General features: G+C 38.8%; 1 protein-coding gene across 1 annotated transcript; it reads right to left on the bottom strand.

Moving 5' to 3' along the window:
* Positions 1 to 12,104: 12,104 nt before the first annotated feature.
* Sesn3 (sestrin 3) lies at positions 12,105 to 67,769 on the bottom strand. The gene is made up of 10 exons (XM_020186973.2): positions 67,630 to 67,769; positions 37,327 to 37,392; positions 35,502 to 35,699; positions 33,934 to 34,116; positions 30,028 to 30,264; positions 28,352 to 28,526; positions 23,527 to 23,645; positions 22,736 to 22,926; positions 21,013 to 21,157; positions 12,105 to 19,864 (listed from the first exon to the last, which is right to left on the bottom strand). The coding sequence occupies exons 1-10, from the start codon at positions 67,705 to 67,707 to the stop codon at positions 19,778 to 19,780; spliced, it is 1,479 nt and encodes a 492-aa protein (XP_020042562.1). The 5' UTR covers positions 67,708 to 67,769; the 3' UTR covers positions 12,105 to 19,777.
* Positions 67,770 to 72,089: the final 4,320 nt, after the last annotated feature.

The raw sequence follows: 72,089 nt of genomic DNA, 5'->3' as shown, positions 1-72,089 counted from the left end.
ATCCTAACGCTCTCTAGGTCACTTTTCTGTAACCATGGGCTTTGTTCCCTCTGGGCTCAGTCACCGAGCAGTTGTACAGGCCCACGCTCTGAGGAGAAGGCACACACCCTCACCCGGACCAGGGGCCACAGCACCTCTTCTCCTCCCATTCACAGCCCATTTCTGTGTTTGTTTCACTTTTTTGTTTTGTTTTGTCCTGAGTGGATTCTGCAGCTCCTCTCTTCCTTCTTTGGGAGACACTCACTTGTCAAAGACACTTGGTCATGTGTCCCCATACCTCCTGGAAAGTAGCTGGGAGGGAAGAATGGACCCCATTTGGGGAGTGGACAAAGGCACTAGAGAACTCCCCTTCTCCAAACCCTTCCCTGTTTATTATGCACTGGTGCCCCATGGCCTATATCCGGGGGCAGCTGCTTCTCATGCTATGCAGAGGCAGAGGGGCTGATCTGCAGACCGCCTTCCCTGCTGCACAGTTTACTCCTGTTCCTCTCTTTACTCCAGTGTGTACTTCTCTAACTTTGTGGCTTTCTGGCTTATTCCCTCCACATGTCCTGTCCCTAAACTCCATGAGGACAGGGACACATCTATTTCGCTCCCCTTTGTGGCCAGCATGAAGGACAGGTGTAGCACGCAGTCTTTCCATGCACTCCGGACAGTTTCTTCCTATCTCTGCACTGGCACTGAGCATTCTCTTCTTCCTGACCTTCAAATGCTGGCGACCCTCAAGGCTGGTTGTTTGCTTGCCTTCCTCTCTTGTTCTTCCTTCTCACCCTTCAGTTGCTTACTTGACATCTTTGTCCATCTTAATGGCATCTCTGACTCCAGCGATCAAGGCAATGCACACAGTCTTGTCCCCAGAATGTGGTCCCTTTCCAGAGTTCTCTAAGGAGCGTTCCATGAAGCATCGATATGGGCAAGGCAGAAATGTATGAGCCACCCTGACACCTCTGGGTCATTCACCATCCCAGCAGTCAGTCACGCAGTATGCAGACTTTTATCTCCTCCCTGTCTCTCACCATCTATTCTCATTGTCTCTGCAGTCCCCATCCTAGTCTGCACAACCCACCCCTTCACTTGACCCGCTCAACGTTCTGCTTCTGGCTCTGTTCTCCATACTCCAGCCAGAGTGTCCTACAATTGCAAATACGATCGTGTCACTATCATCCCTCCCCACCCGCACTCCCCACAGACTCAGTGACACCTTCCATTCTTGTAATAGAAGCCGACATCTTTGCATGGGCATGAAACTATGTAGTGCAGACTACAGCAAGGTGACTCCGGAGATGGAGTCTCACCTAGCTGCTGACCTTGAAGTGGGGGCCCTCACTCTGCAGGCCCCCTCTTGGACAGTATCCTGGCAGAGTAGCTCCAGCTTTGTTAACTTCCAGGGCTTATCTTGTCCACAGAGGGCTCAAACATCCTCACTGCCAAATGTTGTGAGAGCATTTGTTCTTGCTGTTGCCTTCTCCTTGTTCTGGTCTGCCAAGATGGGTGGCTGGACCCACAGATTGGTCTGTGTGCTTTCTTTTAGATTGGAGTTACATGCCATCTATGGTGTTAATAAACTCCACAAATATGTATAAATTCTTGAGCATGATCTTGAAGTGAGCTGAAGCTAAATTCACCTCTTCCTAAAGAAATCCTCTCTTCCTGCCTCCTCAATCTCAACCCAGGAGTTGATGGAAGGTAAGGGTCATAAATCTGGTTTGGGATCACTGTTTCTTCAAGTCCAGAATGCATGAGCCTTCATTTCTCTTGAGAATATGGAAACACTTTGCCATCTCCTGAATGCCTTTGGGGTCATAACCAGAACTTTGCACAAAGAGTACCATTTAGCTGGGCATGATGGCATACATGTATAATCCCAGCAAGTTGGAGGCTGAGGTAGGAGGATCATGAATTCAAGGCCAGCCTGGACTACACAGTGAGACTGTGTCTCAAAAGAGATTTCCATTTACAGAATCCTGTTTTACAAAGAAGATGCTGAGCGGAAGGAGTCAGAATCTACCATTTTCTTTCAAACAAGGGGGAAACTGGGTGGGCACAGCTAGAGGCCCCATCATAGTAGCAGGAAGCTGAAAGAGAGGCCAGAAGGGCTAATGTGCCCTTCCCTGCTGTGCCTGAGCCCTGAAGTCAGAGTGAAGGTCTCCTGCCATTCTTAACCTCAACCCATACCTTTTGACCTCTTAGTTTCCCATTAGGCATTCCTGCCTCAGTCCAGAGAAGTCGCTTCTGTTATGTCCCCAAGCTGTAACAAAGCAAGGGATACCTTGGTGCTGCCATGGCCTGGCTAGGCTGGGCAGCCACACTTCTCTTGAAAACCATAGAGAATCTCTTTGTTACAACCAAGTGGTAAGAGTCCTTCTCTCTCTCAGAAGTCCCATGGCCGTCAGGGACTTGCCCTCACTGAGTCTCTGGACTGGCGACAGAATGTTTCTGTCTCCTCTAACCAAGGCCAGCACTGGACACATTCATGACAGTTTGTGGGAAGTGCTTGTGACATGCAGAGGGGTGACCATGCCCCTTGCAGGAGTGTAAATTTGAGCAGCCTTTCTGTTTCTGCAAAGCAATTCAGAGTGTTTTTGCCTTTTGATTGAGAAACTCCACTTCAGAAGTCTCCATGTCAGAAGCAGTTTCTACAGAGGCTTGTAATGGGGAGTTGGTTTCATCGGAGGGAATGAATCTTTGGTGTTGCTTCTTCTGGTTTTCTCTAATTTGCTGCTTTAGTAACATTGTGAATCTGTGTCACTTTCCCAGTATATCTGGACCATGGAGAGGGGATGCAGGCACTCAAGGTAGATTCAAGGCTGTGCAACTCTGCATAGATAATCTTGTCTGAGAGGCTGTTCTCCACACATGGGGTTCCCAAAGGAGGCTGGTAAGGAGCTGAGTGCATTAAGCTTATATGGGGTGTTGTAATAAGGGAAATTGTGTGATGTCTTATATCCCGTTCTGATTCAGCCAGCCACAGTGGTCTCCAGGACTGCCTGTTCTTTTTTTTTTTTTTTCCTTTATAGTGCTGGGTCCTGGGACATTGTAGCATTTACAAAGATTCTTACAATGTATCAACTATATCATACTTGAATTCACCCCTTCTGCAACAGTTTTAACAGGTATCATTTTTGCATTTACACATGCGTACACAGTTTTTACACTGTATTCATCCTCCTACCCACTTTCCCTGCCCCCTCCCCCTCCCACTGGTGCCAACCCTGCCCCCTGGGCAGGACCTGTTCCCCCCTTCTGTTTTCTGCTTTTGCAGAAGAGAAAAGAGAAAAGATAAAAAAGAAAAACATGATGTTTTTGCTAGTTTGAGATACAGACAGCTACACAGGGAATTTTCGTGTGATAGTTCCATGCATGTATGTTTTACAGCCCTAATTGGTTTATCTCTTCTAATTACCTACATTCTATCCTAGTCCCTTTCTTATGGTGGTTTCAGCTGGTTTAAGATTTCTATATTCATTCTTGTATAGTGTATCCCCATATTCAAGTTCTCAGTTTCCTTCTTGAATGCAACCTCCCATTAGTGCGGCCAGTGTTTTGTAATATTTCTGCATTTGTTTTAGGTCTAAAGTCCGCATTTGAGCCTGGCTAACTTCACTTAAGATGATGTTCTCCAGTTCCATCCATTTATCTGTGAAAGACAAAATTTTGTTCTTTGTGACTGAATAAAATTCTGTTGTGTATAAATACCACATTTTCTTAATCCATTCTTGGCTGTTTCCATAGCTTGACTCTTGTGAGTAGTGCTGCAATAAACATGGGTGTGCAGATGCCTTTGTAATAACCTGACTCACAAGGAATGCCTGTTCTTCACAAGCTTTCCTGGAGATTTTGAAGGTCTGATAATCACAGCTTAAACTAACCTAACATAGTCCATTTTGCTTTTAAAGAATTCCTCCTAGGTCCTGTTTTCAGTAAACATGTCGTACAGGATCCATGCATTCAAGAACTATCTGAAATACTAAACAAGAATAAGGCTGCAAAGTTACAGGGGGCAGTGCAATTACAAAAAAACACTGTAAACCATTTGTCACATTTCTATTTGTGACATCAAGAATGGCTTCATACACAAAAGCATTCTGCTCACTCACAAGCAAAGACACTTTTTTTCCTAGCGGAGCCTGTGAAATGGGTGAATGTTTCTCCTTTACCTTCCAATGCTTCTGAGCCTCCATCACAAGGATATGGTTGAAATTTTTTGGCATCTGCTTAATCCAAGTGTCTCTCTCAACTCTTCTGCAGACCAGTGTGGTCACTCAGAGCTGCCATTCTTCTATTTGGTGGGTTTCAAAATAGGTTACATGTTGGAATTACCAGGAAAATGTTTCAAAACCAAACATCCTGGACACATAGCAGGGTAAGTCCCATGGAATCTCACATATCAGTACTTTTCAAGTCCTCACTATAGGTGCGGCAAGGGCAAGAACTAACCTGGCACGTCAGGAGCCTTGGCTGAAAGCAAAGATGAAATGGCTTCTCTTCTTCGTACCCTACCCCCATTGTGACGTCACAATTACCTTCTATGTCCACTTGCCCTTCTGTGCTTTTGGGGTTTTTTCCCCTCATAGCCTTTCATTATTCCTGTGTGGTGTATTCCTACATTGAAGTTTTATTACAGTCAGAACTGGAAAGCTCTTCTATACCCCAACCATTTCCCACAAAGACGGATCACGTTCCTCTGTCATTCAGGACGGCCTTGCCCAGCCCTCAGGCCACCAAGCTCCTGGGCTAGCTCCAGCTCCTGGTACAAGGGGGAGCCTAAAGCTGGAGGCAGCCCTGACGCTGTCCTTTCACTACCAACCTGCAAGGTGTGAACAGAGGGATGGCAGCAGACCCAGCCAGGCTTGCCGCCCTCCCAGACCTAGGATTCGAGTACTGCAGAGAGGTCCCATCCCTTCTTTGTCTTTGTGTGTACATGTGTGTGGGAGGGGAGGTCCTTCCTTCCCTTCTCTTCCCTGTTCCCTTCTCTTTCCTTTCCCTTCATTCCTTCGTTCCTCCCTCCTTCTCCTTCCCGCCTTGCTCTCTATCCTCCCTCTCTCCCTCCCTCCCTTCCTTTCTCCCTTCTTTCCTTCCTTCCATTCTGTGCTTTCCACCATTGCTGGGATGATAGGAGTGTGCTACCATGACCAGCTTTTATCTGTTGAGATGGGGGATCTGGTGAGTGTTTTTTTGCCTAGACTGGCCTGGAACTGTGATCCTCCTGATCTCAGCCTCCCTCATAGCTGGGATAATCAGTGTATGCCACTGTGCTCAGCTCTTTATTGGGATGGGATCTTAAAACTACTTTCCTGGACTGATCTGGAGTCATGAGCCTCCTAAACTTAGCCTCCCAAGTAGCTAGGATTACAGCTGTGAGCCACTGGCAACCGGCTCTTTCTTTCAAAATTTAATTTTTCAAATAATTTAAATTTTTTATTTTTTTTAAATTTTCATTACCATCTATTAGTTGTGCAAAAGGGGTTTCTTTGCAATATTTCCATACATGCTTGTGATGTACTTTGATCATAGTCACCTTTGCATACTAACTCATCTCCTTCCCCCTTTAAAAATAATTTTAGTAGGTTTCATTATTCTATTTTCATACATGTGTATACAGTACTTTGGCCATATTTTAAAAATTTTTTTACTTTTTATCTTTTATTCTTCTTTTATCTAATCTTACTCATTTTTATTTTGTAATTTTTTGTTTCCTCACATTCTTTTTATTTATGCCTTCTTTCCTTATCCTTGCCTTTTCTTTCTTCCTTTCCCTACCCCTTTCTTATTTTACTATTTTATTATTATCACTTCTACTTTTGTAAATTTTTAACTTCATAGTTATTCTACATCACTTCTGCTCCTCTCCTGTCTGTGGTTATTGGGTTGTAGTGATCTTCAAATAATTTTTTGTGTTCCTTTTTAAAATTGTCCTGTCAGCACATATTAAATTGTACATAGTAAGGTTTCACCATGACATTTCCAGACACACTTATGATGTGCTGAGATCGTGTTCACCCCATAACTACTCTTTCTTGTTCCAATTTCCCTTCTTCTTCTTCTACCTCCCCAGTAGAAGTTTTGTTTCCCCCCTGGCTTCCACAAATGAGAGAAAACTTTGTGGGGCTGGCTTATTTCACTCAATGTGAAAAGCTCCAGTTCCATCCATTTTCCTGCAAACAACACAAGTTGACTTTTCTTTATGGGTCGGTGAAACTCCATTGTGTATACATGTCACATTTTTCTTATCTACTCATTTGTTGGTAGGTAGCACCTAGGCCACCCATCATTTTTCTATTTTGGATAGTGCCATGATCAACCTTGATTCTTTGGGGAATATACCTAGAAGTAGTATATACCCACAAGTGGTATATATCATAGGGGAGTTCTACTCTTAGTTTTTTGAGGAGCTTCCATACTGATTTCCATTCCTCCAACACTAAGAGTTCCTATACCCCTCACCTCCACATTCTTCCAGGCATTTGATGTTACTTGTTTTCTTGATGACAGCCATTCTGACTGGGATGAGGTGGAATCTTAATGTTTAGATTTGCATTTCCCTGATAACTAAAGATGTTACTATTTTTTCATGTATTTATTGGTGATTTGTAATTTTTTATTTGAAAAGTGTTCAGTTTATTTGCACTTTTATTGATCAGATTATTTTTTGAGTTCTTTATATATTCTGGATGTTAAACCTCTGTTGGATGAATATCTGGCAAAGATATCCCATTCTGTAGGCTGTCTCTTCACTTTGTTGATTGTCTCTTTTCTTTTGGGGGGTGGGAGGGTTTGAACTCAGGGCTTTACACTTGCAAAGCAGGTGCTCTACCGTTTGAACGACACCTCCAGTCCATTTTGCTCTGGTTATTTTGGAGATGGGAGTCTCACTATTTGCCCAGCTGGCCTCAAACCTCAATCCTTCCGATCTCAGCCTTCCAATTAGCTAGGATTGCTGGTGTGAGCCACCAATGCCTGACCAACTATTTCCTTTGCTATACAGAAGTTTAAAAAATTTGATAGATCATATTTGTCAATTCTTGCTAGTATTTCCTGAGCCATTGGAGTCCCATTCAGAAAGTCCTTGCCTATGCCTCTATCTTGAAGTGTTTCCCTCTGGTAGTTTACAGTTTCATGTCTTACATTAATATCTTCAATACATTTTGAGTTGATTTTTGTACAGGATGAGACTAGTTTCAACTAGTGGATATCCAGATCTACTTGTTTAAGAAACTTGTCTTTTTTTCAATATGTTTTTGGGAACTGATCAAGAATCAGATGGCTGTTGCTGCTTGGGCTTATTTCTGGATCTTTATTCTATTCCATTGGTCTTTGTGTTTGTTTTTTGTGCCATTACTGTTTTTATTACTATGTCTCTGAAGTTTAGTTTGAAGTCAAGCACTGTGATGCCCCCAGCATTGCTTTTTGTACAGGATTGCTTTGGCTGTTCAGGGTCTTTCATGTTTCCATATAAATTTTATGACTGTTTTTCTATTTCTGTGAAAAATGTCATTGAAATTTCAATGGGGACACGGAGATTTCATTGAATTTATCACTTTTGGTAGCATAACTATTTTAACAATATTTATTCTGCTGATCCATGAACATGGGAGGTCTTTCCATTTTCCTGTGTCTCCTTTATTTATTTCCTCAGTAAATTATACTTTTCACTGTAGAGGTCTATAATGTCCTTGGTTAAGTTTATGCCAGAGTATTCAATTTTTTTTGAGGCTATGCTTTATGGGATTGCTTTCCTGACCTTATTGAGTTCATTGTTGGTGTATAGAAAAGCTACTATTTTTCATATGCTGATTTTGTATTCTGCTACTTTGCTGAAAGTGTGTATCATATCTAAGAGCCTACTACTGGAGTCTTTAAAGTCTTTTAAGTATAGGATCGTGTCATCTGCAAACAGGGGTAGTTCTTCCTTTCCTATTTGTATCCCTTTTATTTCTTTCTCTTGCTTTATTGCTCTAAGAATTCAAGCGCTATATTGAATACGAGTGATGACAGTGGACAATCTTATCTCATTCTGATTTTAGAAGAAATGCTTTTAGTTTTTTCTCATTCGGTATGTTGGCTACAGGTCTGTCATATATAGCCTTTATAATGTTGAGATATGAACCTTCTAGTCCAAATTTCTTCAAGACTTTTATAACAAAGCAATGTTGGATTTTATCAAGGGCTTTTTCTGCATCTATTAAGATGATTATGTGATTCTGGATGATAATGTGATTCTTGCCCTTACATTTGTTTATATGCACTATTGTGTTTATCAACTTGCATATGTTGAACCATCCTTGCATCTGGAATGAAGCCAACTTGATAAACTATGTATGATCTTATTAATATGTTGTTGAATTTAGCTTGCAAGTACTTTATTGGGATTTTTTGCATCTTTGTTCAAGAGAATTAGCCTGTAGTTTTCCTTTTTTTTTTTTTTTGGCAGTCTCAGATGTGTCACCACCTTTGTACAGCAGTTTACTCATACAAATATTATAATTCTTTTCTGATTTTTGTCCTTATTATATAAAAACGAGTGAGCAGGAAGGAAAAAAACATTCACACAAATGCAAAGTAGCATAGGTCTCATAAGCTCAGTATACTTGGCATAAAGATGGGACTCAAAAACATTCCAAAACTGATGAGTATTAAACTCTATGCAGATACTAATTAGATCTATATAAATATTTTTAATGTTAGCAAATATTTTATATTCTTAGCTGATTACTGCAGCATTTAGATGTGTCTTCATACACATTTCCAAGGCTTCACAATGAACAAAAATTTAAGTTTCCACTAGTAAGCAAAACTGAATAATGATAAAATGGCAAACTTACTTCAGGACCTGGTATCTAATTAACAAAAGAACAATTCTAGTTTTGAGTTTATTGGTAAAATATGCATTTTTCAAGCTTATTATCTCTTCACAACTATTTTGTATATAATGTTTATTCACACATATACAGGGAAAAATTCACAAGAAGTTAGGTTAACTATAAAACCCATAGAACAAAATACACCAAATAGTTCTGAAAGTCTTGCTTTTGTTGGCTTTTATATAGTCCAGCATCTACTTTTTGGGTTATAGCAAGAAGTACCAAATCCTAAAAGCATCATGTTTTCTGGACATTATAGAGATTTTGCTGAACCTTGTGGGGGAGAAGGGTCACAGTTATAAACATGAACAAAGCTTAAACAATAATGCAAATGCATTTTTGTCACCTAGCATATCCACAAGTCTCACATGGTTACCTTTTAATCAATATTTGTTATACACATGAATAAACAACTGATACACAAAGTATGCTTGTGTATATGGTACTAGTGAAAAAGGGAGTGTGGGTATAGAGGAAATCCTATTAAAAGGAGGCTCCGAGTAAATGGGTGCTGGTTAATTGATGTTACAGTTCAATTTCAAAGGGTAATTTCCAATACAGCTTTCTGCCAGATTGAGCTGGAAAAGATAGTTTTGTTCAAGGGAATTGGCCTGTAGTTTTCCTTTTTATTGTGTTCTTTTCCAGCTTTGGTGTCAGGATAATACTATCTTCATAGGATGAATCTGGAAGTGTTGCTTCTGTTTGTATTTTGTGGAATAGGAGGAGCATTAGTATTTATTTCCAAAGTTTTCGTAGAATTCAGCAGTGAATTCATCTATTCTTGGGCTTTTCTTTTTGGGAAGTTTTCTTTTTCAATTACTGTTTCAATTTTGTTGCTCATTATTGATCTATTTATTTGTATCTTCTTGGTTCAATTTTGGTAGTTAGTAACTGTCTATAAATTTTTTTCTTCCAGATTTTCCAATTTCCTGAAGTATAAATTTTTAAAATATTCCCTAATGATCCTCTGGATTTCAGTGGTATCTGTTGTAGTATCACCTTTTTACCTCTAATTTCATTAATTTGAGTCTTCTCATTCCTTTTTTTGGTTACTTTGACTAAGGGTCTGTCAATCTTGTTTATTCTTTCAAAGAAAGAATTGTTAGTTGATCATTTTATTATTCTTTCTTTTAGCCTCCATTTTGTTAATTTCAGCTCTGGACTTTATATTTGGTTTTGCTTATTTCTATTTTTTTAAGACCTGGAAGTGCAAGGTTAGGTAAATTATTTGAGGTTTTTTTTTTTACAGCACTCATAGCTATGAACTTTTCTCTTAGAACCACTTTCACTATATATTGTGTTTTTATGCTTAACTGCTTCTGTGAAATTTTTTGATTTCCCCCCTTATTTCCTTGACAACTCAATGATCACTCAAAAGTGTATGACTTCTATCTTTATTCCACTGTGGGTTGATAATATACAAGAAGTTATTTGAATTTTCTTACATATGTTATGTGCTTTATGTTCTAAATATGACCCAGTTTGGGGAAAGTAAACTTTGTCTTTTCCTGTAGGCAAGAAATGGTTGTGTCTTGCTTTTAATCCAATACACTGGCCTGTTTCTTTTAACTGTAGAATCAAAACTATTAACACTCAGAGTAATTATTGAAAGGTAAGTAGCAACTCATCATTTTGCTGTCTTTGCAGTTTCCTTCCTAACCCTCATTTGCTTGTCTACTGTTCTAGTGAGGTTTATTCTTTTCTGTATTCTCATGGTTGTGTTTATCTTCCTCCATGTGTAGGATTCCTTTAAGTATCTTCTGCATTGCTTACTTAGTGGTCATACTCTTAGTTTTTGTTTATCTTGGAAGATTTTATTTCTTCTTGAATTATGAAGGATAGTGTCATAATAGGTTGGAATTTATTTCTTTCAGGGCTTGAAGTATACTGTTCCATACTCTTCCTGGCTTTTTGAATTTCTTTTCAGAAATCTGTTATTTGATGGGTTTCCCTTTATATGCGAGTTGGCATTTCCCTCACGCAGCTTTCAATATGCTTTGTTAATGTACCTATAATACTATGTGGAGTTCTTTTCTGGTCTTGTCCTTCTGGTGTTCTAAAAGCCTCCTATATCTGGATAACCATCTCTTTCCCGAGATCTGTAATTTTTCTATTATTTTATTGAATATGTTTTCTATGCCTTTTGTTTGTAACACTTCTATGCCTGTGATTCATAGGCTTGATTTTTTAACGGAGTCCCAGAAGTCTTGTGTGTTTTTACTTTTTTCTTTATTATTGTGTGACAGTTCCAATTATTCAACCTTGCCTTCAAGCTTTGATATTCTATCTTCTACTTGATTCAGTCAGTTGGTGAGGTCTTTAACAAGGTGTTTTTTTTTTTTAACTTATTGAGATTTTTGTTTTCAGAATTTCAATTTTTATATCTTTATTGAATTCCTCCTTCGTATCATGAATTTTCTTCCTTATTTCATTCAGGCAACTGTCTTCTCTTTGAATTCATTAAGATGTTCACTTTGATTTCATTGATCATTCTCATAATCAATTGTTTTGAATTCTTTGGGCTTTCATCCACTTTGCTATCATTACAGTCCATTATTATGGAATTTTTGACTTTATGGAGGAGTTATGTTGTCTTTTTTTTTTCATATTTATTGTTTCTGCATAGACATTTGCACATCTGAGGCCAAGTTATTGATTGGAGATTTTAGTCCCTTGTATTTCTTCAGTTGAAGTATCCTCAATGCTCTGCCCATATAGGGTGTGGCAGGGTGGAGGTACCCTGGACTTGAGGTGAAGGTCAGCATCCAACTCTGCTCAGGTGACCCGGCCCAACCCCAGCACATGCCAAGCGAACAAGCCAGCTGAAGACTCTGTAGTTCCTGCCATTCAGGATAGTGCAGTGTGCAGGCTGAGGGCCAAGTGGGTCAAGATTAACTTACTTCCAACATCACAAAGCTACTGCTTTGAATCTGACCCCATTCTAATTACTACTTGGGTTACTAAGATACACCAATAAAATTAACTTGCCTTCTGCTGAGGTCATAATAAATCATTTAAAAGATAATAATAATTATACATTTGAACAACTTACACTATTGCAATAGTTCACTAACGCAATGCTAAGTGATTGTAAAAAATGTCAGAAGAAAAGTGTGGGTTGGGGAAAATAATGACTCCTATAATTCTGATGTCTTTCAGAATGCATGCTTCAATAATTGGGTGAGGAAAAACCTAGCTGAGAATATGACTTCAATATAAAGAAAAAGTAAAGCAAGGGAATGATTGGGTTCAGTTTTGCCAATTTTATTGAACCAATAAAATTCCTACTGATAACAATGAAATAAATTTCTGCAAGTATAAATGTGATACAGTTTAACAAAACCCATTGTTCTGTACCTATAAATAGATTTTCAAAATGTCATAAAAAGTGCAGTTATGAATTGTTGTTAACATGTTAATACAGTTCCTTTATTTTAAATGTGTTTGTTTCAATTTATTAACAGTTCCTTCTGCATCTGTTCAAATAATATTACCCATCCCTTCAAAAAAAAAAAAGAAAAACAAAACAAACAAAAAAAACCCCAACAACACAACAAAAAAGAGGAATTAAACAACTAGAATATTACACATAAGCCAATCCATTTGGATCAGCTTTAGTCAGAACTGTAAAGTCAGCAACCTAAGAAAAATAAAACCTAGTTATACATACAAAAGCTTTCATGGTCCTATGGCCTCCTTAACTGTGGACACATGAGGAGGGTTCTGAGAGCTGGAAAGGCTTATGTGGTCAACTACCTTGACTATATCTACAGAGGGTCTGGTTTGCCAGAACAAGTTCAAAGTGGCTGTTTATTAAGTTTGCTATTTGCAGAATTGAAACTATAAATATAAGACTGCCATCTGACAATGAAACTTGTATGAATCCTAAATTGCATCAATGTTCTATCTGATAAAAGTTTATTCTAATTTAAAACCTTATAGAGTAAGAGATTGATATATATATATACATACATATATATATATATATACATACATATATATATATATATATACATATAGCAGTCTTAAAGATCACGTCATCCGCCTTACATTAGTCCTAAGTCACGTGCTTCGTAAAATAAAAAATACAGTAACAAAGCACAGGACTACAAAGGCAGAACATCACAGCTTCTGATTACACTGAATAAAAAGTACCAAGGAACACAAAGATAATTCTGTATTAATACTGATGAATTAAAGAGCTACAACAGACATTTCACAGCATGCTACATACATTGCTCACAACTTAAGGATAAAATGATGTCTAAAATTGAAAGTCACAAAGTTGGCAATGTGATTTAATGTGCAATTCAGCTACAAAGTCTTAATATATACATTCATGATGTAGCTGCCTGCAAAATCAGGATTAAAGTTTTCAAGTTCAAATTTTATTTCTTAAGTTAAAGGATACATCCAGTTCTTCCAAGACCAGGAAAGTTATTTTCAGGTTTGAAGGAGCTAATCCAAGTGACAAGGCCATTGTGGAAGGTGACCTGACGGGGCACTTGATTACCATGATCATTCTGTGCATGTGCCTACTTGATCAGTGTTGAGAAGATGCCAGAATGGCCCATGGTTTGCTTGCAATGTCTATCTTACTTTGAGTTAGAAGAATAAAGGAAGAGAAAGAGGAAGGGGAAAGTTGTATCTTCTTCCCAGAGAAGGCATGATGCAAAGGAAATATCTGCACTAGAAACAGAGTTTGAAAAGATCACTTTCCTTGGTGAACAAGGGTACCATTTAACTCAACTTTTTATTTTAGAGAACAGAGAAATTCAGAAAGGAGAAAATAGTCTCAACTTTATGAAGGAAAATTTTTGGCCACCCAACTGATAAACTTCCTTCATCCTCCCTTTTGATCTTATCAGACTTGGGAGAGCCAGATGAAAATTTGTGAAGGCTGATTAATTTAATAAAGAAATGTGGAATTAGTTTTATTCTAAATCATAATGTATATATGTAACTAATTACATGAGATCTGTGGATACTATTTTAACATTGCAGACTGCAGATTCTCTCCCTCTTTAATATCCTTTCTGTAGAAATTATACATTCATCTTAAAGAGGTTAACTTTAGTGGTGCCAGAAAATAGACTGCTGTAGCAAAATTTTACATACCAAAAATTATATCTATCTTATTTAGACAGAATAATGTCTGATGTCCTATGAAATCTAAAATGGGTGTTTGTTCTACAGGCTGTTTCATGGTATGCACTGAGTTGCTTCAAGCATTTCCACAAGCATTCAAAAATACCAGATACTCTTTTTTTACTCTTTACCTTTTCATTTTCAACTATGTATTTCATAGTGGTGCAGTCATAATTAGGTTAAAGCCATGATATATGATTTAATAAATCTTTGTCTCTAAGTCTTAATTCTTAGCTAGGCCATTGGTTCACTCTTGGACCCTTGAAGGCGTTTATTAGACATGGTCAGGTTTGGCTGCTCATGACAAAGATGGAAAACACCCAAATACCACCAGAGATCACAACGATCTTTACTTTCTAACAGGGTGATCCATCTTCCAGTCAGATAACCACTTATATGTAAACAGGGCCCATGTTAGAAACCTGACACAGTTTACAGCTGCAAACAATACCCAGTGCAAATTGGCTGGGAAGGAAGAAGTTTCATGTTCTTCCTCTGTGCATTTCTTCTTCCTAATGACACTACCTCAAGGGCAACGAGGGCAGTAAAGACAACAAAGTTAAGGCATCCCCTTTGCCTCCCACAGAACATCTGTTTTCTCAAGAACAGGGCAGGGATGGGGGTGAAAAGCTTAGTCTAACCAAGGAGCCTGATCAAACTCTTATGGACCCAGTTTTGTGGTGCTATATCTGCATTATAAACTAAATGGGTTTCGGTTATTCAGTACCTTTCTTATATGTCCTTCTATGAGAAATGCATTTCAAGGCCCAAACACCAATAAAACAAATGTCTGAAATACCACCCCATTTGTATGCCAGAAATTTTCTATCCCACTTAAAGGTTTACAGGTCAGTCTGGATTACTGGACAAGTTTAACTTTACATTCAAATAACTTAGAGTAACACTAGTATTCATTATCTAATACAGATCCAAGTAAGGATGGCAATTCAATCACTTTAAAATTCTGCTAAATGTTAAATTCTGCATGATAGAAATAGCTCAATTTCTGTATCATGTATAAATATAAAGATTCCTACTTTGATAGAAGGCAAAAAATCTTTTATGATTTATTTAAAATATGGAAGTAGTATTATTGAACAACAGACAGTGAACCCATGAAAAGGTTGGATACTCTGAGTTTATAGGCTCTTTGGGGATGAGGTAGAGGAGAGCAAGATATTTTGGCAGCTGGGAAAAAGAAGAAACAGTATGGGTGGACAAGATTACACTTGATGCTGCATAACATCTGGTAGGGTGTCTAGGTTAAAAGTCATCCAAAATAGGTGGGTGGTTTAGGGATTTAGAAGAAGTTGGGACCAAGCCATATTTTTAATGAACAGAAGAGAAGTGACCCAGAAAAGTGCTGGTGACTATCAGCAGGTGGCTGGTGAGTTTGGTTTGGATTGTGAAAGGCAGTCAGACCAAGATAGGCCAAGATAGAAAGGTGAGGAAAGTGAGTGGAGGCTGAGGGAAGGGAGGAGAGTAGAGGCTGAGGCACTTGGAGGAAGAGCAAGCAGGCAGGAAGGTGGGCTGAATGCAGCTAGGAGCTCCCAGGCAGAAAATATGTCCTTCCTATTAGGTGCATGGAACTGAGGACAGCTGCCACCTCAGCATTACCATCCACGCGTTTTTGGAAAATGCTTCCTTCTTCAGATGTACATCTCTACCTCTACATCTACCAGGTGTTTTTGTTCTTGGTCTCACCTGAACAGATCTGCTAACTAAGCCAAATTAGCATTGAAATAAGCTTCATTTAAGTTCTGTTGACTGAGATAAATACATTCATACTACAGTACTGCTTTAATTTAATTTTCAGTCTCTACAGAGACATAATAGGGAAACACAGTTTAGGATGGTGGCTACCTAGAATACGCTCTGATCACACAAGTTATGTAGCTTCCAACTCCATCTCACAGAGGAGTTACGTGTCTTTTGGTTTGCTGTTCAATTGTACGCCTATGGAAGTTTCAGATTCTATTTACATAGCTATTACTGTTGCACACTTTTTTCTCTAGGCAAGACCTTCCTGTTCATAGAAGATGAGAAAGACCTATTAGATAAAGAGAAGAACTTACAGTGCTGCTTTCCAGAGAAATGATTTAGAACTGTTTTCAAAACGCAACATGAAACAAAAAAAAAGACCTCATTTTACTGTCACAGTGCAAACTATTGTCCTAACATGCACTGGAATTTCTCCCCTTAAAATTGTCCTTAGAGTTTAAGAGTCTTGTCCTCACATAGGCATGCACTTGTAGTGGTGAACTACTCTGATTATTTACTAAGAAGTTTATTTTTGCTATGGCATAAAAATCTAAGCCTTTGGATTAACAAGTTTTTATAAAGTGGAAAACGAAAAAGTTGCTCTGGAATAATAGTAATTAGACTTTAAAAGTGCTAAAAAATTTCAGGAGACACTATCACAAATAAAATAAGGGCTCCAGTTCAGATTTTATGATTTTTATAGAACCCTTACATTGACTTTTCTGTTTAAGAATAGCCCTAGGTTGCTCTGTCACTATTTGGGTTTAAAACCATACTTAACAGCCAAGGTCATGCCCCAGATCCATGATAGCCATCTCTATCTGACAAGCATCAGTGGGACAAACTCTCCTCAGACCCAGACTGTGTGTTTGGCTCAGAAACACTGGTGAAGCGGCCCTTTCAGGCCTCCTGCCTAGCTATCAGCATCTGCTGAGGAAGCCTGACCTGAAGGACCAGCCTGACATGGGAGGTAGCTCCAGAGTTCTGTTTTTTTTGTTGCTGCTGTTTGTTTTTAATTTTGAGACAGGGTCTTACTACATAGTCTAGGCTGGCCTTGAACTTGCAATCTACCTGCCTCAGCCTCCCAAGTGCTGAGATTAAAGACACGCACCACCATGCCTTGCTCCCTTGATATTTCCTAAGGTGATTTGAGAAATAAAGAATTACTACAGAAGCTGGTAAAGTTGAAATTCCAAAACAAATGGACATTATTCAAGCATATACATCAGGGATTGTTAGACTAATTTTGACATAATAGGCAAGGAGTTAATTCACATTCACATGTGCTTTTTTCACGAACACTTGCACATTTAAGTTTGGCACAATGTGAGCCTCATGTACAGATTAGCATATCAGGTATCATATCATTATACCAATTGAACCAGGCATCTCTTTTAAAAATAGCACATTTCAATATAAAAAGCTACACTATAAACGACTACGTAGTAAATTCAATACTTTGAAGAAACACCACCCTGGACAACCGCATCAGAATTTCAAGTTTTATGATGGGTACGAAGAGTTGACAGCAACTCATTGTAGGGGCTGTGAGCTGGGATGCTGGGCACACTGCAGCAGGGTGCTCGCACCATCAGGTCCCTAGACTGCTCACGGAGGTTCACAAGGACATTGCTTCGTTCCTGTTTACAGTTCCAAGTCAACTTATTTTCCTGATTATTGATGAGTTAAACCAATGTTGAGCTAAACAGAACTTTGCTAGGAAAGGTATCTATTAAAGGCACTAATACTTCCTTCCACAACCCAAACTCTCAAACTACTTATACTTCTGGGGGAAAAATTAAAAACAAAAGTAAGTGGCCGCTTTAGTTCCTTAACCCTTGCTTGTCCTTTTGTTCTAAAGCTCATATGGTGCTCCTCCTATCCAGTACTAACAACCTTTTCACCCTGTAATACAGTTCACCTGAACAAATACATAGGTCTATTGGCTGAAAAGATGTTAATGAAAACAGCAAGAATAAAAGCTCAACTTCAAGTCAGGAAATCAAACGGGCCTTATGCTGCCATTTGTGTTTTGCTGTTCCCCTAAATACTTTCCTTGCAGTTAACACATAGCTTTATAATGTTATAATGAAAATAACCAGCATACCACATATGCAATAAACAAAACAAAAGAGACCTGGCAGATCTTTGAGTAATCGCTAAGGAAACCACCCTGTCTTAAAAAATATTAGTAATTTTTTTCCGCATATGGAAGATTTCAAACAAGATCCTGGAATCCAAAGTGCAGCACTACCTTATGTTAACAGGTTTACAGTCATCTCTGTTGTTCCATCTGGAACGAGATCTAAAAGAAAGAAAAATGTATTGTACCGGGAAAGGATGATGAATGGAAGGGAAATGATATAACAATACACTAGCCCATGATTCTTTCAAAAGAGAAAAAGTATGTCCTATATAACAAATAAGTCTAAAATGAAATTGTTGAAGGAAATACAGTGGAAAATTCTAACTATATTATTTACTCTGAGGATTGGGTGTTTTTGAAAATTAGCACACAATTGGAGTCACCCTTAGTTGACCCAAGTGCTAAGCAGTGCAGCTGAGTCCTGCTGGATAGCTGTAGCGTCTCTTCAGGCACTTCGCTGGTTCATGAACACAATGCAAAGTAAAGCTATGAACACATACTGTGGTGCTCTCTGCAGATAGTCTAACCACGCAACATGAGTCAATGCAAAAGTGTGGCTTTTGGGCCACTTATTCCTCCCCTATGCCTTGATATTGTTTCACACCAGCTGTCCAAAGAGACTTTTCTGGGGAAGGGAATGCTTTGGCAGTATGAAGAGACCATTGCTCCACCCCAGTGAGGTAAAACTGAAATAGGCTAGTGCAATAAAGAAATTTGAAGAAAATTTCTTTATGGCTCTGATTAAAAGGACACTTCTGCAGTGACATGATGGGGAAATGTTAGTTGAGTATATTTTGAACATATTGCACTCTCTTTTTGTTGTTCAATCACATTAATGCATAGAAACACAATTTTTACCATTGAATAATAAATTGTTTAACCTATGTAAGGAGAGAATCATGGAAAATAAACTCCAAAAGTCCAACAGGAAAAAAGTACAGGCTTATTAACCTTCCTTTGCTTACTGCAACACAGAAAAAAGTGATGAGAAAAGAAAAACGTGCAAAGAAAACTTTTGGTCAGTCTTTTGTGGACACAGGCTTGTATGTGCTAGCTGAATGGACTCTGAGTAGCACTGTGGCACTGACTACTTAAGGTGACTGAGAATTACTGTCAGTGACAGAAAGGACTGTGTACAATTCCACTTTTCATATATACATCTGATACGGAAAACAAACTCCTGTCTTACAAGAGAAATAGCTGAATTTGGCACTTCAGTAGCATGCTACAGAACTCATCATGATTAATTTCACATTAAATTATGGACAATGACTGTATCACATCTCATGTTATCACCAATAGCAATAAAAACAAAAACAGACATGAAAAAATAAAACAAAACAGTGCCTGACAAATCTCCTGGGACACAGACTTGTGTCCAGAGAGCAGCTCAGTTCACCAGTGCATGCTTCTCCTTCCCAGGTTTGGATACAGCATGAACATTTTAGAATGGCCAGGGGAAGTCACTCTTTGCTGAATTGCAATATCTGAAAAACAATACTTGAGCAGATTGTAAGCACTTTTCTTATTAAAAAAAGTTTTAAAAAAAAAAAACATACATACAATCCCCAAAGCACTGAAATTAAGCATTAACAACCAGCTTCATGATTTATGATCAGATCCAAAAGTCCAACTACAAACAATGCAGAGTAGTGCTCCTCAATATCATTTTTGCAATGGTTAGTAATGTTAAGCATTCAGAAAAATAAAACACATCATTGCACATTACAGCCGCCAAAAAAAAAAAATCCAAACAAATAACAAAACAAAAACTGGCTAAACTTTGACACTAGAGATTGAATAGTTTTTGATGTTATGTATGTGAAGGATCTTTACACACATGGCACCCCCTGGGCCATGCTCAGGTCAGATGCCGTGTTATGGCGCGGAGTGCGTAAAGAAGCTCAGCCTGCATCCGTGCTTCCATCAGGAGCAGATTCACATGAACCTAGGAGCAAGAATGAGATCACGTCAGTCACCCTGTTGATCATGGTTTTCCTGTACCAGACACCAACAATCGCACAGGCCTGGGCAAATTTATACGTGCATATGACGTTAACATTCAAACCTGCTAGCACTAAAAACAACCTATAATGTCTATAAAATCCCCATCATTGCATTGGACTATACGTTATGTAAAGTCAATTAGTTTTTTAGATTATAATGCTAGCTTTTATAAATTATAATTTTCCTACAAGTTGTATTTCCTTCCAGTTATAAAATTTTTTAAAAATTTCCTAACTTTTATTTGAAAAAAATAAAGTGAAAATCTGATGCTTAACACAGTTTCAATGAGCATCTGAAGGTACACCTGAGCTCATTAGGTATGCATATCTGCCTTAGGATCTTTTAGGAAAAACTGTGAAGGGCATTTTTGCATTACTTTACAGTTGACAGGTTAAAATGAATACCGCCAACTTTTCTAAATTTACTATAAAGAAACATTTTCATATTAAATTATTCTGACATCTCTACAGTGGAAAATATTGGTGGATGTAGTCTCATGAGTCTGGATAGAATGTAGAAAAGGGGGAAAATTTACTACACACACACACACACACACACACACACACACACACACACACACACACACGGAGAGTGCATAAAGAGCCACCCAGGACAGACGATGCTGAACATAAAATGGGTATTTGCCTAGTTGTGACTGGCTCAAGACTTCAAAAAATCTGTAGATACTGAAGCCATGGCTTTCTTTGCCAAGGCCATCCAGTTGTTTTGTGACAGTTGGGACCTTAGACAGACCTTCTTACTCTCAAGCATGGAAACTGGTATAATGGAGATTATACCAGTACTGCACAATTGGACTATTCTTCTAACAGGTTAATGCTGGTGTCTATGTAGTTAAAGAATGTCTAAGTGGGCCACAGTGCACAAAGTAGCACATGCTTTATAAAGCTGCATGCTTTTATACACTCTGCTGGACAGAGCTCATCACCAAAATTTGGGTAATGGTCAACACGCCTGAATTTAAAAAGCAAAACCCAGCTAGACAGTATCTCTTCAGTTTTGATGGCACCAATATATCAGTGCTGTCAATTTTCACTGAATGTTTGCCCATGCTGGTTCTGAAACAGTCACCTTTTCTGAGTGCTTGAACTGCCGCCAGTAACTGTCATACATGCGCTTCGTGGTTCTCTCAGGGTAGCAGGTCACCGTCTTGATGTAAACCTTCAGGCTCCGTTCAAGTAACTGGTTAACTTCTCCATAATCGTAGTCATCATACCTGAGACCAACAGGACAACAGCTTCATCACGGAAAATCAGAACTTTCACTTCTCAACGTGTACCAACAGATGTTTATTGTCTACTAATGACACTCAAAAGCTTAAGAATTAATTTATCTAGCAACTATTTCTCCAGCACCTACTCTGTGCGATGCCCCTTCTAGGTATTGGGGATGCACTAAATGAGCAGAAGGTAAAAAACAATCCCTGGTCTCATGGGATTACATTCCATTACAGTAAGAAGGAAAAAAATTCAAAGATAGACATGCAGTATGTGAATAGTGACAACTGTGATGTGCGGTCTCAAAGGAGAGGCAGCGTGACTTCAACAGGGTGGGCCAGAGGCTTCTCAGAGACACTGACATTTGGGCAAATACCAGAAGTGGGGAAGAGCAGAGGAGGGGCCACATAAGGTAGGGGTAGGCAAATACCAAAAGTATTGCTTAAATAAAAAGCATCTTTGTTTGATATCAGACTTCAGTTAAATTCTACTAGTATTTATTTTTCTTAAGTGGGCACATTTTAAAATGTGATCACTCTTGATAATTTATTGTGTAGGATGGCCAGTGGGCAACTAGCATAATTATTACATGCCACGGTAATACAGACTGACTACCCCTTGCTCAAAATGCCTGGGACCAGAAATGTGGCAGACTTTAAAGTTTTTGGATTTTGGAGCATTTTGTATGTCAGGTTTCCAAATGATGGATGTTCAACCTACAGCAATTTTTATGTAGAAAGTTGTATTATGAGTTGATTTCCAAGAAATTTTGTAGTTCTTTAGTTACAATTATAGTCAAGTTGAATGCATTTAAAAAAATTAAAAATGCACTTAAAAAAAAAGAGAAAAATTTCTCTTTGCAAATCTATCTCCATAAAAATCTTTCAAAGACAAGTTCAAAAGGCACATTCTCCAAAAAGCTTTCTTTGAACTCAAGGCTGTACGTTTGCAAAGCAGGCGCTTTATGGCTTGAGCCATGTCTCCAACCCCAAAAAGAGCTTTCTTGATTAGAGCATTCAGTCTTCTTCCTCATTTCATCACTGTCCTCTCAATGCTAGTTTTCTACATTTAAAAGTCATTAATTTATACTGACTGACACTTTTCATGTCAGTGTTTGTATGTGAGCTTACTTAAGTTTCATGAGGGACAGCATCCATTCTGGTTTTGCTTATGCCCTAATTATTATTCCACCAAAAACTACAAAAAAAAATTAATCAAATAAAACAGAATTCATCACAATGATTTAAATGGACATGACACATGTTTTATTTTTATGATTGATCTATTCTTCCAGAATGGATTCTTGAATTTAATCTGATTCTGTCCCCAGTAGTTACTGGTACTTCCCCCTCCTTCGTAAATTCTTACTACTGTATTTATACAGTAGTAAGTACATCACTGTTAAGTTTTGCAACACTATTTCAAAGGAAAATAATTCTCTGTGAAATGGAACTTATTTTTAAAATCAGAAGTCCACATGTATCATTTTCTCCCCACAATGACTCTTAAGGGGACCTAAGTATGCATGTCAGAATCCTCACTTGGAAATGCACGAACTGTCTGTGCACTGCACATACCTGATTCCAAACATACAGTGGACGTAGTTGAACAAGGCCCTGCGCAGCGTGGTGGTGTCCACACCCTCGTGGGTGGCCATCGTGTTGTAGGTGAGACTGTAGACCATCCGAAACTTCTCGTCAAGGAGATGGCCGATGTCAGAGTAAAGTCTGTTCACCAGGGAGAACCCATGGTTTTCCCAGGTATAGTCCTAAAGGAAATAAACTGCCCAGTTATGACATGGACCTTCTCCATTGAAACTATATCTGTAAATATGAAAGCTGGTATGCAAGGACTGGTCTAATTTAGCTATAGTCTGCAGCTTCATGGAGGCTTTCCCCCCACTGGCTGCAGACTGCAGAGATGAGCACTTCCTCACAGGGGCCAGGGCTTGGTGTGTTAGTGAGGAAATCTGACCACCTCTGTAGTGTGGACAGGTACTATGTGTATACACCTTTATTTGAAAGGACTCCAGAAAACCTTGGATACTCCTGTTGTAAGTGTGACCATATCATTTGATTTGCTTCCTGTTCCCTTCCAAAAAATGGTATAGACATCACACAACTACCATGTAATTATGCAAGTAACTAAATAAAGCAGATGTTTTGTTTTGCCTTGGGCGGGGTGACAGGGGGTGTTGAAATAATCACCCACCTACTGGGACAGCAAAGTAGAGCAGGGTGAAAACTAGGTTAGATAAACTCCACTATCAATTTCTTTAGAAGTCTTTTTTTTTTAAATTAACATTTCAACAGTTCACAGGTAAAGCAAAAGTATTTGCCAGGTGCTCTGAAGGAAAGATGTCTTGTACCTGAGCTCGGAACGTTGGCAAGTGCTCTTCTCCTCGTCTAGCAAAGTCTTCATACCCAAAACCAGGGTCTTCGATATATCGAGAGACATCAGCTGTGATAATCCTGTCGTCCTCATAATCTAAGCCAATGATGAACAAGCCAGTGTTAAGGATATTGTTGACAGGAAGATAATAAAACTGGACTCATTTTCCTCCATGTTTTAGCTTTCCATGGATTTCTGAAGTGGTGATACTGATTAGATGGCTCAAATTCACATAAAATACTTAGTTGAATACAATTTTAGTATCACATACTTGGAATTACACTCAGTAGCCCAGGATCAATACAGTAAGTTTATGAATTTAGGGATAGAATACAATGCCTATCTGTGAATACAGTCTAAATGACATCTTTGATGTTTCCAGGGGATAAAGTGGGCGTGAGGCAAGAGGGGAGATGAAGTTTTGTGAAAGACTACTTTGAGAAAGACTGTGTTAACATGATGTGGTGCTCACAGTGGAGGTGAGTTCAACACGCCTCACTTTCAGTTTAGAGGCAGGAGGGACTGGACACCAGGCACTGCCGTTCTTGCTGTTCACCTGGGCATTGGTTAAATAGGACACTCACAGAGCTTCACACCTAAGTCCATGTGCTAATCAGACTGTGACTAGAGGCACTAGGCTAGGAAGGCAAAGTAATGTTCTGAGACAGGTGACTTCTGCATCCTTGATGACACTAAAACTTTACTACTGAGAAACTTTAACTGTTCCATGCATATTGACTTGGGTTAAAGATAATTTTCTTCTAACTCACTGCTTTTTAGATTAATCCACCTGTACAATGACTTTTTTCTGATTTTAACCAATAAGAGGAAATGAACAGGCTTTATTTGTTTTTTCTACTCTAGAAATACACATATATTTCTCCAAAATAAAAGAAAAACTTTGCTCCTATGCAAGGAATATTTTCTTAATAGTTATTTTAATTGATATTAAACAAATCTAACATTTAACAAATATTAAATAAAATAACAAAACTATTATGGTATAATAAAAGCTATAATTCTTTTTTTTTTTTTTTTGGCAGTACTGGAGTTTGAACGCAGGGCCTCACACTTGTTCTACATTGCAGGTGCTCTACACTGGAGCCACTCTTCCAGCAAAATCTATAATCCTTATCTGGACAAAATTCAGAGAATTTAAAACACAGGCACAATTACGTAATCTTTTTTTGAAAGACTACTGACTACAGGATACTTCATTATCATTAATCTTGGTATTTTATGGAAATCTTAGCAGTAAGTATCCTTTTCTCAGAAGTTACCTTCTTTTAAGATTCTGAAACATTTAAATGCTTTTAGTTTTATATATTAAATTGCTACCACATTCTTTGTATTGTAAGTAGTAGGTAAGTTTCTATCTTTATTTAGGTTGCTGCTATGGACCCACAGGGGTATTGACAACAGCAGGAAAGATCAGGTGACCAGGCTATGCACTTATGGGCACGTCTCACTAAAATTCTAACCCTTATTACACAGATGGAGGAGAAAGCAGCACTTGTACAGCACTTCTACATACCAGATACTATGTGATATCCTCAGTATTTTTCTTTGTTTAGTAACACACAAAAAAAAAATCCACTTAAGAAATAAACAAACTGTAAATTACTAATACCATTGTCAGTACTAAACATGAGTTTTTTTTCTACATTATATTTGTGTAGCCGACAAATTTGCCACTGGGAATGGTTAATAACAAGAATAAATATATAATGAAATGACTGCTTCCTTGAATGGTTCACACGATATGACCCTTTTTTTATTAAAATTGGAACATAGTTCCTGAATAAGGACCCAGATTTACTAGTTAACTCACTTTCAAAGGTGGCAGTCCCTGTTTAAGGGTCTAAGAAGGTAGACACTGGGATCATTATACACAGATACACACATTTTTTTTTTTTTGGCCAGTCTAGGCTGGCCTCAATCTTGCAATCTTCTTGCCTCAGCCTTCTGAGCACTGGGAGTCCAGGTATATGCCTCCACACCTGGCCTACATTTTCAATATTTCGAAAACCCTAAGTCAATAAAAAAATTCCTATCCTTCAAGTTCCAGTGGTCTCAAAGGGGAACAGGAACTAGAGAAAAGGTTAGATCAAAAAGAATTAACCTAGAAGGTAACACCCACGCACAGGAAATCAATGTGAGTCAATGCCCTGTATAGCTATCCTTATCTCAACCAGCAAAAACCCTTGTTCCTTCCTATTATTGCTTATTCTCTCTCTACAACAAAATTAGAGATAAGGGCAAAATGGTTTCTGCTGGGTATTGAGGGGGGGAGCGGGAGGGGGTGGAGTGGGTGGTAAGGGAGGGGGTGGGGGCAGAGGGGAGAAATGAACCAAGCCTTGTATGCACATATGAATAATAAAAGAAAAATGAAAAAAAAAAAAGTTCCAGTGGTCTCCAAGAAGCATATTAGAAGCAAACACACATTCCTAATGGTACTCAGAATGTATACATTTTAAAATCTTGGTATACTAAAGGGTTTGTTATTTTTCTTCGCTTGTTCTCCTTGGGTTTTTATAATCAACTCTTTTGATTTTAGCTCCCAGTTATATATCCCAATGACTTCCTAAACTTTACCTCAAGCTATTAACATGCTCTCTTGGTCTCTTGCGTGCTACCCTCTTCTACTCTAAGCCCAGGTTGCAGCACCACAGCACTGGCCCCCTTGGACCTCCTCACCCTCCAGACTGACTCACAGCATCTGCTTCTCAAAGAGCATCCCGAGCAAACAAGAAGCACAGTAGATGCTAGACGTCTCAGGAGCACCTTGACGGAATGTCAATAATACGATAAGCTGCATCTCCTCAGATTAGTAGGGCTCCTCTCAACTATCTGCCTCAGATTTATGTCCTGACAATGCAGAATGACAGGCTTCTATACCCAGCACCCTGCTTTCTCACACCCACATTTACTCAGGCTGGGTGCTGTTTGTCATGTCTTCCTGTAGCCCAGCCACCCACAGGCATTGCCTGGCTTCCTCTCACTTCAGCTCTGCAACTTACCTTAGAGAAGGGCAACAGGAATTCTTTGCCTAGGACCCCTCTATATATGCTCCTCCCCAACAGGACTGGGCTCAGTGCGCTCTTCTATGCTCTGTTTTATATTATAATTATTCCTTTCTCTCCCACTAGCATGACAGTGCCCTATAGGCAAAAGTCATGTCTTATTTAGACTCAAAATCTTAATACCTACCACAGTGCTGAGACTACATGAGGTACTCAATAAGTGCAGGTAACTACAACACCAAGCTTCTTTATTTGGGGTTTCCTGCTGAGTATAATTCTGATTTGTACCTACAGTAGCCTTCAATGAATTAAATGAATTAAAATGGCTAGCCAATTAGATAGATATAACCTTCTATAAAAACCAAAAAGATCATCAGAATGGCAGGTAAGGTAGTACACACCTGCAATCCCAGCACTCAGGAGGCTGAGGCAGAAGGAACGTAAATTCAAGGCCAGCCTGGGTTATATATTGAGTTCCAGGCAAGTCTGGGAGTGGGGAACACATGAGGGGAAATGAAAAAAGGCATTCTAGTTCTTCCTGTAAAACTTCTGAGAGCTATTGGTCAATGCCATATTTAACAGTAACAAACAAGTTATAGCAAAAACAATTCTCAGAATCAGAGACTGGCTAATCTATGATTAAAACTGTAATTTCTGTTTTAAAAAGAAACACTGTATAGATGGATGACTTTTGAAGGGCTTAAACTCTGTATTGAGTTTGTACTACTTTAATAAGATTACTATGTGTTCAACAGTCAAAATTGAAAAGCTTCCTTTCCATTTCAAAGTCCTTTAAGAGTATTAGAAGGATCCTAAAGAATCCTAGCTTTTAATACAGAATAAAGTCATCCAAATTCAATCGAAGAAAATGACCTATACAAACATTTTTATAAAATTTCAACAAAATGCAAATGTGAGAACAACAATACCCTGAAACTGATCTGGAAAAGCAGCTATATAAGAACAATCTCCCCATGTCAAAATAGCAAGTATTTACAAAGATTTCTGCTGAAACAGGATTTTACTTACCATTTTTAAAAAAAAAAAAATCACAAGATTAGAATGAATCAAACATCCTCATCTAACTTCATCAACAATTGGTCTGCTTTAAACATCTTATCCAAGACAGAGTATGGACAACAAGGCTGGACATTGGTCTCAAGTGGCTTGCATGAAGATGCATCAAGGATGTACCGTGCATACAAAGATGGAACTGAAGCTTCCTTGGTTGATAGCACAGGGCTTTACTACACAATTGTGGTGATGCTGGTGTGACAAACCTACTGCTCTGCCAGCCACATAGAAGTACAGCACGCACAATTATGCACATTGGGAATACTTGATGACAAACATCTATGGTACTGGCTTGTGTGTTTACTACACCACACTTCTTATTGTTATTTTGGAGTGTATTCCTACTTATAAAAAATGTTTTGTAAAACAGGATGCTGCATTATGCTGACAGCAGCTTTATACATCTCTACTGTGTCTTTTTTGCATCAGAAGCCACACTGAGTGATCGACCTATACTATCTAGGTTTGCGTGAGTATGATTTATAGCGTCCACGTAACCCTGATGTTAAGCAAGGCATGACTGACTGTACATTCAAAGATGCACCTGCTAAAAGGGAGAGCAGTAGCATTAGGGATGGGAAGGGGAGGAGAGATAAAGAAGAGAAAGATGGAAGCGGGGTTGGTTTTATACATCCATACTAAAGATACTACAGGCTGTTCTGTTGATGCTCTATGAGCAACTAAACAATAGTGACAAAGAAGCACCTGAATGAGGAAATGAATGGAAAGTGTCTCCAGAGACCACAAAGAGGCTTTCTTTCTTTTCCTTCTCAAAGCGAGTGGTCATTTCTTCCTGAGATGCCTCTTCATCTTCCCTTTCTTCCTGAAGCCTTTTCATTCTTCCCATCAAGGCTTCTAGCTCACTTAGAGAATCCACAATCTGTGTAAGATAATGTTGGGTGTTATTAGCGTTAAAAATGGTCAAAACGAACATCATCTCCCTGTGTCACCTCATTCTGCACAGCAGCTCAGGCAGTTACTAAGGCTGTGGGGGAGATGCTGGCCAAATGACACAGACCTACAATTAGGAGAAATATTTTGAAAAGTGTGTCCAGGATAGGCAGACACAGAGAGAAAAAGTGGGTAAGTGACTGCCAGGCGCTGGGGGGGGGGGCGGCAGTGGGGGAAGCAGAGGGGGAGGGAGAGGAGTCTCCTCACGTGATGACAGTGATTGCCCCACTGTGACCACGTGACTACTGGATTGCACACTTTAGACAGCTGAACTGGATGACATGGAAGTTAAACTGCACTAACACTATTTTTTAAGCATTTTTATCAGTGTATATTAGTTGTACAAAATAATGGGCTTCCCTTTCTTTTTTTTTAATTTTTATTTATTTTTAGCTATTGTACTGGGGGTACAAAAGTTCTTACAATATATCACAGTTGAATTCACACCCTTCTTTTTGTTTTTTTAAAAATCTAGATTCCACATATGAGAGAAAGCATGTTCCTTTTCCTGAGTATGAATTATTTTGATTAAAGGTGTTTTTTTTAAGTTCCCAACTGAGTTTTTCACTAACTCCAAATATTCAAACATTTTCACAAATATGATGATTTTGACTCATTTATAAATATAAAACATTTAGAGGTATATGTATTTCAACATGCAAATACAACTGGTATATGTTAAATTACAAATTTTTGAAAAATGAGGCAACCTTAAATTTTCTACTCTTCATTCTGGTAAGAAATAGTTTCCATTGTTTGTCCCAGCATCTTGTAGATGCTGATACCTGGTTTTGAAATTTTTCTAACATTAAAAGCCTATAACCCCTATAGTACATCAATGTTCAGTTGTTATGATTTGTAATAATATCAATTTGGTTTAAAATCCTCTTTAAAGAGGGTGAAGGGGGTTTAAATATGATTGAAGTTCTTTATACACATGCATGAATACAAAATAAGGAAAACTTGTTAAAATCATATTGAAAAGGGAGGAGGGATGAAAAAGAATGGGGTGAATTTGATCCGAGCACAAGTATGGAAACACTGCACAGGCACCCAAAGCTTCTTACCACAAGTTAGACCTTCGAGAGAATATCTCAAGTACACAATACCCTCTGTAGTCACAAAGTGACTTCTCTCTAGGTGTGGTTAACATTAGGAAATCTAAGTCAGGCGCTGGTGATTCAAACCTGTCATCCTAGCTACTTAGGAGGCTGAGATCAGGAGGACCATGGCTCAACGCCAGCCCAGGCAAATATTTTTTGAGAACCCCCCATCCCCAAAACAAGCACAGTAAAATGGACTGGAGGTGTGGCTCAAGCAGTAGAGCACCTACTTTGTAAGTGCAGAGCCTGAGTTCAAACCCCAGTCCCACTAAAAAGAAAAGAAATTTAGAACAAAAGCAGTAAAGAAGAATAGTTAAGAAAACTGACCCCAAAACTGCCGCCTGTCAGGGATGCGTTTTCTATGTTGTTGTCATTAGCAAGATCGCACACACAGAAGCTGTTGACTGGGACCAGCCTGAATCCATTGGATATCTCTGGATCTCGCTCGGGGTTGATGCCACTACCAAAAACAAAGCTTGCCAGAGCGTGGTAGTGTGTCAGGAGGACCACAGCATGCACTAGCTCAGGCAGAGACCAGTTATTCTCTCCAGTCTTCACAAGTTTCTGAAATGAGAAATCAAAGCAGAGTAAACCTGAAACTGCAGAATGTGCAAAGCAAGCGTAGCAGGCTGGCCCACCTGGCCCGTCTCACATACTTTTATAGCGAGACTGCTTAGAACTCTTCTAAAGATCTTTCTTTCACGTGTTAAGGAGAGGGCTTTGGTCAAACAATGTCACACTAAAACTATGGAGCCTGACAGCATAATTACAGTGTGGCTCCGTCTAAATTCCCTTATTATACACTAGATCCTCTGCTTCCAATGCACTTTGTATATAATATTATTTTAATAAAATGCTGCGGGGAATCAAAGAACATCAAACTGAGGAAGGACTTGAAAGATTTTCTAGCAAGATTGTTCATTTTAAGGTATTTTGGAAACTATGTCCCACAAAATCACATGTAAATCCAATTTAGTAAGTCAGTTTTTAGTTATCCTTTAGATACTGTCCAATAAAGACACCACAGCAGATGACAGAAACTGCAGATTACTAACTCACATTTGAACACGGACTTACAAGTTGTCAAAGCACTTTTTCACCTTCCATTTTTCTTGACCCTCCAGCTGAATGATGGAAGCCATTAAAAATAGTAACTCCTCCACCCCATTTTCTCCAAGGGTAAAGTCCCTCAATAAATCCATCAGGATTCTTTCCCATAAGCTCATGTGCTTACTCCCCCACCAGGGGTCTTTCCCTGTCTCTGTCACTTGGCTCACTTCACTGCTGAGGCAAAAACCAAGCTGCTTTCTTCTGCTTTGCTCTCTGTTGTTCAACAGCATATACAACAATGCACAGATACACATCAATTTATAACTAAGAGCTCAGAGGAAAAAGGGAAAATCAGTCAAGTTTTACCAAACTAATAAAAACGTTACATATTTTTATAATCATTACTATAAAATTACAACCATATACACCTATTTTTCTGCTTTTTAAACTTGGTATTTTGACATGTTCATGCTCCATGTGTCTACACTGTCTTTTTTTCCCATGTGGTACTAGAGTTTGCCCTCGGGGCCTTGTAAACTTGAGCCACATCCTCAGTATATTAATTTTTAAGCATTGGCCTTACATTGTGTACATCAATGCACATACCTAACTACACCATTCCTGTACTGTTAGGTAGTCAAATTGCTCCTAATTTTTGTTTTATTTGGTATGATAAATTGCTTCTTTGTAGTAGCTATGTTCATATTTTAGAAACATTTCCTAACAGGATTTTCAGGGCAATGGGTGCTCACATTGCTATGATTTTTTAATAATACTGTCAAAGAACTTTCTAAAAGAACCAGCAGAGTCCAAAAATTCGGCTGGTCTTTGCAGAGCTATCATTACATCTGAAAAAATAGCCAACACTCATCATCTGTAAATTTCTCACCTCAGATTCATTTCCACTTTTTAAATACAGTATAATATGGTTTAATTTTTCACCAAACTTCTGAAGTTACTCATGAAGGTCATGCACATGGCCTCCCCAATGGCCACACCAATTTCTTCATGGTTCTTATCCCATGTGCTCTTCAGAGCTGACATTGTTCACTTCCTCCCGTCTTGAAATTCCTATCTTCCTCTCAACAATCCCACTTTTTTGTGTTCTTTCTACCAGAAGTGGATCTTTCTCTGTCTCCCTTGCAGCCAGCCTCCTCATCTCAACTTACCTTCAGAATGTTGGCTTGTCCTACTCTAATCACAATCTTTCTTTTACCTTGCCCTGTGTTATTTGATTTTATTTCTACCACCTTTATCTTGAACTATACATCTGTTCCTTCAGTAACTGGACATCACCTTGTGGCTGTCATAACCTTCTGTTCTCAGCCCCAGGAAGAAGTCTCAGAGTTGTCCTCCTCTCCACCCTCACATCCAGTCTTGTTCGTCCAGTCACCCAGTCTTGTTTATTCTCAAGTTACTATAGTAACTACTATAGTCTTGTTTCTCTTTGTCTCTGTGTGGTTTTTTTTTTTTTACATTATTTCTGGACAGGGAGCATGGCTCCCGTGGGCAGGCACTTGCCCAACATGCTCTAAGGCCCAGTACTATTAAAAAATATCATCTCTTAGGTGCAGCTCTGTGACTGGCCTGCTTCTAGTCTGTACCACTCCACCTGCAATTTATACTCTGTGTCATTAAGTATGCTTCTATTACCACTTGGCAGAAAAACTTGGAATGATTCTTAATTCTCTATCATTTGGTTGCCAAGTTCTTCCGGTCAGACATCTCCCCATGATGTCATGCAGCATATTTATTTATTTATTAATATAGATGTATAAAATGCATTTTACATAGGATACCTTCATGTACCATAATACTAATATTATACAATACACAAATACAAAAATCTAAAAGGGTAAGAATACACACATACACACATTTCCTAGTATTTTGAAGGACTGTCTTGTATACTCCATGATGTGCCATATTACAACTCTGGATACCATAGCTTTCTGAGGATAAAACACAAATTATGCAATACAGTATTTACTGGGCCACACTCTATGATCCCAGTTCTTCTCATTTTCCCATCTCTCCTCCACATACACATACACATACACCTGTGCATTAGTAGCCTGAAGCTGCTCTCCTAACACTTCATGACTTTTTCTTTCTATGAAATGCCTTCCTGAACTGGAGAGCTCCCCTTAGTCTCCAAGACCTAGCTCAATGTGCCTCCTTTAAAAGTCTTCCCAGCCCATTCTCTCCAGTCATGTTCAAGCACACACAGCTGTGCTATCTATCATTGTCATTACCCACTGCCTCTCCTACCCTAGACTCCATGCACACTCCAGGGCAAGGTCTTTTTCTTGTTAGCTCACCAAAGTATCTGGCACAAAGTAATTATGATATAACATAAAAATACTGAATAGTTCAATCTACCTAACTTATCAAATCAGAACATAAACCTTAGGACAGCTTATGCTTGAAAGGTTCCTAGAAAGATCATCAAGACCTAGTAAGAGTAATCAGATTGCATAAGCTCTATCTGGTTAAACAACTGAGCAAATAACAAACAAAAATGTGTTCTGATGAGGGAAATCAAAAACCCAAAACCAAACCAAGAACACTTGTGTGCATGAGAAGCAGGGATTTAAAATAACTGGCTAGCTAGACTGGACAGTCACCATGTGCTGAGCACAGGGAAGCATGTGGCAGCCTCTGAAGGAACCTGCTGCTCCCATTCAAGCTCATCAGCTCATCACACTCCAGTTTTTATCTATGCGCTACTTCTACAGGCACTTAAGCACTCAGACACCAGCTGGCAAATCGCCTTTTATTTGCAAAATCATTTTTTGTGAATCTTAAAGTTACGAAATGTTAAAACTAGAAGAGTAGACCCTTCACTTTACAGAGGTGGGGGGGAGGGGCGCTGAGGCCCACAGAAGTTAATCAGAGCCCAGGCCCCTGTCGTGCTGGTAAACTTTCTTTGTTCTACCTACTGAACAAAGTAGGTAGCACCACTGAACAATGATCACTTAAGGAGGATAAGTATTCATTTACACTCAAAGCCACTGACTTTCCAAATTTATCTTTTCTATACATAGCCATACAGTATTCGGTATTTTTCAAGTTTATTACATGCAAGTGTTTAAAATTAGCTCTGTGAGGAAAATACTTAACTAAAAAATTAACTCAGCATCATAGTAATCTCCCTTTTTCTTTCAAAGAAACACTTAGTACCTGAATGTGTTCTTTTGTGATCAGCCAGGGTCGGTGTGCTAGGAGCTTATTTATTTCATTAAGGTTTTTCAGTCTTTGTGGTACATATTCCAAACCATTCAACCACTCAGCAATACCTCCAGTCTTTAGAAATTCATCCACGTGCATGTTTATTAAGTAAGAACACTGATGTCTAGCTGCAGCCTAAAGCACAAAGAAAAGAATTTATTGATAAACAATTGTGATGGTCTTATACCACTATTTGTTTACAAATAAATAATTTAGATGTACTTAATAATTTTTATAACCAACAACTTTTTTTTACAGAATCTTCAATCTTTGAAAATGTCATCATAATACTGCAGTAGATTCTTGAATCGATACATGAAGCTGGTTTGTAAAAGCAAGTAATTACCACATGAAGCTAATTACTTTTTCATACAGAATTTGGTATCGATTACCTAGCTATTTTAAGGAAATACATATCCAGTTCATTATGGTAAAGATATACTATATTCTATTTAAAGCACAATAACATTCCATTAACTTGCATTCTAGTAATTCATGCCAATTTGGGCATTTATTTTACCCCCTTTAAGATGAATGTGTATCAGTCACACCTGGTCACAGCACCCCACTTAGTTGACACTGAAGCTTACTGATCCCCTCCTATAGCCAGAATTGGTTTTGCTGCTACCGATCAGTAAACCTGGGCAGAACAGACTTCTCATCTCTGCTTTCTTAGGGTTGCTTCCCAGTAAAGTAACACTGTCCTTCTCCTTCTAGTCTCTGTACTTCTGTTCTTTCTTAGGTTCTGAGCATTCTATATCTAGCCTGACTATCACCAACCTCAAATAAACCTGAAGCAGAAAGTACAGATATAAAGCATGGAATGCTGCTTGTTTGTTGTTTAAAACTTTAGCGAGAATATAGAAAAGATAATCAAGTTGAGCTTGGTAAGAACTAAGTGCTCTGTCCTGGCTATCAGCACAGCTCCCCATCTCTTCCAATTTGCATGGCACCGTGTTTAGGCTGCTCCATCAGCAGCTGTAGCTGCTGTAGCAGTTTCTTTCTACTTCTCTCCTTCCTGCTGCCTATCATCCCAGCTTCCTTCTTTCCCAACCCCATCACACGCTTGTAGATTACATGGACCAGCTGGCCAGTCTTTAACAAGAACCACCTCAGAAGTGCTATATCACTTAATTATTCTTCTCTTATTCAGAATCTCCACTACTGGTTGCTGATACTTTCCTTTTATTTAATCAAATTAGTGACTGTCCTCATGCATAAAACAATGACCAAGGAAAATGTCACAAACAACTGTTTTTATTAATAATGAAAAGATACATAAAAGGACAAAACCAAATTTGTGGGATATATAAAGACGTTCTGGGACAAACATCTTTAATCGTTAGATATTAAATACAGAAATTATTTTACTGAAAATTAAATGAGAAACATTCTGTATCTCAAGTGGTCTAAAATTATACTTATCTCTACACATACATAGACACAGCAGTTTTTTTAGAAGGGACAGTTAGTGAAGGTGTTGCATGGAAACAGGAGGCAGGAGGGCCGCTGGCACCTACCATCACTGCGATGTAGTGCCTGTGTGGGAGGGGGAGGGGCCCGTCCATACGCAACATGTAAAACTGGCTCCGCAGGAAAGACTCCAGGTACGGGGTGTGCAAGCTCATGACCTGTGTGATGTTGTCCAGGCGCCCCGATGTGGAGTACTCTTCTACAAGGAAGTTTGTTCGTTCATCCACGGTGTCTGTCTGGAAAACCTTGGAACCAAGAGATACAAAATAAGGTAACTGTTGTGGCTTAAACATGCCCTTGGTTTACCTGAGTGTAGACACTACTGAACAAAATGAATATTCATTTGAGATTGTAACAGCCATTGGAAGTACGCAGTTGCTTACACTAGAAACAAATTTGAAAAAAAGAAAGTACCATTCATTTTTTGCTTTTGAGGCACAACTTATTATTAAAAAGTTGAATTATAACACATTAAGCATGCAGCTACAGAACAGAGGAACAGCAGTTTCCATGGCTTTGCCAGGCAAGTGAGGAGGAGTTTTCAGAGCTCACTTCTCTGGTCACTGTTGGACCAGACTGGATCGGGCAAAAGCAGCAGCATCTGATCACCTGCATTCACAATTTAATTAACCACTTGTTTTTGCTATTTAACATGAAAAAAACTTTCTGAAGTCTTTTTAGGGACATAGGAACATGACAATTTGTAAGAAAGTGCTAAATGAAAAATCAGTAAGGACAGCAGAATACTGTCCTTTCTATTTTGAGCCTATCATATTACTTACTAAAATCAAGGAAATATACTAGAATGGACATTCTCCTACGAATCAGAGCTTCCACAAAAATAGATTCTTTATATATAGTTTTATACACAATGGCAGTTTGGGCACCACACCAAGACCTGGCTCTGAGGGTGTAAAAAGCTTATTAACACCTTGCAGAAGGAACCAGCTGCGTGGGAACTGATGGGCATGCCATAGATAATTCTAGTACTGGTTTATTATTTATTTGTACTTCAGAATTACAGAATTCTAGACTTAAGATTAATAGGGTTCTTACTTTAGAGGTGAGACTAAATTCAAGCTCATGCACCCAGCTAATAGCAAAGTCTGATTTAGAACCTAGACCTCTTGCTGTCCAAAGACCCTCACTGCTCTAGGACTGCTTACTCTTCAGAGCTGGCTTCCCCGTTCTTCTGAAAAGCTAGCAAAGTATACAAACACACTCTTGACGAAGAGAAACTGAATCTCAAAGGAGATGTGTTTGAAAAGTCCAAATTGTGAAGAAATGTTTTATACTGGTGTAAGAAAAAGTGGCAATTTCACTTTAGTTCATTACCTACCTCCTCCCTCCCTATTCTGTTATCTACAGGGACCAACATGATAGTTAAGAATATAATAGGATCCAGACGAACCCAATGCAGTTAGGATGGAATACTTGTGAGTTTTCACAGGTCTCCCCAGCAAAGTTTCCTGTGTGTAACTAGATACCTTGATGCATTATATATATCTCATGATGCATCAGGTCCTGAAAAGCTCTATCTACAAACATGTCCTATGAAATGGAGCCTCAGGACATCTATCCTAAGAGAGCCACAGGAGGGAACAGAGCACAAGGCTTCTCCACTGCAGTCACCACCCCATCTGCCACTCTCAGGGAAACATTCTGTTCAATGAGAAAGTCATCAAAATAAGAAGACACACTCAAATTTCTAAGTGAGCCAAGAAGAAAATATATCCATGGTTTTCTGACACATAAGAAACTTAAGAGCAAAACACATTTTTACTTCCATACTAAAAATGGAGACATTTTTTGATAAAATAAGGTTCCATTTTTTAAATCATACTGCATGCATTTTAAGACAGATGAACTTACTTCCTTCTCTGGAATAAAGGCACTTGGTCCTCTTGTCAAGGGTTGAGATACTCTGATTCTTTTATCCTGTTTTTTTGGTAAAAAAAAGTTTTATGTATTAATGATGAGTTTCTAAGAAAGTTAAATTAATATACTTTTATTACTAAGGAACTAAAATAAGTAGAACAAACAATCAAATAGGATTATGTGAAACCAGAATGAGTTTTGAGTTTGGGTCAAAGAAAACTCATAGACCATTGTGTGGATGAGAGATAAAGAGACAAACTGGGGTCATGGCAAGGACCCTCAAATATCATCCCTCAGTCATGGTCTGTATCACCATGGATTTTGGTCCACTGACATGATCGCAAACCATTAACCTCATAATAAAATTGTATCTGACAGCATACTAGGTAGACAATATGTAAGCTAAAGAAACAGTTACACTCAAGAGGATTACATGCAACTCCCTGACTTGTGGGGTTTTTCTGAGTGAAGGAGCAATACACATGCTAATAAAAAGGCTTTAAACATTAAGAGAAATGTAAAAGTAGAAGAATAAGAGGAACTGGCTCTAAGAAATGGAGGACAGTCACTCTTCTCGCTCCACTTCCTACTCCACTACTAAATGGCATGTATGAGGGCTACGTTTTTAAGGTTAAAAAGTGTGTGTTACAATTTTTAAATGGAAAATATTTTGGTGTCCTTATTTAAGTGTCATTATAAAGAAACCAGGAAACTTCAAATCAAAAACAGCTTCATTCTCCAGAGATATGGTTAGGCCAGGGATGTCAGAGGAAGGCTCTCTTGCCTTGAATTCCCTCTTAGCCAAAAGAAGAGATGGGGAAAACAGACACTTACTTTTCTACAATAAAAGTAATATTCTAAAGTTCTGAAAAAGAAGCTGTCTAAAAGCTGTAAAATAAAAATCTGGACTATGCCATGTGTCATAAGGCCACAGAGATGGAATGGGAAAACTGAGGAATATGGGAGCTCATGTCCATTGGAAATGTGTGCTAAGCTTGAGGGGCTGCACGCCCACCTGAGCAAACTTTTAAGCTTAAGAACCTAACAGATGGTTCCTTACCTGAAAATGGCCATATCTCTGTCACATAAACCTGTGTCCTGGCCATAGCTGATTAGACTAAGATTATAGACAATCAAAATGGAAGCTGACCTGCAGCCCCTGGCTGGGTACTTGATGTAAAAGTTTTGTGCAGAGTTGAAGGTAATTAGCTGGATTCTCTCAAACCTAAGTACTAGAGTTAATGTGAAGTAATGCATCCTGAGGAGAGACAAAGTGCCACTCAGAAGCAAAGGCAGCAAAACGGTTAAAAGCATCAGCTAATTACCAGAGACCTGCTTCTGTGGGAGAAACCACCCCCACCCCCCCGAGTTTCTATGGATTCCTGGAAAAAGTAATGCCCAATCATGGTCATTTGCCTTCATTCCCTCCCCTCCCCATTAGTAGGTAACTTGAGTGTTTTTTCATTCCTTACAACAAACTGTTATCTAGAGCCTCTAAACCTCTGACTTCACTAGGAAGCAGTTACAAAATAAAGGGGCGAGAGTAGACAGCCAGGCATTCGACAATTTAAGTGCCTGACCAGACACTGCTTTGAGGACACAGCTGAGGAAAACAGGCATGGCCTCAACCCTCTTGAGCTTGGCACACCCTTCATCAATTTCCAAAGTTCTACTGAAATAAACATGTTACATCATGGCAACCTCAAACTGCCTAGGTTTCATGAAGAACTAGGCACTTAGATTATAAAGTGATAAACTCTCAAGAACCCTTGAGGGCTGCATGTGAAATGGATTAACTCAGGATTTCTAACATGGGCACATCTTGTCTACATCAACTAACAGTACTTTCAGAAAAAGAAGTTAAAAGAGGACAGCAGATTTCTTCCCTTTGCTTCTCTCTTTAATTATAGAAAATAAAATTTATTAAATACAATTCAAGGTGTGGTAGAACATGCCTTGAATCCCAGAACTTGGGAGGCTGAGGCAGGAAGATCACAAGTCCCAGGCCAGCCCGGCTGCATAGTGAGACTGTGTCTCAAAATAAATAAATAAATAAATAAATAAATAAATAAATAAATAAATAAATAAATAATTTTTTTAAAAGAAAAAAAATTTCACTTTCTCTATGACTTAATGAACTAGTATGTGAAAAGCAATTTCCTAGATAACTGATCAGTTCAAATGAACGAAGCATTACAGAAACTGAGGAAAAAACTGTAAGTTCAAGGAGAAAAATGTCGAGTTAGTGAAAAGTTCTAAAATAAGAAAATACATAAAATTTCGAGAAAACGGGAAAGTATCCACAATCTTTTAAAGTGTAGAGGGGACTAGTATGATTTGTTTCTAAAGATCATGAGCTGACACATTTATCAACTGACTTTACCATTAAATGTTTGAAATTGTTATTTTGCCGACAAAATACTTTCTGGAACTGGAGACACCTACATCTGTGACCAGGTTCCCCTTTCTTCTTCCTCTGATGGTTTTCTGAAGTCTGTAGGCTGCTGTTGCCCAGCTGGACAGCCATCGGCCACATGAGACTAACTTTAAATAAAGTTAAAAACACAATTTTTAATCATACCAGTTGCACTTAGGTGCTCAACGGGCACCTGTGGCTACCACAGCAGTAGGGCAGTGCTGACATATCCAAGAGCCAAGAGAAGGTTATCAGACCAGACGGTGCTGCCCTCAGCACCACACTGGGCTTTTTCTTAAATCACATCTCAGGGCATTTTTATGCCTTTTTGAAAGTTACTAAAGAGTTACTAGCTTGATGGTCACCCCTACTTTTGTGTAATTGCAGAAACACTCTCAACCAAATGAATAGTAAACCCAGATAGAGCCACCTCCAAACATTCATCCTCTCAATTTCTGCTTACATTACAGTCTTCAGAAAGGTATCGAGGACTGACTCTCTTTCTCCACTCAGTCTCTGTAAAAAGCACGAGGTCTACTCTTGGAGCAAAACTGAGTATGTAACGTACTGCCAACTCTAAGCACTGTCCTACAGCAGATTTCCCACTTTCTCTGGGAAGCACCACTCACTTTCTGCTTCCCAGGTAGCGCCCTCTTCATACACAGCTGCGACTCTCCTGGTCTTACCCTCTTCCAACTCAGATTCACCTGTGTGACTCTGCCCTTCTCAGCCTCCTCAGGAGCCACCAAACCCACTAACTTCCTTGACCACTTTCTTTTCCCCTTCTCCTACATGTCCCTTGAGCTGCTTTCCTCATAAATATCAGCTCTCAAGTGAGTATTTTCTACATGGCTTTCACAAACAACAGTCAAGTGAAAGTCATAGTCACCATATTGGTGGAGGATGGTGGAGCCGGGTAGGGGAAAACAAGAGTCTGAGATACAAACAGGACCACACCAGAGCAAGAAGCCAGGCTGTGCTCTGCCTTTAAGTCTGCCTTTGGCGCATTTTGAGAATCACTGAGACACAATCCTAGCCCCTTAATATCCCATGTTTTGTTAAGTATAAAACCACCAGCATAGCAGTAAGTCTGGCTGAGACTCCCAGGGTGATCTTTTAGGTCTTTGTTCTAGAAGCCAACATTTAAATAGTTGACAAACTATTTAACTATCAAACTATTTGTTGGGAACTGCCTTTTCCCAACAAAACCTTTCAGTCACCCTTCCCCAGCTGCTTCTCAACCTCAAGAGTTTCCTCACACTGAGAAATATTCTCTCCTCACAACTGAAAATAACATCAATCCTAGGGTGCAGCTTTTTGTCTTGTTGAGAAGCTCTGATAACACCTAAAAATGTAAAATATGCAAAGCACAATGCAGAAGAAGGTATTTAAAATTTTTTCTTCTGTCCATTTTCCCCAGTGACAAAAAAAAAAAACCCAAAAAAACCCTACAATAGGTCTGTTTCCCTCAGATGGGACATGAATACAAAAATTGAAGGGCTGTTGTATATGGTGAATGAAAATAACCTGCGGCTGCACTAATTTTGAGGAGAAAAATTGTCCTGTTTCCTTTTCTTTAAGTACCTAACTCTCGGGAATAAAATATTTGATCACACTAGTGAATTTCACACAATGGCCTTTACATCGTAATTCCAGTTGAGCTTCTGTGAAAACCACAACCAGCAAACAAGCCCTTGAGCCTCTAGCTGTACTGTCCATTACAGCAGCCCCTGGCCATGTGTGGCCATTTAAGTTTAAGTTGATTAACATTCAATAAAATTAGAGCCTCGATTGCAGTGCTTAACAGCCACACGTGGCCAACGTGTACATGCCGGACAGGGTTGTGTGAGGTACTTCTGTCGTTATCGTGAGTTCTACAGAACAGCACTGCTTCACAGCCTTGCTCTCCTACTGAGAACGCAGACAAGAGAATGGCTGCAAACTCAGGACGGAGCACTACACAGTAGGTATGTATTACAGTACTTTGCAGAAATGAAAACTGACCTGGAAGTGTAAAAATAGAAAAGTTGGAACATACCACTCTTCAGTCTTAATTTGATGACAACTTTGAAATTGTTCACTAAAGAGGCAAAAGGAAATTATTCAGAAAGTTAACTCAAGTGATATGGGGGGATAAAAGAGAATAATGAGGGGTGAATTCAACTATGATATATTGTAAGAACTTTTGTAAATGTCACAATGTATTCCTAGTACAACAATAATATAACTTAAAGAACAGAAAGTTGACTCAATGTTAAAAAATAAGAGTATGGAACTATTTTAAGAAATTTTAAATATTAGTAACTTTAATTGTGATTTGTTTTCAAGTACCTTCCATAACAGTCAGAATTTGCTTAGTTTTTCCCCACAAAATGCCATCACTTCAATCTAGAAGCCATATTTTCAAGTGTGAGTTTTGTATGTTCTAAGAGGTTCTGTCATTAGTGAACATTCTCTTTCAGAGTCCTTATTATAACTAGAAGTTATGCTTGACATTACTCGGTTGAGAGTTTTCCTGTTGGAAAACAAAACATTGGAAGGATAATATTGAGTTATATTTTTAAAATTAGTTATTTTGACTCTTAACAGCTAAGCTTTATATAAATTAATCCCAATAGAAAATCAAGATACTTGAAAGTTAGGAACTTTTAAAATTATGAGTCTTTAAGAGTAACCAACAAATTACTTGTCCCTAAAAGGCTGACTGCCAGTGAGAATTAATTACTTCATATTAAGCTACTAAATGCTCTAAAATAAATTATTCTTCACTTATCTTTTCTTTAGTTTACTGCATTAGAAAATGGAAAAGCAAAAATCAGGCATTTCTATCCATTACATTGTAAAAACTGCATATGTAATTATCTCTAGAGAAGACGGTATTAATAGCAAATGTGTAATTAGTTTTACATAAACATACTTAGATTTAAAAAATTTGCTTAATGTATCTAAAAATTCTGGTAAGGTGAAATCTGACACCACAAAGCACATTCACGTCATAATTTTTAAAGATGTTTAATAGTGTCAACATTTTTCATATATGCAATGGCAAAAATATCTTCAATAAAAAGCACAGGTTCCAACAAAAGCCAGCTGTAATTGTCAACATGAATAGTAAATTTCAGTGTGGACTCTCCTATTATTGTTTATAGATGTCCCATTTTGGCAGAAACAATGCAAAATAATAGGGACAAGCAAGTGACTCTACTCTATGACACAATGCTGGTGCCATGATTTTCATTCCTTGACAGGTCATTTCAGGTAGTGACTTTTTGTAGAAATTTATGACACTGTATATTTCACAGGGAAAGAGCAAATGGACAAGAGCACAAGAAAACTGCTATAAAACTCTCTAACCCTAAATGAGACAAAAAGATTTTAATTAGATTAATGGTAATGGGTTGGTAATTTGATAAGAAAACTCATCAGTCACTCCCTGGAAGTGACTACCATCCTTAGAAGAAAAACCCAAATGACTATTTTAAAAAGTTAAGACATTTGGAATACCATGAAAAGTGAGTTCTAAGGTCATTTAGCAAGGAAAAAAATTTAGGTCTAGCATTATCTTATCACTCCTTTCAGACTCCAAGCTCTTTAAGGAGTAGGATCAATTTCTAACATCAAAGTACAACAAGGTAAAAATAATAGTTTCTCACATATTTGTTGAATTTGAATTAAGGAGACAGGAATCTGGCTACACGCTTTTCCATCCTTTCTCTCTTTCTTGAATAGACAAGAGCATTTTGTGAACTTTAAGTTCTCAAATTGAATGCAGTCCCAAACATCAATCTACCCCTCCTCTGGGTTCCCATTTGTCTATTTCCTTATGTTAAAACAAATAGTACCTTCAGTTTTCCATAAATTGCTCTCCCTCCTTAGATATCAGTGATATCAGTGCACACTGGGATGCTAATCTTGCACAGCAAAGGTTCCTTTACCAACTTCTAAGTGTTAAGCACTTTCTCTACAGATGTAGAGCTACAAAACACACTTGTTGAATATTCTACTAAAATTTGGGGGCGACATCCCAAGAAAATGAGGCAAGAGCTGTAAGTCTTTGTACCTGAAATTACCACCTAACTTAATGCTTCCATACTAACATATAGCCAATATACTTTTCTACCACTAATTACAAAATCCAGTCCCGCAGAAGTATTGTAAAAGGCTTTATTTCTACATTTTTAAAGGTTTCTGTATTGCGCAATAATAAAACTTTACCTTGGATCTTGGAAGGCTCTCCCTATTAAAATGATATCCCAACCAGATAAGAAAATTAAAATTGGGAGTTTTAGAAAATAAAATTTGCATTAGAGATAACCACAGTTACATAAATCCTATATTCAGTAGCTGCTTGAAAGCTAGTAGTCTTTTTGGAGAAACAAAAAAGGTGCTGAGTGTAGTTAAGCTGGCTCGAGGGAAAGTAGTTTTAAATCAAGCCTGTTTATTCAGCATCTAACAGCTGACTAATAAAATCAAAGGGTTTAGGTTATTCTGGTGAAAACAGAATGGCAGGGTCCTTTTCAGATCTTTCAAATCACAAGAATAAACAAAATGCAGGTCATTTGCTTGACTTGGAGAAATCAGGGAAAATATATTAAATGCATTTGGTCTCTACAGATTTACAAAACATATGACAAGCACTTAGTCATGTGAAAACCAATACTCTTCACACACAGTGGTAAAAAACAAGAATGCCTCACCTCATTTCAAGTGAAAAAGTCCCTTTCACACAGCCTCCCAACAACACAACTGAGCAAATCAAAAGGCCTGATTTTACACTAAGTTACACCAAATTTCAGTTATGACAAAATGTAAAAGAAGTACAAAAGTTTGTATTCCTAGTTGGAGGGACTGTTTTAATTTTTGCGTGGAGTAGAAAATAGATCTGACCTGTACAGTGTGTACCCCAGACTCTGCCTCTGCTCTCTTGTTAGTTCCTAAACTGCAGACACAACAGAGCCTCGGATGTACACGGAGAAGTTTAGCACGGATTGTAATCAGAATTGAAACCACAGATTGAAATAATTGTTTCCAGTACTTCCCTATTCTCTTTTCCTTTTGTTTTTTGGTGGTGCTGGAGATTGAGCCCAGGGTCTAAGGCATGCTAAGCAAGCACTCTACCACTTGAGCTGTGCTCCATACTTTTGTTTTTATTTTGATTTGAGACAGGTTCTCACCACTAACTTTGCCTGTGCTGATCTTAAACTTAAGATCATCCTGACTTTGCTTCCCAAGTAGCTGGGATTACAGGCATGTCACACCATGTCTGGCTTCTCTTTCCTTTAATTATATGTCCTTTTAAAGTCTTTCAGGCACTTGTAAAAAAAAATTGCTATGCTTCACATTCATATTAAGAACAATGAATATTTCTTGCTTTTATAAAAAGGTTTTATATAAGTGTTCATTTCCTTTTTATAAAATATGCTTTCGATCAATTAAACATGAATAATCAAGAGAAACCTGTAAAAAGAGCAGTAGGTAAAGAGAACTAGCCCTGCCATATAGTAAAACATATTATATTTTATAATTAACAGAGCTTAGGGGAACAAGGGTTCCAAAGAATTGTTGTGAAAATGCAAACCCAAACATGTCCCATGGATAAGAATTTTGTAAATGTTTAGCAAAACTACATATGTATTTATCCTTTTACTCAGCAATCCAACTTCTAAAAATCTATTCCATCAATTTAAAAGGCCATTAAAAAAAGGATGACTGAAAAGGATCACCAAAAATAACTTAAACCTGAAACTCATTGAACCTTGAGTCCTGACCTTGACAGGCAATACTGGGGTTAGTCAACAGATAAATGTCAACATGAGGGACAATGGAACGATGTATTCTACAGATGGCTGACCCAAGGCACTCACTCAGGTAAAGGTGTTTAGTCTAACAGAGACTAGAAAGACAGAGCTATCAAACGTTATAGCAAACCTAGTTTAGGGAAAGTGAGTTCTAAAAACACATTAAGCAGTGGGGGTAAACTGATTAAGATGGGGTAATAGAGTCAGTGTGGTGGTACACATCTGTAATCCCAGCACCTGGGAGGCTGAGGCTGGAAGACTGACAGTTCAAGGCAAGCCTGAGTTACATAACAAAACCCTGTCTCAAGAAAACTAACCCAAAATAAAACAAAGAAAAAAAGATTGGTCTGCTAGGTGATACCAAGCAATTATTGCTAATTTAGTTAGCTTTGATGCTGGCACTGCAGCCATACAAGAACATATCCTCAGATGCTACTGCTTTGTGCAGTTTGAAATTTTTAAAGGCAATTTTTCAAAGGTGATTAGCAAGGTGACATGTGACAGGAATTTTAAAGTTCTGGTAATTTAAAACACAAGTTAGATGAGAAAAACTGTGTTATGAAGAAACCTTGTTATGACTGAAATTAAATACTGTAACCTTTATAGACAGTAACAGTTGGTTCACTTAGCAGAATGTTTTCAAAGCTTGGCTATGGACTGGTCTTGTCCCCCAAATTCATCTGTTGAAATCCTAACCCCAAACATAATGGTATTAGGAGGGCCTTCAGCAGACCATGTCATGAGGATGGAGTCCTCATAAATAAGATTAGTGCCCTTACTAAGAAAGATCTGAGGGTAGGGAGCTCCCAGGCCCCTTCTTGCCAAGGGGTACAGCAAGACAGGTTCCTATGAACCTGGGCCCTCAGCAGACACCAAATTTTCTGGTACCCTGATCTGGGACTTCTCAGTCACCAGAACTGTGAGAAATAAAGGTCTTTTGTTTCAGTCACTCCATCCATGTTTTTTTGTTACAGCAGCCTGAATAGACTGGGGTTAAGTACTGTAAGTTCAAAGACAAACAAAGCATAAGTACTGATGTCAAGGAAACATCAGGTAAATAAATATGGATGCACAATTAAAATACATGTTAGGAGCTTTAACAGTAGTGACCGAAATAGGAATGCCTCACTTTGCCTGAAAGAGTACGACTCAAAAAGACCTTCCAAATAAGAAAAATCTTTAGCAAGGAATAGAAATTGGTCAGACTACCTAGAAAAGGATAGCCAAGTCTATGAACATGACATATCAGGCAAAGGGGACAGAAAATACAAAAGCATGACAGGCTTGAAGAACTGTATATTGTTCTACAGAATCCCTGAAATGTTCTCAAAAGTAAGACCAGAGACAAGGGCAAGAGTAGTATCATAGATGGCATACTAAAGAGTTTTGATGTCACATAAACACTGAACAATAGTAAAATGATATTTGTCTTTTAAGAAAATTTTTCTCACATCTGGTAAAAATGGAGTGGGACAGGAGAAGGATAGGGAAAGTAAGACTTACCGGTGGGTTACCTACTGTACTTACCTAGGAGAGAAGATTTGGATTAACTAAGCAGTATGGATTTGGAAAAGGAATTGTTGAGAACTACTTAGGAGACAGAATAAGCACCAGAACTGAGTGAAGGAAAATGAGGGTACTAAAACTCTGAGAGCAGTCTAGGATGCCTCACAGATTTCTGAGTTGGATGACTGACAGATAAAAAATGGTGACACAAACTAATACAAAAGAAATGAACACAATGGTGTGGCATGGATGTAAGCTGCTCTGATAATCCAGAGACGTGTGTAAAAGGCAGCCTCTAGAGGATAGGAGCTTCAGGAGATGGAAGTACTGGCTGTTGCGAATCAAGACTTAATTAATTTGCATAAGGACAAAACTTTCTGTTCTGCATAGAACTCAGTAACTCTTAGCATCAGCTTCACGTGGTGTTACCCTGCCACTTACTCACTTACTCACAAGGCTCTGTTCCATTTCTGGTTTCCATTTCTACCACCACTCTCCCAGTTTATTCCCAGTAGAAAGAACAGCAGATGAGAAGTAAGATCACCAACATTCAGGCCCTAACTTGGCTTTCCAACCTTTGTTTCCTAGGTGTTCTCAAAGTGAACCCTTCAGCGGCCATGGTGCGCTGATTCCCTGACACTCCTGTGCATTTCTGTGCTTTGGCTCATTTGCTCCTGAAATAATGCCTCCCAGCCTTAGTATTTATGTACCCGATGCTAACTCATCACAAGAGGTGCAAGTCAGGTCCTACATCCTCTACACTGCGGCATTCAAGCCAGCAGTGAGCGTTCCTCTCTGTGGTTTCCATTCATATGCCACCTAATGTTGCTTTATAGTCAAGTCTGTGTACCTTCTTACTTTACAACTAATTTGATCAGGTGCCCAATTATTGTTGATTGATAACATGCTATTTCTGTATAAACACAGCCTCTTATAAATTTAATGACATTAGTATTTTTCAGACAACCACCTTAAAAGTTGTTTTGGCAGCCTGAACTCATGCCATTCCTAAAACACACACACACACAAATAATTAAATAGAATTATTTCACATCTAAAGACTTTGAATTCCTATTTTGACAACAAAATTCTCAGAGTGTAGTTTTTAATTGAAAGGAGCTGTAATTATGCTACAATTAGGATATGTGAAAGTAATTATCTTCTATTAACTACAAGACTTTCTGTACTTTGTCATTCTGCTGCTGTCTCTTCCCACTTTGCAGGCCAGCTTGCATGCAGATACCACTCAGGTACTTTTAGGCTCTGCATTATTCCATCTTAACCTTAGCCTGTACCTAATGTTTCCATGCTAGTACAGTAAAGCCACAGCTTCTCTGTTAACTCATGTAACACTGTTCATGTGATCTGAGCATTCTTCAACTGTAAGCAGCGTAAGGACATCTAATAGGGAGCAGAGCACCGCGAGGCATGCAAACATAAAGACGTATTTTCAATCAAAGACCTAGACCAACCAATCAGGATATGCAGATGCAGCTTACACAATGGCTCTTTTAAGATGTACAAAGTAGGAAAGCTGCTTCATCCAGTCAATGCAACCAGACACAGACATTCAAACAACAGTAAACAGAATGTTATGGACTGAATGCTGAGTAAGGGGATATAAAGAATAGTTCTCCCTTCTTGACCACTGAAAGATTCTGATTAGTTCCTACAAGGAGATTAACTTTCCCATTTGAAACATGGAAGAGACAATCTCTGAGGCCCCTTTTTGCATTATCATTGTGTGGTTATACAGAATGCTGTGAGATTCTAAACACTGACAGAAAGTGTACAGAAACAAAATTAGCTGTACAACACTTTAAAATAAATTTCCTGTTATTTTTGCCAGTTTAAAACTAAGTTTTAGAATTTTTTAAATAACCACTTTCATTTATTAATAAACTGATAAACTTGGTTTCTGGATTTTTGGTAAAATGTAATAAAACCGAGATCTAATATGCTATAGATATACACCTTACCTATATTTTTATGACAGAATGACTTTAATTTTAAATATGTCTAAGATTGTTTTCAGTGTTCTATACTCTTTGTTCTCTATAAATGATCCAGTCTAGAAAATATACTACACTCTAAAAAACTCAAAAATAAAAAAATCTATTTGTTGTCAGGATTTATGGCGCTTAACTATTTTCTTCTTCCTCTTCTTCTTCTTCTTTTTTTTGCCAAAGAAATCTAGAGATTATCATAAGAGATGTTATATAAAGGAGGATAGTCTTTTACATGATCTTTATAAAGTTAATAATCTTTACAATTTACAATTATTACTACAAATGATTTTTCAAAGTCCTCACAAAACAATATATAGACTTGTTCTCAGATATTTCCATTAAAAATATATTACAGAACTTTAACTCCAGGATTACTTGGTCTGTATATATTGAGTTTAACTCCATAACTTTTGTTAGGGAGTTCATATAATCCTGACAGGCCTTCAAATGTAGCTGTTCCTTCCCTAAAATGAAGTCTCCAAAAGTTGTATTTTTCTCTTTCAAAGGAAGAACCGCATGCCAGTGCACCAGATGTGGTTGTAACTACCAGAACCAGGCGCTGGCTGTTGGCTGGAGTGCCTTACTCCTCCTTCACATGGACGCTTCAGCTTCCTCCAGATATGGGAGCTTAGTTCCACAAAGAAGCATCCAATGGGCAAAAACCGCCACTGCAAATACTCCTGAGTTTTAACATCAGCCTTTCTAAAGCATCCCAAATGATCAGTTCTTTAAGATGCAAATATTATGCTAGCAACAACTTTGGTATTTTTTCAGCACAGTTACATGAGAGGTAAAGGCCTAAGATTAAGTTCCACATTTCTGAACCAACAAAAGCAGTCCAGTGACAGTTGTTAGAGGACTTAAAGACTAATCCAATAGTGACTTCACTTATGATCAAGAGCAGACATGCACTCACCAAAGCAAAGCTGTTATTCTCATCCATAATGTAACATTATTTTAACAACAGTTTGGAGGGCAGATATGATGATCTAATCAGAGGTTAGTTGGCAAATGTTTTTAAAAATTTTTAACACACCAAGACATCTGTACTGCATACAGCACATATAAATACAAAATTCTTTTCTATTTTGTTCACGGTATTTGATTCCTTGGAGAAAAGCATGAAGCGATCATGTAAGATTGCTATATGGAAAAGGCACCAGTTTAACTTCATTAATAAGCACCGAAATAACACTTATTTCTGTACTGGAAAAAAATGAAATATAAATTCCTAAAACTTGCGTGACAACGGGATCCTTCATAGAAACGGACTTCTATAGAAAACATGCTTTTTCTGATTTAGAGAACAAGATGGTGTGTTCTTATTACTAATTTTAAAAAAGAATGAAAATGTTCCCAAAGCACACATTTCCAAGAGAAGAAAAGAAATTTATAAAAGGCAACAACGTGTACAGCATACAACCAGCAAGCATGCATTAATTTCACATTCTTTCATGAAGAGGGGATGACATCTCAACCTCATGGATGGCTGTGCAGATTAAATGGGATGAAGCATGAAGAAAAACCCTAGCACTGTCTCTAGAACACAGTGAGCACAGAATGAGAAGTAGTGGTACATGAAGTTTGGCTGGAACCACTTCTGGCAAGAATTACTAATTTCCTTCATTATAGATCATGCTTTCCTGAGACCTTCATTAAGAAATAAATGAAGTTATTCTTAGACTATACCCCCTAACACCTATTTGTGTGTACTTTTCTTCTGTAATTTTTTTTCTGATTATAAAAACAGTTCCTCAAGGTAGAAAATACAAATGAGCAAATAAAAATCCTTATAATACTGACATACAAAGACAACATGTGGATTCCAAAATGTTTCCTAAGTATGTATATGGACACAGATAAAAAAATTTAGTAAATAGAGGTCACAATTTTATACAATTTTATATTTTTCCTCCATAATTTCCCCAAAGCAAAATTTTAATAGCTTCACAATAATCAGTCATGCTTTTAATTATGCATTTAGGGGACGAATTCATGACACTTCCATATAGCACCCTCACAGGTGACAAACTTCAAAGACACCTGTGACCTACAATAATCTAATAGAAAAAAACCCACTGAATTCTTAACACTTAATTTATCACATCTATAATTAGTACACTTACTAAATAAAATCACGCTCTTACAATACATTAAGCAAAATCCAAGGCTAAATTAAAAATGAGGACAATCGTTTTAGTATCAGTCATTCTGCTGTAACACAAAATCTGTACCTCTAAAAAAGACTACTGCAGCATGAAAACTCATGTAATAAAAACCACAGGGCCCAAGAAAATATGATGTTAAAGGCTAACACTTAAAAAACTCCATCAGTTATACATTTTATTATTTTCAAAAATTTACTAAAAATGGTAGGTAGTTTTACACAGGTTAGGTAGTTAAAAGAACTATAAATATTATAGTATATATGACACTTTACCTTGGAAAAGGTTGTTTATAGAAGTGGGTGCAGGGAGGGCTACAAATCATGAGTTGGGAAGCGGAAGGAGGAAGATCTGATGTTGGATGGAAAAACTAAACACGGGCCGACAGAGCTCTCAAAACTGGGGAACTAAGGACAACAACAGATGTCTGAGGTATGCTTGTGGCTTGTGTGTTACTGTGAAGTCCAGGTCAGCTGGGTGCAATTCTCAACTCACCTACCATTCCTCACGGCCAAAATTGCCCACAAGAGAGCTAAAATGCACCTGCCATGCTGAAAGTGTCCCTAACACATAAACTGGAGCACAACACTTGTACCACCACATCCACTCAGTACAGATCTTATGAAACCTAGCCTACACTGAAAATCTTTCATAGATTTAAACTTTTCATTTTTAAAAAGCTAATTTGACAAAGTTCACAGGCAAGATAAAAGGAATGAAAAAAAACCCCTCAAACTTAGAAGATCTGCTTTAGTTATGACATATAGTTCATTATAAGTAATATTCTATATATAAATACTTGCCTTCCCTATGTAAAAGTTTTGTCCATACTAAAAAAGCAAAAGTAAAACAAAAGCAGAATTAGCTTAAGCAGCTTATAATTAGTTTTAATATTCGAAAACTAAAATCACCCAAAAAGATATCCAATTTTATTCTGAGAAATGATGATACAGTCTGATACCATTAGAGTGAAAAAAGAGTATGTATCTCAGATAGTCACTAATTACTTCCTGGTATGTAGAAAAGTATGTTTAAAAAACAATAATGACAAATCAACTTTGCAAAGTCCAAAATATTGAAATCAAGCCAGCCAACAAAATTTGTATCAACTAAAAGGTATTTTATATAAGAAACTCAGCTAAGTTACTCAAAGAAACACTGGCCTCTGGAAAGGAAAACCAGTAGAAATTCCCTATGTACTAGAACAAAACCCAAATTACCTTATTAATTTTTCTGCTTTAATTTAAAGGATCTTAGAAAAGGAAAGCTGAATCTCTCACCTCTTTTAACGAAGACTATGTCTAGCAACTCTCTAGAAAAACAAATGTATCTACCTACTTTTGAGTTTGCAGTCTTATAAGTAGAAAGAAAATAGAATCATAAGGACACCTGCATGAAAACTCCTTGGCAATTATTAATAAAAATACTAAGGTGGTTAATTTCTATTATGAAATATAAATGGGGGTAAAGCTTTGATTTCCATATGCTTGCTGTTCTTTCTGCATACTGGTAATTTCTATCTCAGCTGAAGAAAGACAAACATCAAAGAATTTATTGGGAGGAATGGATATCATAGTTTTGAGCAAGTTACTTTGTGGACCTGATATCCTTGTCAATGAAATGGAGATAAGAATAGTGCATAAGCCCTAGGGCAGCGTGGAATAAAGCCTAAAATGAAGCCTCATGGTAATGTGCTGCCTTCATATCAGGCAAGATCAGGAGGACTTCAAATCACCCCACTGCAAGAGCTTCTCCCATCCTGCTCAGGAGGACCAGGCCCCTGTTCAAGTAATACTCCTTATCAAGTGAATCAACTGCACTTCATGCATATTCCTCAATAGCAGGCTGCAGTCCACTGCCGGCCCAATTATTCAAACAAGCCAATCACAGTTTCCTACAGAAAACGGGATAGCTCACCCTCTTGGTACTACAAAGCCTGCTTCCTACTTCCTGGCTGCTTAGTCTGCTTCTGATGACGACTTCCATGTAGCCTGGCATGGCATGCAGTGTCCTCTTTCCCCTGGGTTATAAGCAGATGTGGTGACTATGCAATTTGTGTTGATCTGCCACCCTTGGGACTTCTGGTTGGGAATCCTTTTACTAGTGGAGTGAATACAAGGCTATCATAATAGGCAGTGAGAATATTCTATGAACAAATACCTGTAAAGCTCTTAAAATAATGTGATATTATCTAAGTATTTGATATTATTATAACTATACAAGACACTGAGTTTATAAAATATACTGTAACTAGCCAAAATGTTTAAATATTATCTAGTAAGTTAAAGAAAAGATTTATAGAACAGACTGGGTTTTAAAAAGTATCAATTGGTTCACAGTAGTCCTTTAATTAATATCTTGCTCAATGAATTTCCAGACTTTTAAAAATGGGAAATAAAGTTACCACATAAAGCCTCTTAACAAACAATAATTCATTAAATGACTGGTTATAGAATCTACAATGTTATCTGTAGCATGTGTTTTCAGTTTCAAAAATTAAAATTTAAATTAAAAAAATATCTAAAAGTAGAGGAAAAAAATCATCAAAACTATATCCTTGCAGGGCATGGTGGTAATCCTACAACCAAGAGGCTGAGGTGAGAGGACCTTGAGTTCAAGGCCAGCCTGGGCTATCGGGAGACCCAGACTCAAAAGCAAAACAAAACATTCATCTCTCTTGAAGACAATATATGTATTCTATATATACTCATACATACTCAATATGTATATGAGTCAAATAACTAAAGTTAAACTTTTACAAAGTAACTATCTTTTTTTCTATTTTAGGTCTTAATAGACAACATCTGTAGATTAACATGCTCAAATTAAATATTTGATGAATTGCTGAAATTTATATAACAAGTCTTATGATATATCGTACTCTAAAAGTAGAACAATACAATTGTAGCTCCCTTATGAATTCAAAATTCTGAAGGAGATACACCAGTTTTCTGAAGAAATATTAGTAAGTACATCAGGTTCTAAAGAGAAATCCTAGCACAAGCAGACTGATGACATCAAGGATATGACAGAGACAACTGAATACCTTTGTTGATCTCCAGGTTGTGTACACATATGTGTACACCCGAGTCTTTGAGAGCCATGCACACACACATTACCATTCCCTTCCAGATTTACCCACAGCTACCATAGGCATCTATTAAACCCCGAGCACTTGTTTTTATCTCAATGCACAATTAATCATCCCATTTGCTGTTTTTCATAATTTGTTCTTACTCTATTATTTCAAACTGTAATTGCTTTTAAAATTTTTATAAAATACATGTTCAGGTTAAAAAAAAAAAAGTAGATGTCAAAAATAACATCTAATGTCCCACCACCCAGAAATTAACACTGTTAATTTTGGAGTCCATCCTTCTGTATGTCTTTTTGAAAATGAAAATGAAAAACTTCATGTACTTTCAAAACCAGCCTTCTCCATCCAACCTCTATGGACATTTGTCCACCTCTACACATACACCTTACAATTTCCAGTATTACACTGTACTTAGGACCATAATTTGTTTACCCAATTCCCTCATCAGAGATTTAAGCATTTACTGATGACACTTTAAAGCTGAGAGCTGATTCAACTGGAAATGAACACTACTCTAAGATAAGGCATAGTTTGGTCAGGAGTATGCAATAATCTTTAGAGACTGTGAATGACAATGTGGTCTTCCATCGAGCATCTGACACACAGGCAGCTTCACTGGGGCACTGTTACTGAAGGTGAGGTGGCACAGGTAGAACCAATGCTCTGCCTCCTCCGTGGCGTGGGTATGGATGCAGCATGGGACAGGGAGGCAGACTGCCAGGGAGTCTTTTCAACAGGGTAAATGACCTCAAGACCACAAATTGTAGAATTAAAAAAAAATGGCATAATTTGTTAACCTTTTATTTTTAATCTTTGTTGTTCCTTCCAATATTCTACAGATACTGTTTAAATATAACCAAGAAGGACCCATGATTTAGTCAGTATTTTTATTCTTTATAAGAATAAAATTATGACTAAAGCTAGGCAACCTTTGTTCTCAAGTATGAGCTATGTCTGAGCTTCTTGTTTTCTATCAATCTGAAGACAATAATTATCATTCCCTAATTAAGAGGAGTTGTGTAGCAGTTCAACATACTCAGATAAAGTGCTGTGTAAAAAAAGATGTATTCTGTTAGCGGAATCAGCCATGCAATAACTGACAGGAAGTATTCTCATACCTTACTTTTGCCATTCTGCTATTTTAGACCATGAAAATGCTTTTCTAAATTTCCTTTTTTATGAGACTCAAAGTCAAAAGCTGACTGTCCATTGCCATGGAAACAGTTCTATTTAAGGTACTGTATTAACCCTTTACCCCCAGAAAATAGAAAAATGGTCACTAGAAAAGCATCACTCTCCACAGTTTAGACTAAAGCAGTCGGAAGAGAATAGAGAATTTGGAAGTAAGGTGGGGCAATTCAATAGAAACTGTTATTTTTCCTGATTAAGATCAACACAGGCAAATTTTAGTGCTAAAATAGAAGAAATATGAGGGAAACACCTACCGCCTAAAAATTAGATGCCACCAACAAAATAAAATTACTTATAGTGACTGCCATAGTAAGAATTCCAGCAAACTTAAATAATCTTTGCTTTTCAAATAGCAATCTTCCACTTGTCTAGGACACACATACACGTTTTACTTTGCAGACTTTCTGATATTCCATTTGTAATTGAAGAGAAAGGAAGCTACCATAGGTGAAAAAGTATACCCATTGCTTATACACATATTCAATCTTATCTAAGGATTCAAAGCAATAAAAGGATGCATCAAACCTAAATCTGGCTATAGGACAATGCTATGATTTCTCCTTTGATTTAAGAACAAATGTTCTTTTCTCCATGAAAGCTTAAAATATGAATCTTCCTTGAAATAAAAATAATCTAAACTGGAAAGAGCCACCAGAGTCTACTGATGTTAGCATATTATCTTAGCTAATGTTAGCACTAAATTACTTATCATGCCTATAATCCCAAGTTCCTGGCAGGCAGAGAGGAGGATCTCAAGTCTGAGGCCAGCCAGACTATCTCAAAAGCAAAGTACAAAACCAAAGGGGCTGGGGCCATGGCTCAAATGGTAGAGTGCCTGCCTGGCATGGGTTCAATACCCAATCCCACAAAAAATTAAATCAAAATACTTATTTTTATGTAAATAATTGCAAGAGAAATTTCCACTTGATTTCAATCATGAAGTTTTCCAAACCCAGTTATCTCTTTTTCCATAAGCTAAAGTTCAGAATCTAACAGCAACAAAATAAGACATAATTTTCTAAAGGTGGCATATATTGTACCCAAATGTCTTAAATCTGTAGTTATATTTTTAAACTAGGCAAAGGAATCTTCCTTATTTTGCAGGTGGCCCTGCTGTTATTATCTGTAAACACTAGGGGTTTTGTACTGATTAATTTCCTATTTTAAAACCATATTTTTCAAACAATGCATGTTGAAGATGAAATGGATATAAACAATTCCCACTTGTAGAAGCATTTATACTTCCATGGTTAATAATGGAGCCCTGGGTCTCAACTCTTAAAGAGTGCACCAGGGTCACATGGAAGATGGTCAGAATATACCACCCCATGATGTCCAGTTCAGCAGCTCTGGGGTGGTGTCCTGAGAACCTAATGGCTCCCAAGTGAAGCTCATGCTGCTGATCTAGGACATGCTGCAGAACCTGAGCAAGCTCGTGGGGCCTTTGGAATTGTTATTCTCTGTTAATGAATATTTTACTATTTCCTCAAATGAGTAATTTTCAAAATATTTTTTCTGTTGGGGACATGAGGACAGTTAATTATAGCAATTTAGAAAGGATATTAATTTCAGTCAAAACCAAGTTAATTCCTATAAATTGCCATCCAGTGGTTGGATAACTACTGAGTTGCAGTCAGAAATAATACCCTGACCAGTAGTAAATGGTTGTCCCCCTGATTTCAAGTGACCTTGAAAAACAAATACTATAAAACAGTGAGGAGGATCTTAGTACTTTTATGTTTTTCTTAAAAATAACTGTAATTACGGATCATGTATGTTCCAGAAAAATATGTATCAAGATTTTGTGAGCCCAATATAGTTTTCCACCAACTTACATCTTCATCTCAGCAATCCATCTTGAATTGATTGGTCTGCAATAGACAGCACATTACAAGTGCTGTTTTCAAGTGCTCAGTACCTCCTGCCAAATAGTTAACTACCCATGAACAACAGAATGCATTAAAATGCCTGCACAGTAGAGTAAAAGGAAACGGTCTTTATAATGATGATACCTTCCTCTCTGCCTTTGGCTCTGTAATGCACAACTGTCACTGAGAAAGTGATGTACAAGTCAGGAGTTAGAGGACAAATGACACCAATCTGTGACATCAGAGCTCTTTTTATGAGTAGTAGCATTGTGGTTTATAAATGTGACAATTACTAAATGTACACTGCTACAACTTGTTCAAATTTTGGTAGTGCTCTAAAATCAACGATGGAATACACTATGGCACGTTTAGGGTAGCACACTAGTTCCTTGGTATTTTCAAAAATACAATGTTTCTATAAATATCTGAAATTAAATAAAGTTATCGTTGAGATGCTCATTGTCAATTCTTTCCATTTTCCATTGTGAGCAATATGTTCCCTGTGATAACTTTAAGAAAGACTTAATAATCAGTAAAGGAAGTAAAATAAAACTGCAGAGGTGTTGGTTAGTGACTACCAAAGGAAACTAAGAAACACAAATGCTCTGCATGCCCTTGCTTATCAAAGTATTTTCCATTAATGGCTGCTTATACATCAAAAGAATTTGTTTTTTAAAACCCCGTGCATTAGGTTAGTGATAACTTCACAAGATAAAAGAAAGATCACCTCTATTGATGTAGGGGTTGTATGCATTTAACTCTCCCATAGGTAATTCCACTAGTTGGTCAAAACACCCCCATCAATCTAATTTGAAGCATATATTATTCAAATGCCTCCTCTCACTGAAATTCTGGGTGAAGAGGGCTTGCATCTTGCACAGGGTATGTCCTGACTCTGGGTATGATTAGAGTTCACCACATCCCAATGTTCTGATAAATGTGCAACCCAGACAGATGGTATCATATGACAGTCATTGACTCATGCTCGTCCCCATAGAAAGACTTGGGATAACTTGGTTTTCCATCTTTAAGGTGACAGCCATCACTTCTGCTCATCAGAAGTTACTTTCTACTGAATTCCCTTCCTCTCGTATCATTCCCCAACACCAACAGTCAAGTGTCTCTGCACCCCTGCACCAGGCACTGCCTTCATCAGCTCTGGAGAATGTGGATAGGTCACTTATTAGATGACATATTCTTGAATGCCATTTTTTTTGGCGGGGGCGGGGGGAGGAGTGGGAGTTTGACTGAGGTTTGAACTCAGGACATCATGCTTGCAGAGCAGGTGCTGTATTGCCTGAACCACACCTCCAGTCTGCTTGGGTGCCACTGTGTTCATGTGGTCAAGGAAGGTAAGAAGGGAATGATGGTTTTTATAACAGAGTAATACAACTAGTTCAACACTTCATAACTATTTACTACCAAAAAACCATGATGCTTATATGTATGGCTTTCAGCTTAAAGTATTTCATAACCCGTAACAGGAAGTACGCTGTTGAGCAAGGGACATAACCGTGGAGATCTTTGCGGGGCCCAGAAGTGTACTGCAAGATCATCACACCGCGTAGGTAAAAATGCTGGTTTTCTCATTCTGTGTGCTGTCAGGGCCTACGAGGAGCATTGAATGTTTGTCGAATGCAAAAGTAAATGAATGGAAGATATTCATATAATGAGTGATTTATAAATGTTAATAGCCGTAACATTTCTTGGCTAAAAATGTAAAGACCGTGTAAAGGTAGTAACATTTGACATAGAATCATTAAAATGGGAATCTATACATTTTTACCAAAAAATAAGTCTCTGTATTTCTATTTAAGCATTTATTTTCCCTCACTCTTGAGAGCACCAAATATTAAATAGGCCTCCAGTATAATCAAACTTACCGGTTTATGCTCGTTTCTCTTTTTTTAATACTGCTGAAGGTTAAACACAAGGCTGTCCACAAGCAAAGCAAGTGCTGTACCGCTGAGCTACTCCCCTGCCATGCGAATTTCTAAGTGTTCAACAACGCACTCTGCCTACAAAATACTAGAAACCACAGCTTGTCCTTGTTTAATGACTACACAATATAAGACTATCGCATGAGGTCTTTAATATAGGTCATAATGTATAAAAAAAGATATAACTACAACACGAATGGGTATTCCACACCCAACTGAGAATTCACTAATTTCAAGAAACACAGAAGGAAGTTTTTATAAAAGAACTGGAATTACCTTTTTTAATGCTGAGTCATCAAGTTAGGAAAGACAGTTTCCAGAGAAGCAGTCTTAGACTTCAGGCTATCCTTTGTTCTGTAAACAGTGTTAAACCTACTGGCTAGGTCTCCAGGCTTCTCAGTGTCTACAAGATACCTGTAATATTCCTGACCACGTCTTACTGTTTCTGCGAAAAACTCCCAGTTGTTTACAAGCAGCAGTCCCACACCTCCCCTGAACCCTTCTCCCTCCAACAAACCCATTTTCTACAAATGCAGTATTGCAGCAGAGGCAGGTAGGGAAAGACCAGGAGAAGGATGCCTGTTCCAGGGTTTCTTCACTTCCTTTCACTAACATTTTGCCTTAACACAGAAAGCCTAAATGAATGGTGGAAATGAACATCATTGTGTTATCTTCACAAATCACTACAAAAAAATTACTAGAAAGTGAGAATATTTCTTGGAGGTTCTATTCAAGAAACACGGAAATTACACTCAAAATGTTTCTGGACAATCATTTGTCAAAGACACTAAAGCAGTATGGAAAGATTTGATGTGACTGAAATAATGAATGGCCAGCTGGCAGGAAGAGGAGGCCAAAGTATGCTGAGAAGTTAGGAAAAACATCCTGACAGTAGCAAAGAATGGTCACTTTTTTGCAGATTTGCAGAGATGAAAAACTATACAGGCTAAAATTCAATAAGAACGTCAATTTTTTTTCTTGACTTAAATCTTGTAAGGATATATTCTTAGAATACATTTAAATTTGAAATCCTATTAATCTCTTGAGCCATTCCGTTCTCATTCACTTTAATCCATCTTACCCTATATGAGTCGTTTGTTTAAAGGAAAATATGGGGGAGTAAAGAATGCAGTGTTTCTATATAACGTGTATGTATGCTTTAGAGTTAAATGTCTGACACTATGACCTTTAGGAAGTCACAGAAACCCTCAAGCCTGTTTCCTCATCCATAAAATGGAATCCTTCCTTGGTTTGTTGTGATGCTTAAATGTGATAACATATGAGAGCTCAGACACTTAGCACATAGCCAGTATTCAGTAGAAGCCACCATTCTTATTGATATTATAAAACGTATTTTGAAAGTAAGAATAAAGGTGTCAGATAATTATGACTTTCTACAAAATCCAGCTTTAGTTACCCCTGAGGTAAATTTGACCTTTCTAAATCTTCAGCCTATTTCAATAGGAAATATAAATTTAATTGAACTGACTAGTCCCATCTTTGCAGCACAGAGAGATGTAAAAATAAAATAGGCAACTAGAAATGACATATTCCTCCATTACAAGTACTTATTAATTACCAGAGAATGAAATGAAAGTAAGCCTTACTTGATATGTTTTCATGCTAGTTAAGAAGTCTCTGGTGCAAGAAACAACATAACCCTGAAGTAGCCATTTTTAATACTTGGTCATACTTGGTCATAGTTTTCTTCAGTTGCACAGCACTAAGGTAGACGAGTACCTCAGAGCCCAAAGCTCCCCAATCCCCCCAGGTATTTCTACCAGGTAATGAAAAACAGAAAGATGGGTCTCCCATCAGCCAGTCTTACTGGGTACTAGAGAAGCTTCTAGGAGGTCACTGAAAAGGGGCCATGCACTGGGTATTAGAGAAGCTTCTAGGAGGTCACTGCAAAGGGGCCATGCAGTATCTATGTGGACTCTGACACAGAACAGAGGTGACACTTTCTGTCAGGGCTGTTAGCTTTTTGCTTTTGTTTTCTCCATAGGAACACAGTTGTCTGTGTCATCCTCTACCGTCCATAACTGGATTAGCAGTTCAAGGGTTTTGCTCTTAGAACCCTTTCACTCTCTCAAAAATTACTGATGACCCTAAAGAGGATTTGTTTATATGTAGGTTATAATAGTCAGTATTTGCTGTATTAGAAATTAAAGCTGAGAAAAGTTTACACATTTAATTCATTTAAAATAATAAAATCCATTACGTGTTAACAAAAATCACACATTTTTATGAAAATTGCTTTATTTTCCAAGACACAAGTGAGATTGACATTCATATTTTTACAAATCTCTTTAATATCTGTTTATTGCAAGAGAGCTGGATTTTCTGCATTCATCTGTTTTGACATTTTTTGATTGACGTATGTGAGGAAGATCTGGCCTAAAACAGATTTGTAGTTGAAAAAAAGGAGAAAATTGTGATTATTCTTTGATACTACACCAAAACTCAATAAATAAACCTTCTGAAAGGTCAATTGCAAAGTGGAACCTGAAACCAAGTCCATGAACTAAACACTACATTGCATTAAAATACTAAATATAATTAATGTATATGAAAATGTTCTACGTTATATTTGTCCATCTTGCATTTTGAATGGATCCTTTACCTATATATGATTTTATAAATATCATCTCAAAACTGAGTAACATGATTCTGCAAATTCAAGGAAAATGACAGAACATATTTGCTGCTAATGATAAAGGAATGGCCAAATCCAAACATTATATCCATTGTGATTTTGGTTGGTTCTTTGCTGAAGTCTTCATACATTGGTCACTTAGAAAATACTGGTTCAGTGAGTCATGTAGATGTTTCAAATGTTGAGATTGTATTTTAATACAATCTCCAATCTCAAAAAATTCACATTCATTAATATCACCCTTCATCTCAGGGGGAAAGACTTCAGGAAGTAGGAAGCTTTCCAGTTGAATGGAGGCAGATCCATTTTTCCAAAATTCTAGTTTTTCCTTGAAAGGTGAACTTTGTCAATGACAGCAAACACTGTCAGTCAATTCTGAATTTTCAGGTGATGTTACTCATTCTTTAAAAAGAAAATGTTTATCAAATACCCACGTCTGAGTAGCCAAAGTCTGTCCGACAGGTGTTCTTTCAAGTAAAAACCGGGTTACATGAAAAAAGTGGCTAGTTCAGCTCACAACTAACACCACTGCACAAGTTTGCCCCTGGAGACAGCTGGCTGGCTATCCAGTAAAGAGCCTTTGCACATCCTATTTCATCCCACAGGCAAAAAGATGGAGATTCATGGGTCAAGAGTCAACAAAACTTTAAGTCTGCTGCTTCTTCAAGACCATCATGCAGTGAAATTGGAATCCCACCCTCCCATGTTGAGTGGTGGTGAGGAAAACAGTGATTACTAATTGGCGCCACTAAATGATGCTTGATTTTTATAAAGAGACCAGTATAGTTATACCCTCTGCATTTGTACACAATTAAAAAGACAACATTTTAGTGTAATTATAACATAGTGTTTTACCTCCCAAGACCTGTAAGTTTTGGACACACCCAAGGGGTTCAAGGAGCATACTTTGAGAAGTACCACTTTATCTTATTAAAGGATTAAGCAAACAGCTAATAGAGAGACAGGAGAATAGCACCTTGCTCTACTCTCCTGCACCTCTAGTTGGTCAGCAACAGTATGTAAGAGTGGCTGCTTTCCTACTTCCAGTCACTGTCACCTGGAGAATTTGAGATACCTATGGGTGTTCCACAGATGCTGCAGTACAGAGTGAAGATACTTTTAATATTGAGGGGACAATTCAAACAGTTTATTACAGAGGCAGTACTGACATTGAAATGGACTTATTATTGGTTTTATGATGGAGATAATGCCACTGAATCCTTCTCAGTTTGTGAGGTAAAAAACTTAGATAATGGGAAAGCAGCCTAAAAATTGTGAGGGTCGATACAAACTTAAGCATTACAACATACTTCCTTCTGAAGAAGAAAATGAAGAAAATGGAGAGAAAATATTGAGACTACAATTTCCAAAGCTCTTCTATCTGAACTGAGATAATAAAAACATTCTTTGCTTTATTCGAGTTACCCTCATGCACGACGTCCTTAACTCTTGCTCTTTTCAAACCAAATACCAATTCCCCCTATCTGCTCAAGTGTCAGAAGCAAGGTAACTTAACTATCTGAAAATTCAAAATCAGTGGATTACATTACTATTTAAGGGGGGGGATGATGAGTGGGGGAGGGAAAAACGCAAGCATAAATATGGAAACTAAAAATATGCAAAAGGATTGTTCTATATAAAAGTATAATCTTACATACAGGCAATAATTAAATACTATAAAGAAGTGAATATCACCAAATTACTCAGCATGTATTAGCGAATTACATCTCCTTAGCACACGTAGAGCTAAGGTATTCTTGAAAAGGGGACACACTGGCTTGTCCTTTCTTTTTGTAGTTAGGATTTATTAACATACATTCTCTCTCATAATCTACAGAGAACCAGGCTTCCTGGTATATATTACACTTAAATTTTCCTGTCAATTTCCTAGGCTTTTCATTATTTATATCTCCCCACAAATAATACATTAGAAATAAACTAATTTAAAAGACCTGTGTTAAAGACCCAGCTGATCACATCTCATGGCTTGCAGTAGTTACACTTTGTAATGCACTTGGTGGTATGGGGTTGGAGAAGTAGCAAAACCCCTTGTACAAATTAAATCTTTATTGAAATTGAACTATGAAGCATATAGATATACAAAGTAACAATTTTAAAAAGTAGTTTAGTTATGAAGTAACAATTATTTATAAGAATTTATAGTCTCGGAAATAAAAATTTAGCATGAGGACATATGTGCAGGAAGAGGATTTTTTAATAAGGCTAGAGTCTTTTTGACTTCACAGTCAATGACAATATTCCCATCAATGACATAATGTCAGAAAAGGTCCAATATATGTGCAAAGACAGTAGAGCAGGCTGGAATTTAAAGCCAACATAAGAATAATCTTGGAATGAATAATTGCAGTAGGCTCCAATGTGTTAAAAATAGATATATGCATTTCTTGGGCAGCTGTATTCTTTAATTAAATTTAAAAACTAATTTAACACATGCTCTGAAATTTAATCCAACTTGCTGGGCGTGCATGGCTCATGCCTATTGTAATTGTAGCTACTTGGGAGGCTGAGATAGAGAGGATCATGGTTTGAGGCCAGTTTGGGCAAACAGTTCTCGAGACCCCCCACTTCCAAAATAACCAGAGCAAAATGAAGTGGTAGAGAGCCTGCTTTGCAAGCACAAAGACCTGAGTTCAAACCCCAGTCCCACCAAAAAAGAATACAAATAATATTAATCCAATTCAAGCATCTTAGGACTCTACAGAAAACAGTTTGAAAACCATTGCACAAAGCTTCACTGTCATAAATTCACTACTTGATCTCTGCTTAGGTCATTTAAGATAAACATCAAAAATACGGAACACAAGAAACCTGATGAGCCAAGGCAGAAGACTAGTCATAGTGAAAGCAAATCCATTCCATTGGTTGAAAGCCATAAAATTGCTAACAGCTGACCACTGTGATGCTCTAATGAGGCTCAAATGGATGCATCTAATATTTTACACTTTTATTCAGCAGAATCTTTGCTCATGAAAACCAGTTGACAAAATACATGATTATGAAAGAAAGTGAGAAAGTGCAGGAACCACAGAAAGACGGCCCACTAGAACTACCTAAACAAGTGTTAGATTTGAAGGTGAGCTCCTCCTATGTACACTGCAGAGCTCCAGCCAGGTCAGTAGCCCTGATGGCTCAATATCAAAGTGCATTGTAACATGCTCCTCTTCTGTGCTGGGCCATGAGTGGATACCTTCTTTAACTCAGCTTGAAAATAAAGGGTCAGACTCCCTGGTGTCACTGGAATTTCTTCATGTAAGAGTCTTTACATTTCAAAACACATTAACTTTCAAAGTAAACAGCATTTCCTCTTTTATTAAAAACTGTATTAAACTATTTGACAACAGAGGAGGAATTGTTTGCTCACCTGTTCCTGTATATGGCTTACTTTTCATACCTTTTACTGAACTAAGTTACCAAATTAGATACACTTAATACTTTAATAATTATTTTTTATTTTGGAAGATACTGAGCCAAAATGTGCAGGCACTTCTAAGAAAAAGTGTGATTCTCATACAATATACAATTCAATGTCCAGAGACTGTGTTAAAGCAAATTATGTAAGGTGAATTCAGTTCTTTTTGAAGTTTCCCTAAAATCCAACACACTGCCACCAATGAAGCCACTTACAGAGAGAAAAGGCTTCCTACCATCTGTAAAAGTGACCCCCTCCCTCATCATTAAGCAGAGTTATACAGCATAGAGTGATTTACACTGAACACACGATTTTTATTCTTCCATGGAGAACTACAATGAACTAAAATTCAAAGTGTTATGACTTAATTAATTTCTGTATACTTAAGTACATAGAAAACACAAGAAAGATTCAGAATCACATTTTGAGTGATAAATGAATTTTACTTATATTCTTTCTATCGAAACAAAAATGTCTTTATTAGAAATAAACCCATACACGTTATTTTTAGAAAGATGAATTTAAATTACTAGACACTGATTTCCTTTAGGAGAATTTAAGAATGGCAATCTTAAAAAGCAACAAATGTTGCCAAGTCATGTTGTAACTAGCACAAACCTATTTCCATCTCCATTTGCTGCATGCTACTGCCCTGAGTCAAAATTAAATACCTTGTAGTTATTAAGCACTGGAATACTGGCAGAGATGTGCACAGCAATTACAAAATACGGAAATGTGAGAACTCCTGCACAAAGTTCTCTTAATAATGGCTACAGATAATGTTCCTTGTAGGTAAAAGGGAAAGATAGAAAAGACATACTGGATTCATGGCCATCGTTCTCTCAAAAGAAAAATAGTCTGAAGCCTAGTATTTCCTTCCAATCTCACTAGCAAAACAAATTGCCATTGTCATTTTTAAAAAAAATTTTTCTATCAAAGTCGGTAACAGCACTTTTCTCTGATTTAAGCAAAAAAACCTAATTTGTCATTTTAACTGAGCTTATGTCTGGAAGACTGTTTTCATGTCAAATCAGGAAAACATTAATTTTTTAAGACCTCACTTCGGATGACATCTGGCCCTGCAGTGAAGGAGTTAACGTTCAACTGAGCTGATCTGCACTCCTGATCCACTCCACTTCTCACAACTGCCCTACAATGAGCTGAGCAAGTATCAACTGTAATTTGATCCCAGAGTTTATGGAAAATAACTGCACACACTCAACATGCACATTTAATAAAAAAAAAATCTACTTCAAGAGAAACACGTAGGAATAAACACAACTTAAGGCGTACTTAACTGATTAATTTCAAACTGCAATCCCTTTGCTTTCTTCACACTCTCAAAATGGGGGGGGGGGGCCCACTGCAGGGAAAAGAGGCTTGAAAAACAACTTTGATTGGCACTTGGCCTGACCCACAGAGGAGGAAAAACACTTTCTGACAAAGAGCGCAAATATTTGAGCTCGCTTACTTCTGGGCTGGCTTGCTTACTTGCTTGACTTAATACACAAAGAGCAACCCCCAAGTGGCTGCGGAGGGAGAAATGGACGAAAAGCGCCCCGCAATCCGTCTGGATTGCACAGCTCAGCAGTTTTAATTCATCGCTCCTGGACCAACCCCAGCACCTCGCCCGCGGTTTTCAGGCCAGGCGATGCAAAAGGGGTGGGGGGGTGGGGGAGGCTCGCAGGAAAATGGGGGGGCGGGGGGGGGGGCTGCTCCGACCTGGTTAGCAACTCTGCTCGGTGCAGAGCCACTGTCAACCCAATCCCCCAAGGGAGCCCAACCACACGGAGGCAAACTTTCCATCAGTCACTCCGCCAGCCCCGAGCTGCTGGATGCACATGGGCGGGGTGCTCAGGGTGGACGGCCTGCCTCAGTTTCCCCTCCCAAACCCCAGCCGGGAGATCTGTAGGGTCGTAACGGCGTCTCCAAGGGGCATAAAGTTCAAGATGCCTCCACCCTGCCCAGCCCGGGCGGGAGCGGCGGAATCCGCAAAAACGGCGCCGTGGGAGCTGGCACGGCCGCGGGGTCGCGGGATCCCGTGGGCGGCTGCTCGGGCGTCCGCCGCCTCCGAGGGACCCCCTCCCCCACCCTCCGCGCGACCCGGTAGCGCGGCCGGAACCCGGCCTCGGTCCAGACGCGTCCGCCCGAGGCGACGCCGCGCGGCCGTAACCCGGCCCCCGGAGCCCGGCCCGCCGCCCGGAGCCGGGCCGCGCCGTACCTTCCGCAGCACTTTCCGGCAGTTGGTGCAGAGCAGGTAGTTGGCGGCGGCCGACGGGCTGCCGCCGCCGCGGTGCATCGTGGCTGCGGGCGCCGAGCGCGGGCGGCGGGTCGGGCCGGGCTGTCAGAGCCGCCCGCCGCGCCGGGCCGCTGCAGGGCCGGACCGTCCCCCGCCGCCGGCGTCAGCTCCCTCGGGGGCAGGATGTCGGGATGGGACGGGAGGCGACGGCCCCAGCGACAGCGGAGACGGCGGCGGCAGCTCCTCACCGGCCCGCGGTTCCTCCCGCCCCCATCCTTTAGACCCCCGCCCCCGCCAGGATAGGACGAGCAGCCGCCACCGCTGCCGCCGCCGCCGCTGCTGCAGCGCCTCAGTGCGGCCCCGCCCCCGCCGCCCCACCACCTTCACCACCTCCCCGCTCCGGTACCGCCCCTCCCGCCAATCGGACCGCTTGGGCCACGCCCCCGGGGCGCCCAGCCCGCAGCCAATGAGCTTCCAGAACTTGACTGGGAGCCTTGCCGGCCAATCGCAGGGGCGGAGAGCGCCTTGAATCTCCGGGCAAGTTAAGTTTATCTCCGAGGCTCGGAACTGCCGGGAGATGGCGGGTTAGTTAGGTATGGGATGGGAGGGACTACAGTTTGCGACGCTCCGCCAATAAGGAGAGGAGGGCGTGCTGTATGCAAATGAGTCTGGAAGTTCAACCCCCCCGCCCCCGGCAAGCCACGCCCCCTTCCCTAGGTCCCTGCAGAAATGGTGAAGAGAGTGAGATAAAATAGCTGGAAGCTAGAGCTCGCTAGAGGGTCTAAGACTGAGCTGAACGTTTCCTGATCTCCTGAGAAAGGGGGAGGGAGGATAGGGGCGAAGACCTTTCTTCCACTGGGTGGTGGTGCGGCTTCCTCCCAGCCAAAACCTAAGCTTAGTTGTAAAGAAAACTCTAAAGTCTTGCAGCACCTTGCAGACAGAGAGCTCAAGGAACTTTATGCACCATTTATTGTGCTCCTGGCTGTGCGAAAGACCGAGTACCTGAGGCTTGAGACGGGGATGGGGGCAGACCTTTGAGGCATAGCTAACAGTGACCGGGTTAGGAAGGGGAGACACATTGGGCTTAGCGGATTCCTCCTCTGTCTGGAGCTCGTTCCCGACTTGTCCAGCACGAAAGGGCCCGGCGTCCTTTCGGGTGCGTGCGGAGGACAGAGCCCTGCAGGCTCCGAAAGCGATTGCCACTGAAAACCGTGGGGCTGCGTCCGCGCCTCCCGGGGCTGACAGCGGAGCGTCAGGCTTTCGGCGTGCGGATGCCGTGCGGGGCGCTGCGGGCCGGGGGCGGGGGCAGCAGAGAGCGGCGTCCCGAGCGGCGCCGTGAGAACAAAGGCCCGGCGGGCGCCGTCCCCGGAAGGCGCGCGCGCTGCGCGGAGCTGCAGCTCGCTCCGTGGGGTGGCGGCGGTCGTGGCCGTGGACGTGACCGTGACCGCGCCGCGCGGTGACATCACCTGCTCTGCATTCTAGGCTTCGCCTTCTCTAAAGCCCTGTCGCGCCGACGTCTGTGAAGCCGTGCAGTTTGCAGAAGGGATCTGCCGCGATGGTTTCAAAGAACCGTTCCGCTGGTTCACATTTCTTTGCCTTCTTGGTTTAAAAAACTACCCTTACTCCCTTGGGGAGTCAAGGTGGTGTCGTGATGCAAAATCGGGAAGATACACTTGGAGGAGCTAGCAAGTTTAGCATATCAAAGCTATTAGGCCAAATTGTGTCCTCTCTCCCAGTTGTCCCCTCCCCGCCCCTTCTGGGGACCAGCACGGTGATCCGAGTGTACACAGGAACAAAGGAAAGGGAAACCCGCCGGGGTCGGGCTTGAACAGATGTAGCTAGGCTGGAAACACGAAGGGGTCTAGGTTATGCCGTTGGGGTGTAGATCCCCTAGCTCGTGACAGCAAGCACAGCCCTGCAGACATAGTTAACCTCGAACGGCAGTGGCGCGGCAAAGGCGCTTAGCATTCAGCTAGAAGAAACTGTGAAAGCAAGAAAATTCAATGAAGGAAGAAAGCCACATGCCTTTCAATGCATGTGGAATTGAAAGGAATTCCAGGCAAAAAGTCAGGAAAGCACAGTTTTCCTAACAACTGTAACACATACGTGTCCCCGTTTAGTGGTAAATTTCCTGGGCTATCTTCCTGGCTGGTTTTGCCTTTTAAAGCAGATTTTATGTGAGTATATTTTAAAGGAAAGGAGAAACTGAAGGATGTACTGAGTTTTGTGCAGCTGCAATTCTCTCAGATAGTATTTTAACTCCAAATTGTTTTCTAGCACATCCTTCTAATAACCTTTTCCTTTCTGTTTTGAAATCCTTTTGCAAAGAGGCCCTTTAAGTTCTTTGATAACAAAATCCCCAAGAAACAATAGCAAAGACTCCAGTCCTGAAGCTGATTAATGCTGTTCAGCAAAGCTTACTTACCAGAGGGAGGTTTTGGAGAATGTGTCTTCAATGATATGTAGTCAGATATATGATATATGATGGCTAGCTTCACCACATTCCTCTAAACTTTGATAACATCTTTGTCTATAGGGCCATTCATTTTATCATGTTCTACACTGTCACATTTCTTATATTGAACCACTGCATATGCATTTCCATCCCTGAACTACCTGATGCCTGTAACACTCTCAGTACCCAACAGCCACCCTTTTTGGTCTTCACATCCTGGCTTCCATTCTACTACTCTCTCTCCTGGCAGAATTCAGCGTCTATACTTTCCTTTCTCTTCCATTCTTCACCTGGCCTTCATTTCCTAGCCAGCCTGGATACCATAAAGAGAATGTGACTTAGAGAGGCAGTGACTATCACACTGGTAATTAAGAGGGGTCAGGAGAAACTCTACCCCTTTTGTTGTCTGGTATGTCTAAAACAGAAAGAACCTTAGAAAAGTAGGATATGGATGAAAATTACAACCAATGTTGAGAACTGTTTGTTAACTTTTATTACAGAATTAGGATGAGACGTCATTAAACATTTTATATAATTTTGAACTCATCATGATCACTTTTGCTTATTTTGAAATATTCTTTCAAAATGTGGTTTTAAAAAATAAGAAATGCATAAAATCACTGGTGTTGGACATACCATAACTTTATTTAACCATTACTCCATGACTGAACATGTAGCTTGTTTCTGGCAAGTTTCCTCATATGTATGTTTCTGGCAGCATCTCTGATTCCTAGACAGAGAATTTCTGTGTAAAGTATCATGAATATATTTTAATGTTCTTGGGCAACTTGCCAAAAATATTTTGTGGAAAGGTTTGAGAAACACTGCTGAATGCAGCCTTTCTCACCCTCTGCTCAGAAAGTGATTTTCTTCTGTTCTATGGCCAGATTTCCTGGCAGAAACAAGAACTGGCCAAGCATCATGGTACCCTCTGACCCTGCTCCTTACTGTCCAGCTCTCTACCAGAATGGTTAGTGTAAACTGTTTTCCCGGGGACTTTGAATAGCTTAAGAGCAGGGATGGAGTTACATTTACTTTCTTTGTATCCTTGGTTCCTAGTACTTTAAAAAATCTTGGAGAAAGCAATGGTTTGCGTTCTTTTCTAAATGCGCCATATATTCTTCCAGGGCATCTGTTTTGAATCCTTAATAACATCTACAGGATCTTATAAGATTCCAATAAATATTTGTGAATGGAATTGTTCACAAAAACTACTGCTGCTGAGTTGAAAAATTAGGTTCATGTCTTTCTGTCACCAATTCCTTCTCTGACATTGACATATTAGTGATCACTTGGGTCTACTTGTTTTAGAAAATGAAAATTCTTGCCATAAATCAAGGGCATAGGGAGAACTTAGGGAAATTTTTTATGTTCAGTTCTTTTGAAGGTACCCAGTTAATATGTTTTGCCTTTTGGATTTGAAATTGTTTATTTTTGTAGAAACTCTCATTCTGCTGCCCCAAGAACTTGGCACCCTCTATAGTTCCAAAGTAAGAACTCAATAGAAAAATATCAATTTCTAAAGATATTTTTAAAATTCTATTTCCTTATGGAAACAACCAATCTACATAGGAATATTATATAATGTATTGGAGAGCATGGTGCTAGAGAAATAGTGAGAAGTGGGGGAATTAGTTAGAATAAGGCACACTCTATATGGGCCTGAAGTACCAAGGTGAAACCCCCTTGGACTATCAGTACACATTTTAAAAGATGAAGAACAGAAGGGTGAAATCGGTCTTTTCCAGGAGAGGGTACCAGTGGGAGGGTGAATGAGGGTGACTATGGTGGATGCATTTTGTATTCATAAATGGAAATAGAAGAAAGAAACCTGTTGAAAATGTTTTAAAGAAGGGGGAGAGGATGAGGGAGAATGATGGAGGGAGTAAATCTAATTAAGATATATTGTAAACATATATGTAAATATCACAGTGTATCCCCCTGTACAACTTTTATATACTAACAATTTTTTTAATTCCATTTCTTG

The sequence above is a fragment of the Castor canadensis genome, chromosome 2 (genome assembly GCF_047511655.1).
Source record: "Castor canadensis chromosome 2, mCasCan1.hap1v2, whole genome shotgun sequence".
NCBI lineage: Eukaryota > Metazoa > Chordata > Mammalia > Rodentia > Castoridae > Castor > Castor canadensis.
The sequence above is the reverse complement of the archived record's forward strand: the minus strand, read 5'-3'. Positions and strand labels throughout refer to the sequence as shown.

Coding starts and splice junctions, on each gene's coding strand:
- Sesn3 (XM_020186973.2), bottom strand. CDS start 67,707: ATGCACCGCGGCGGCGGCAGCCCGTCGGCCGCCGCCAACTACCTGCTC. Junction 37,393..67,629: donor GCCGGAAAGTGCTGCGGAAG/GTACGGCGCGGC, acceptor CCAAAAAAACAG/GATAAAAGAATCAGAGTATC. Junction 21,158..22,735: donor CACTGTATGTTTGGAATCAG/GTATGTGCAGTG, acceptor TGTTGGTCTCAG/GTATGATGACTACGATTATG.